The sequence below is a fragment of the Populus nigra genome, chromosome 7 (assembly GCF_951802175.1).
Source record: "Populus nigra chromosome 7, ddPopNigr1.1, whole genome shotgun sequence".
Taxonomy (NCBI): domain Eukaryota; kingdom Viridiplantae; phylum Streptophyta; class Magnoliopsida; order Malpighiales; family Salicaceae; genus Populus; species Populus nigra.
The window spans coordinates 4,963,734-5,017,298 of record NC_084858.1 but is presented as its reverse complement, the minus strand read 5'-3'; the positions used below and the strand labels follow the sequence as shown (position 1 = coordinate 5,017,298).

Here is a 53,565-nt window from a genome sequence, read left to right as displayed (position 1 = left end):
ATTCAAATTTTCAGAGTTGTCCTCTTAGTTCTTAATATTTCAACTTTGATTCTTATTCTTTTAATTTTTATTCTTGGCTCTTTTATAAAACAATTATTTGTTTTCAATTTCATCCCTCAATGTCAATTTGTTATGTATTATTTTTTCAATTTGATCCTTATTATTTTGATTTCTAATTTTTTTCCTTGACCTTTTTATGCTATTTTTATTTGTCTTCAATTTCATCCTTCAATCCAAATTTATGATATATATATATATGGTCCTTATTCTTTTTATGTCTGATTCTTTTTCTTTGCCTTTTCATAAAAAAAAAATTATTTGTGTTTAATTTCATCATTCGATCTCAATTTGTGATTTATTACCTTTTCTAATTTAGTCCTTACTCTTTTATTGTTTTTGTTATTTATTGACTTTTTTTATTTCACTCTTCAATAAAAATATTCATAGTTGTCCCCTTTATTTTTTATTTCAGTTTTGATCCTCATTCTTTTAATTGTTATTTTTTTGTTTTTGGTCATTTTGTATAATTGAATTTTTTTCCCGATTTCATCCTTTAATATTTGATTGATTAAGGATTGTATTTCATAGTTTTTCCAGATATGGTGCTTCTAGTCTGATGACCCGAGTCACGGGTTTGAAAAGTTGATGCAGGTTGATATTTAAAAAAAAAACTTAATTTCTTTTACTATTTCATCATTCAACATTGTTTTTTTAAAATGGGTTTTCTGATTTCTTTTTGTTTTTTTTCTATTGAATTATCTCAATCTCATGACCTAAGCCGCGAGTTTGGCGGGTTAACCGAGGTTAACTCACCCTTTATTACCCAAGTTATATATTTGTCATGCTAACTATGTTTGACTCAAGCTCTTTTTTTGTTCTCTTATTGCCTAATTTATCCTTCCATATTTAATTAGCTAAGAATTAAGATGTATTGTTTTTTCCTTTATGGCAAAAAATATTTCTCTCTAGTTATCTTGATCGTTTTAAAAAAATTTGATCAATTTACTATCATTACTATTTTTTATCGTCTAAATAAAATACAACTAACTTATTTGACCTAGTCACATATACAACTCGAGTTATAGATTTTTCTTCTTTTTTCAAATCATGCTTGTTGCACATGAACATATTTTTTACGGAAAAACATTCGGCACCGTATAGACAAACACAAGATTAAGGTGATTGAGTTTTAATTAAGACTAGATTTGTGGTTTGTGCTTCATTGCGGGTTTGTTAAATTTTTTATAATCTAAGACCCGAGTCATAAGACCAATTAGTAATTTAAATAACAAAAATGCAAAAAATATGACAACAATAAATAAAATAACAAAAAAGGTAAAAAAAACTGATATGAGCCTATCCAAAGTATAAAAAACTCAATCTTGAAAGGCAAAACTGAAAAAAAATAAAAAAGAAACACAAAAACTAGTTAGAATAGGTTATCTCACAAACTCTGTGATAATAGACATAAAATTAGGATAACTTTATAGAAAGAAAAGCAGGAAAAAAAGGACCACTTGAAAGAAAAGGAAAAAAAACACAAAGATCAATTTTCAATGCATTGAATGCTGAATGATAAAATTGAAGTAAATAAATTTTTTTTTAAAAAAAGAAAACTAAAGTCAACATGTGTTAACCTTTGAAATAGGTGGCTCTGGTCATGAATCCAAGACTAGCCCTATAAAAGTCAAATGAAATAAAATAATAAAGCAAAACTCTAAAAAAAAAAAAGAGTAAAGAAAAAACCATCAACTTAAAAAAAAAAAAAACAAACCCAAGCAAACTTTGTAAACTTTGTCTAATTTTTAAAACTCGTAACCCGTGAAATTTTAGACCCGAGTTGAATTAAGAAGCTTAATTCCCAACCAATTTAATTGCAAAGGATGGAATCGTGAAAAAAATATCAATAAAAAATAGGGATCAAATTTGATTAAAAAAACTCATGAAGGATGGAAATATTAAAAAAAAAACCTGCAAGATGATCCTAAATAGAAAAAATAGCAATAAAAAGAACGAGAACCGGGTTTTAAAGATAAAAAAATAAAAAAGGGTGAAATTGAAAAAACATTTGTAATTTTATGACGTAAGTGTGTTTTGATTTTTTTTTAATATGACTTAAGGAATAGACGCAACTGAGGAAAACAAACTAATATATGGACAAACAAAAAATAAAGGAAAACAACAAAAAATGCACGGTTAAAAAATCATATAAAAGGAAAAAAAAAACAAAGTCTAATTAGTAATGATATAAATGTTGAATGATAAATTTGTTTTAAAAAATCAGCTTTAAAGAAGAAAAAAAACCAAGAAAACTCGGGTAAACCTTCTAAACTTGTGCAAAGGTCTCAAATACGTAGCCTATTAAATCCCAGACCTAGGCTTAATTAAAAATCTTAATTCCTAACCAATATAATATTAATTAGCCAAAGTAAATCCAACAAAGAGCAACAATTAAAAAGAACCAAAAAAACCCGGGTCATTTTCAAAACCAGTGGAAAATCCTAAAGAAAACAGACAAATAAAAATAATTTGAATTTTTATCTCAAATAAAAAAAATAACAATCAAAAGAATAAGAATTAAGTTTAAATGAAAAAAAGGGGAATGAAATGGAAAAATAATTATAACCGTTTAAATTATTTTAGAAAATCATTTAAAATATTGAAATAAGGGATCGGGAAAAAAAATATAAATTTAAAGAATTCACCAAAAAAACCCAATGAAGAACAATAAAATAAAAGACCTGAGATAACCAGATCATTTTCAAGACCAGCAAGAAATTCTATAAAAAGCAAGCTAAAAAAAAAAGAAACCCAATCTTCAATTGAAGAAATAATGAAGGATGAAACGAGAAAATAAAAGCTTGGACAAAGGGGGAAAAAAGAAGAAGCAAACTTGGACAAACATCCTAAACCTAGTTAAATTTTAAAAATTCACAATCCATGAAACCTTAGATTTGAGTCCAATTAAGAAATTCATTATGGGCCAATTTAAAAAACTTGCTAAAGCAAAAAAAAAATGACAATAAAAAAATAAAGATTAAATTTGATAGAAAAAAATCAAAGGGTGAAATCATAAAACAAATAAATTTTAAAAATGATTTCAAATAAAAAAATATTAATCAAAAGAATGGAGATCAAATTTGAAAAAAAAATAAAAATTAAGAGGGTGAAATTGAAAAGGCATACCAATTATATAAATTATTTAAAATAAAAAAATCATAATAAAAAAAAAGATCAAATATGAAGAATCAACAAAATAAATGGTTGCTTTTGAATTTTGAAGGGGTTGTATGAAAGTCCAGGTGGAGATAAAAAGAAGAAAAGGGAAAAAATTGTAGCCGGCACCAAACTACCTTGAATCTTGGAGCACTTGCCATCTCATCAGGTTTGGAGGGCCTAGTTCTTCCAAGCATTGCCATGAAAGGCATGTATTTGGTGGTCGGACGACTTCGCACGCGCTGTTTGAATAATATAAGGGTTGCTCACAAGCTGGTGCGTGTATATTTTTTTAAAAAGTAATATTTAATATATTCAAATTACTATAATCTTGAACAACTTCCAACTTTATAATAAAATTAACGTGAAATGATAAAAAAAAATCTTATAATAGAGTTATATTATTTTTGTCTCTAAAAAGATTAAAGTAATTATATTATTTTGAAATAAATAAAATAACTAAAACATCCATCCATGAGGAAAAGGTATTAATTTTTTTTTATTTTAAAGGTAAAGTCATAATTTTTCTGTAAAAAAAAAATAAATGATAAATATAAACAATCTTGCCAAGAAAGTCTAGTTCAACGGGTTTTTTTTTAAAAGGAAAAATTCATAATGATACTATTATAATAAATAGTAATATGCGTGTTGTTGTATAGTAACGTCTCGAGAAGATTTAGTAATTTGCAATTTGTAATTATACTAGTACAATGAATATTAAAATGAATAGTAACCCATTTTGTTAATTGTTATGGAAATCTTAAAAAAAAAATATATAGAAAGTGATGGGTGTTGGTGGATTCATTGTTACTAGTTAGGAGTAGAAATACAAGGACATGAAATATAGGAACCCTATAGCTGGCAAGAGTTGTCTCTTCTTTCTTTCTCTAGGCCCAGCTCCCTAAATTTTCTTTGTTTTTGATTGCTTGCTTGCTTGCTTACTACATTTCTTTCTTGTGCTACTTACTTAAGAGATTCACGTTACTCTCTCGTTCAGTTTCTCTATGTTCTTTCAAGAATTGACCACTAGGGTTTTGTAATTGAAAGAAAGAAAATGAGTGCTTCAAGATTCATAAAGTGTGTCACTGTTGGTGATGGTGCTGTTGGAAAGACTTGCATGCTCATTTCCTACACCAGCAACACTTTCCCTACTGTAAGTAAAGTTACAATCTTTTGCTTTCTTTTTTTCTTTTTTGCTTTAGTTTCTGTTTGGTTCATAGGAAAAGAAAATGCGGGAAAGTGGAAGATATGTTTGTTAATTCAACTGGGGTTAATAAAAACTAATTAGGTTTAGCTGAAAGGGTGCTGCTTTTTTGGTTTAAAACCTAAAATTGGAATGTAAAGGTTTGTTTTTTTTTGCGTTTTTGTGTTTGTTTTCCTGGAAAATGCAGGGAGTGTAGAGAGTATCATAGATTGAAATTTACCATGTTAAGTCAACCTAATTGAGTTTGTCAAGGTTGTGCCTTTTTCTTTGTTTTAACAAATTTTGGATTGAGAGGTCAAGCTTAAGGATTTTAGGTATAGGTTACTGTTTTAGATACCCGGAATATGGAAGATATATTGTTATGTCAACTGGGCTTGATAAAAGTAATTGGTTTTAGTAGATGGAGTGTTGCTTTTTTGCTCAAAACCTATAATTTGGGGTATAAAGTTTAGGTCTCTTTTGGTTCTCTGTTTGTTTCCCTGGAAAATGTGAGAAACGTAAAGAGAATTCTAGATTGCAATTTGTCATGTTAAGTCAACGGAGCCTTATTTTTTAAGTAATTGGGTTTGTCGAGGTGTTTTTTCTTTGTTTAAAAACTTATGGAGTGAAGGTCAAGGGTCTCGGTTTTTGGCATCTGATTCTGTTTAGCAACACGAGAATGTGGAAACTGAGAGGAAATTCAACAAATTTTGTCCTTTTATAGTAAATTTGTCTTTGCTTAGGAACTGATATGGAGAATCCTTCAACTGACCATGCCTTTTACAAGTAATTCACTTTCAGAACATGTTTCTGTACTGGTGTATTGTCTTAAATAAGAGCTAATTGAAGTGTTAACCTGGCAAACAAAACGTGGAGACAGTAGAATTCTTGTATTTTTAATTTGTAATAGGTTAATCAGCTGAAGCTGGCCTCACACTAGTAATAGGTTTAGTTTAGGTGGGTTTTTCCACTTGGAGACCTCTAACAAGTTTGACTTTTGGGGTTATTTTTGGAGGTTCACTCTGTTACATTGAAATATTCCTGGAAAAATGCTTGCTTTGATCCTACTCTTCTTGTATTTTGAGCTGAGCAGAATTAGAAGAAAAGAGTGTTTTCTGGATTCTCTCTTCAGTTTTCGTTTTCACAGAAATTGTAATCCTGTTTTTAACTGGTTCTTTCTGTATTCAAAGTTTGAATATTCCCTCTAAATGCTTTGGGAAAGCCCTGTTATATGATTTATGTTGTGGTGATTCGGCATTTCTGCTTGCCTTTTCCTTGTAATTTTGATAATATTCCAATATAGACTGGGAAATAATGGTTTTAACATCAAGGATTCTTTTTGCTGTATTTTCTGAAAATAGGATTATGTGCCGACCGTGTTTGACAATTTCAGTGCAAATGTGGTTGTGGATGGGAGCACTGTCAATTTAGGGTTGTGGGATACTGCTGGTAGGTTTCAAATTAATAAAATTTCCTTTTCCTGTCTTTTAAATGTTCATGGTAATCACTTCATGTATTGACTTTATGGCACAGGCCAGGAAGATTACAATAGACTGAGGCCTTTGAGCTATCGGGGGGCAGACATTTTCCTGCTTGCTTTCTCCCTCATTAGCAAGGCCAGCTATGAAAATGTTGCAAAGAAAGTAAGACCTACATTATCTTCAGAAATTCTTGTCTTTGTTAAATGTTATATGTCTGATTATGTGTATGTGAGAATGAATTTTTATTTTTTGTGTCTCGTGTATAGTGGATTCCTGAATTGAGGCACTATGCACCTGGTGTTCCAATTATTCTTGTCGGGACAAAGCTTGGTAAGTCCTACTCCTCTTACTTTAAGGAACAATGCAGAAGTTTGGTATATTATAGAATTCTCTGCTAGGAGTCTAAGACTAGCTTTTCCTGCCTATGTGGTCAATAGCTTTGAATCTTTGAACTTGGTTTTCAAGATCCCTTGATGTATGTGAGTGTCATGTAGTAACTTCAGATATTTTATTCCGCCTGCTCACTTAATTTTCTTGCAAGTGACATGATGATAAAGTCACTAGTCAATGTATTCATGGACCCAAACAAGATGAGGTTTCTTGAAGCCATATTAGGATAGTTGAAATGATGCAATGTTATTCAGGGCTGTGCTTAAATGAACATTTCTATAAAGATTAGCATAAATTAACACTGAACTATGTGCTTTTAAGGCTCATTCAATTGAATTGGGAGCACGGGGGAGATATATTGTATATTAGAAATGGCCATTAAATTGGCCGAACTTGATTTTTTAACATATTACAGCACTCCATGCCACCCTGCATGGGCTTGCTATGAATACTTTAAAAATTGAATTATTTTGTGGTTTGATGACACTTTCAGAAGCTTGAGCAGTTTTGAGCATATCCAAAATTTTTGTGGCCGGTTGCATAAATAAAGATGCTTTTAGTAAGCATTCATTATTCAATCACCAGTGCCTAAAAACCCTGTCTGATAGCTTGCCTAGATGTTTGGCACTTGTACATCTCTTCTGGATTTGGGTTAAATGAAAAGGGTATGTATCAGCCAATTGAACTGATATCTTTCAGAAAGTGCTCAGCAGTAACTTGTTATATCTGGTTGAATTCCATGACCATGTGTTAGTTCAAGCTGCTATTGGTTTTAAGCATATCTTTGCAATGATTAACTTGGAGATAATGAACTTCCATAATACTACATGGCACTACCCTTTTCGTTAATTGCCAGGTTATTTTTAGTTTTACAGTGCCTCAGCATAGAATGTCTTGTATCAATTTTCCTAACCTGTCGACAAAAAATGAGTTTCATGACAACTAAATTTGCTCCCTGTAGATCTCCGAGATGATAAACAATTCTTTTTAGATCACCCAGGTGCAGTGCCCATCACCACAGCTCAGGTATCAGCTGCTGCATCACATCCTAACTATCGTTTTTCTAGTTTGCCTTGCCTTTTTTCTTCTATTGTGGATACTATCATGTCAGCCCATATAAAGGAAATAAAAAACTTAAATTTTTTTTTTCTTTTGAAAGGGTGAGGAACTGAGAAAGCTAATTGGGGCTCCTGTTTACATTGAATGCAGTTCGAAAACACAGCAGGTATGTAAATTAAGTTCTTGATGATAAATCATAAGAGAAGTTTGGTGCTTACCTCATTACTAACAGAATTTGTTCCATCTACTCTTTTCAAACGCAGAATGTCAAAGCTGTCTTTGATGCGGCCATTAAGGTGGTCCTCCAGCCTCCAAAACAGAAGAAGAAAAAGAAGAGAAAGGCACAGAAGGCCTGCTCTATATTGTGATCGTGTAATAAACCAACTAGCACATTCATCGCATTAGTTGCCATCTCTAGGAAGCAGCAGGATGTGGTCCGTAGTCTATACTGACAGAACTAGGGGGCACTTACAAGAATCAAGGTGTTTGTTGCTTTGTGATTTGTATATTAATGTTTCACGTTGTGATTGTTTACTTTCACACGTCTACTGTTTCTGTAGGCCTACCTACATGTTGTAGACCAGACTGGGCAGAATTTCTTATGAAATACCAAGCTTTCTCTCCTGTACCATGATCGGAAACCTGTTTTAGTGCGCTTAGAGAATCGGAATATAATTATGATTTTGTGCTATTATAGTTGATTCTCATCCACATTAACTGATTTACATGCGCCTGTTCCTGCTGTATTGTTTGTGGAACGGCAATTTTAAAACCTCCAGTCAACATCAGGAAAACAAGAAAGAGGGAATATGGTATCCATCTTTCTTTTGAAGGATACTGTAAAAAAAATTCTTTGGTTCCCTTACCCCCATCTGCTTCAAAGCTTTTCCAGATGCTCAAACCAAGATATCATTTCTGTGAATTAGCTAGGGACGAATATTTTTCTTTATAGGGCATGGCTTGGTGTCTAGTGGTAGCTATTGTGGTTTTGAAGATACCTGATTGGTCATCTAGAACTAGAACCATGATTGTTTCATGTACTGATGGTGGTCAAAAGCATCACCTAGAAAGCGGATTCCTTTTGTTTAGATCATTTAATTCATCTTATGAATGATATAAATGTGATTGGATGGGTTGACTGGGAAAAGTAAAACCAGAATTGGAAAGAAATGGTTTTTTTTTCCTGATCTTATTGACCTTATGGATGATTTTAAGGACAGGAGAGGGAGATTCCAAGTTAATGCAAAACAGAGGTGGCTCAAAGGGAGGGAACTCTCCTAAGATGTCCTTGTCAATTATCAGGGAATCATATATTTTCTTTAAGTGATAGCAATGCTGGTAGAATGATAGTTGATAGTAACTTTTTAATATTGCAGAACAGCAAATCTCTTTCAAGTTGTTGTTGTCATAAAACATGATTCTTTACTTGCTACTTTTTTCTGGAATTTATACTGCGCCACCTTCTAAAAGAGAGAGTACAGTGCAAAAAGAATTAGTGTGGACCTTTGCCAAATACACACCTCTCTTCTCCAGCATTGCCAATTCCTCTATTAAATACACCACCATCTTCCCTTCTGCCAGCATCCATATCTTGGTTTTCTTCTCTAGCTTCGCAATCTTTATTCTTGAATTACTCTCTTCCATACTGCAACAAAGAAATTGAATAGAATGGCATCGAAAAGAATATTGAAGGAGCTCAAGGACTTGCAGAGAGATCCCCCAACTTCATGCAGTGCAGGTAACAGGACCAGAAGGCTTGAATATAATAACATCACGGTTCATTCTTGTTTAGAAAGTTACTTGACTGCCTTTTGCCTATTTTTATTTCAGGTCCTGTGGCTGAGGATATGTTCCATTGGCAAGCCACCATCATAGGTCCAAATGACAGTCCCTACGCGGGTGGTGTTTTCCTTGTTACCATTCATTTCCCACCGGATTATCCTTTTAAACCTCCCAAGGTAAGATAAAAAGAAAAACAAGACTGTTAAGCCCTTTCTCATGATTATTGTTGTCTTTCTGTCTATACCATCCGAACATGTCTATATGATGATCTTCATTGAATAATTGCAAGCAGGTTGCCTTCAGGACCAAGGTATTCCATCCAAACATAAACAGTAACGGGAACATCTGCTTGGACATACTCAAGGAACAATGGAGCCCTGCGCTCACCATATCAAAGGTGGGGTTATCTTGAAGAACTTTCTTGAACAGGACACCACATAAATCTTAAAATCATTTCACTCTAATTACACATAATAATTAAGGCATCAGGACTGCGTCATTTCAAAAAATCAACAAATGATTCTCAAAATCTCAAATTGCGTTGCATCTCTTCTTTTCTGATACATCATGGAGAACAGTACTCGTGCAGATAGGAACTAGCCTATTTAGGTGCTCCCTCCATTTGAGTGAAGCCAATTACCTTGAATTATAAATTACAATATAAAGAAAGAGATGGACGCATGCCTCATCTCACGTTCTTTTAATCCTTTCCACGCTCAAGGCTTCAAGCATTGCTTAGAATTATTCTGACATCTTATTGTGGGGGATTCATGCAGGTTTTACTCTCCATATGCTCACTGCTTACAGATCCAAACCCTGACGATCCTCTTGTTCCTGAAATAGCCCATATGTACAAGGCCGACAAGATCAAGTATGAGTCTTCTGCTAGGAGCTGGACTCAAAAGTATGCCATGGGATAGGCCCTGAACTCCACCATATATGTTCTTGTTTGATAGTACTATGAATTTTTCCATCAATGAGTATCTATTGGTCATACTACTAATTGCGCAGCTTATATATAGTGTGCTGAATAAAAACAAGGAAACGTTACCAGACAGTAGTAACTTGTAATTTGAGTCTCTCATTTCTCGGACATAAATGGTTGGCCACTTTTGAACTTATGGTTCCCCTTGTTCTTAGGTCATGGTGTGTGTAAACTACTACTAAATCTGCTCTGCATTTGCAATAAATCTCTCATTGATGGTTTATTTAGCTATAAATCTTCACGAATGAAAAAGACTTGATAATTTTCAAAATTAATTGGAGTTATTAATCAATTTATTATAAATTCAATCTCCATTTTATCATTTCAAGTTTGAATTTAAGGGAATGTTACTATATACATACCAATTAAACCATAAATCGCCCTTTTAAAATCCAATTATATATATATATAATTAGTTTTGTTTCCTAATATACCAATCATAATTATTTTGAAGAAGAAAAAAAAAACATTGATTGACATGAATCCAACCAAGTGGCCCATAAAATTTGTATTACTTTAATTAATCCCAACAATTTCCTGTTGGCTAGCATCGCATCCCAACAACTCAGATTAGCTAAAGCATAAATCTATATCACAAGAGAACTAACCTAACCTTGCATATGTTGACACGGGTCTTTTCACTGCCTGCAAGTCTGTTAAAGTATATTATCTTTTTGGTAGGGGGTAGTGGTTTAGCTAGGAATTTTAGTTTGGAAAGGTCAAATTAGAAAACAATTTTAGGGGTAAAATTTAATTTTTTATTTTATTTTTAAAGCTAAAAATATAATTTGTTAATGGAGGGGGGTTAAAAAAAATTTCCTTGCACGGCCTGCCATTGCCAGTAGGGGTGAGCAAAAAAACCGAAAAACCGATTTAACCGAGAAAACCAAAAAAAAAATTAACCAAAAAAACCGAACCGGTACAAAAAACCGATTGAACCGATTAAAATATTTAGGAAATGTCCGGTCCGGTTTTGGTGTGCCTGAACCGGCCAACCCGAACCGAACCGGTTCGATTTAAAAATGAAAAAAATAAAATAAAGTAACAAACCAAGCGCGGGCCACCCCTCCCTTCCATTAGCCAACCCTAGCAGACCTTTATCATTTCTTTCCCTTGCACACAGCCGCCCTCTCCCTTGTTTAAGTCTTTGAATGCTTTCACATTGAAGGGTCCCTTCATTCACAGCTTCAATGCTCTCTTTGTCTCTTATCTCTCAACGTGAAGGCAAAGTAAAGATTACAGGTAAAGCTTTAATATTTCATTTCAACATTTGAGTAAAATTTGTCTTCTTCTCTTCCAATCTTCCATGCTTTCTGTCTCTCATCTCTCATCTCTCAAACTTGTCATGTCAGAGATGAATTGCTGATGATTCTTCCATTGATTTACTTGATTCTCCTTCATGGGTCACGGCTTTTAACAGATCCCACCTTGATTACCAGAGAGGAATTATTTCGGGTCTAGAAGCTGAAGAGTGTCCAGAAAAATCCAAGTAGTGATGGCTAAGAATTGATACTGTTTTTTTGTAATTATTTTTTCCTTTGCAAGAAGTTGTAACAACGAGAACAACATTGTTGATTCTTAGAGGATGGCATCTTGGCATTGCAGTTCGGTTTGAACCGGTTTGGAAGGGAAAAAAACCGAACCGAACCGAACCGAAATTAATCGGTTTGAACCGGTTTTCAGTTCGGTTCGGTTCAAAATCTAAAAAAAAAACGGTTTGGTTGTTTATTTTGGTCCAAAACCGGACCGAACCGAAAATACTCAGCCCTAATTGCCAGCCCCAGCCCTTCTGATTCTGCCCCTGGTGATGGGGATGGGAGTTCTTTAGTATTCTATGGTAAAAAAAACTAATGAAATAACAGTGTAACAAATTATTTTAAAAAATAGTAAGGTTCATAGAGTCATAAATGATACATGCGATTCATGAGTTGCAATTAATATTTGCAATTTTATTAAATTATAAAGTTTAGAGGTGATTATTTTCTGTTCGGTTCAGTTTTTACAAATAAAAACAACCAAAACAGAAATTTTGAAAGAAAAAAATAAACCGGTTCCAGCCAACTGGGTTCGGTTCGATTTGGTTTTTTATATCAAAAAGCTGAAAAAACCTATATTGTTGTTTTGGTCTTTTGGACTTTCTATTGGGTTTTTAATGGGTTTTCTGATGGACTTGTAAACGATGTTAATATTGTCTAATTTTCTTATAATATTCCAAAGTATATTTAATTTTTTTGCCACTAAATATTTATTTGTATTAAATTATTAGTGTCAATCTTGTGTTCAATATTTTTTTCCTTCTGAATATTTTTCTTCTATTTTGTATGAGTGAGTAGAACTCTTGCTATAGAAGAGTTTAACTCCCGGCTCCCGCTGCAGAAGAGTTTAAATAATAAACACTAATAAATTAAAATCTAAATTACAAAGTAAGGCCTTTAAAAGGTTTAAAAAAACAACAATAACATTGTCATCAAACACTCCAAGCCAGAAAAAAAAAATCTTCATTGTGCACATCATCTCTAATTATCATCCATGGATAGATGTAACTTTCCATCAAATTCTACAAAACAAAAAATTAGACATGTTAGAATGAAAATGCGTTAATCAATAGATTATAAAATAAAAGGTGTAGGTTTATAAGAAAAATTATCTGATTCAAGGTGTTCGTAGGTTTCAAAATCAAATTAGTAATACATGTTTTTTTTTTATCCCTCTTGTAATCATTAAAAAAATACTGGTAATTCTAGAGAAATAAAAGGTTGTATAATTAATAGACTACTAAGAGCATTGAACAATCAAGTCATTATTTTTTTTCAAATTAAAGGTTTTCTGAATAAAGCAACTAAATACACAAGTTTCAATCCCCCCTCATCCTCTCTCATTCTCTAGCATTAACCAAAAACTACAATAACTCAAATTGCTCATTTTTTAACTTTTTGGTCACTATAAAATTTGTGAAGCCAAGTTTGACAAAACCTATCGATCTACCCAAAGGCCAGAAGAGCACCTTTCCAACATTTTACTTGTATAAAAAATAATAATTTGTATTCAATATTATTGTTATAATTATACATAAAGATCATTGATGTAAATTCTATGTTTAGGAATACATTTAATACACAAAGTTGTAGATATAGTTTTCAAAATGCATACAAGAATCAAAGATGCAATAAGGTCAATGCAGCAACTTCGTTGTTATGGATCAAGATCAGGAGAACATCGAAGATATTCCTAGATTTTAAAACTTAACAGAAATGAGCAAAAATAATGGATCGTATGAAATTACATAAACTACCAAAGTAATTTTGAGCATATATACCTCTGAAAGGGTCTTAGAATTCAAACTTGATAGAGTTATATACATCAATGGATGACAAGCAAGCATAGACCTAGGGATCCCGAACGCAACAGAAGTTAACGTAAGATCCAAAAAAAACAAAAATTCATATAAACATTACAACTCGCCCTGATAGTTAATACAAAGAGAAAAATCTTACTGGCTTACTACAATGAACTGAAGAAGAGCGCTTAGATGAACTGCTAGTTGTTGCTAAGGCTTGGGGGTGTTGCTGAGAAGCTTGGGATGCTAGATCTAAAGTGGAAATTGAAGAATGAAGATTGGAAGGGAATTTTAGATCTAAAGATGAAATTGAAGAATGAAGATTAGAAGATGGGGGGTGTTGCTGGTAAGCCTGGGATGCTAGATCTAGAGTGGAAATTGAAGAATAAAGATTGGAAAATGGGGGGCATGTCTGATTGTTTTTGTCTCTAAGGGTAAGGGAAAGGTGTGGGCGTGCGACTCCTAGGGTTACTGCTTTACAAAAGGTTTTTTTTTTTTATTTATAGTACCTTTTTTATCTGTACCGAACCGGTTTAGTTTGGTTGGGGTTTAATCGGTTTCAGCATTACAAAATCAAAACCAAAACCGAACTGAACCAGAAGTGTTTCTAAATATTTTAATCGGTTTAATCGGTTTTTTTTCTTGATTCGATTTTTTCAGTTATTTTTTTTTATTTTATCGGTTTATCAATTTTTTTGCTCACTCCTAATAAAGTTGTTGGACACGAGATTTAATAAAAAGAGAGGAGAGAAGAGAGAAAAGAAAAGGGAAAGAAAGAAAAAGACTTTGGAGGCACACTGAAACTCCTATAATTATACCATCAATACCATTGGAAAGATCCCGATGAGAGGAGTTCAACAAAACAAAGAAAGGTCACCAACAGCGATCAGAGTGCGCCACACAGATGACTGACTTCGTTTACCATTTATAATTTTTTTTGGTGTCATTGAATTCTTCTTATCAATATCTTTTTAATAGTACATGTGGTGTTATCATCAGAGTTTTAGTGTGACTCCGAAGTCATTTTATTTTATTTTTATTTTTTTTATCTCTCATGTCTCTTCACAAATTACAAGAAGAAGAGAGAAGAGAAAAAAAAATTAACCAAAGGCACTTTGAAGCTCTGATGATAACATCACTGGTACCCTTAATAAAAATATTTTAATTAGACGAATCCAACTACATCAAAGAAGATCATAAACAATGAACAAAGTGAGCCATATAAACCATTAAAAAATGTTATGGTTAACTTGCTTTCGGATTGCTCGTGTTGTCTACTCTAATCATTGATGGTAACTTTTCTTAATATTATCAGATTTATCTTATCGAGATTTTCTTGATAATATTAATTGTATCATCATTGAAGTTTTTATATCTTCAATATCTTTTTATTTCTCTCTCTGAATTAAATATATCTTCTACTACTCTCTAACATGTTTTATTTTCCTAAATATTTCTTACAGTGTTATATGCTAGAGTCTCGGAGAACTCGTGGGGATGGCATAACACAAGTCAATTCCAATACTCCTGTAAGGATATCACTCTGAAGTTGCCATATTTTGAATTTTCTTGCATCAGGTCCTTTCCTGAATGTTACACCTTCCGACTTCATTTTCCCAGTGATTAACTGTTTCATGTCAGAGCCTGAGCAACACTGCAAATCTAGCAAACCTGGTTCAAAGTTCTAGACTTTTGTGCTGTGCAATAACGATATAAACAAAAGAAGAGCTCAGGAGTCCTAATCATCACTGCGCTACATATCATAAATTAAGATGATTATTTTATTTGTCACTGACCTACCAAACCATGGTAGTTGATCCATCAAATACTATCATACTAACTACTAAGCATGGCTACTAATGATAGTTGAAATAATTCAAGAGGCGATTGATTGAAACTTTCTACCATTTCTTTCTCTCCCCTGTAGTTCGAAGCCAATTAGCGAATGCTAATCACAACATCCAGTGTGTCCTGTGCAACTTTACAGGCTTTCCCGATGAAAAATTAATTATAAAGTACTTCTCAAGTGATGGCATTAATTATAATCCATATTGAACCACATGATTAGTTGATGGAAAGTGAATTTGCTTGGCACTTTCTGTATAAAACCATGTATATAATTACCAAAAAAAAAAAGTTGATGGTATGTGTATGGCATACATTATCTTGGAAAATAAAGAATGTAGGCCACACACTCCCGAATCTTGACCTCTTCTATATTCCTCTAACAAATGGTTTCTTTACATGGCTCCAAGCCAGCACTGATCGAACTATACACATGTTAGAACGCAAAAAGAGTCACTAACCTTGAGATTTTATTTATTACCAATTGTCTAGAAGAAAAAAAGTTAGGATCTTTTTTTTGTAAATATATATAAAGTATTTTGTATCAACTTGTACATACCGAATTAAATCTCTAAACCTGAAGAAAGCTTGCGAATCAAAACTTATACCCTAAAGTCCATGACCATCAATATTAATAAGTAAGTAAATTCAAACTGGAGACCACATGAAAAGTATACATCTTGATCCTCGTTTACTTTACCAACTCAGTTATCCATGTATGGTTAAACATTAAGATGCTATTAATTAAGAAAAGCATCATTTCCTTCACTTAGTTCTACTTGTTGCTTCAGTATTGTTGTGAATTTTGAAGGTTCAAAATGGGATGATAATATTTTATGTTTTTTCTAATCAATTTCGGGATTGGGCTCCCTTTTGTGACAAAAAAGTAAAGAAAAGAAGGAGAAGGTAAGGCATATATGTTTGTTGGCTAGTCAAAGTATAGTATACAAGTCGAGTTGTCTGTATACGTGTTGCATCTCTCCCTTTGAGGCATAAAAAAATCGGTAGGCATAGGAATTTACAAGAGTCCCATTAATGTGATTCGTCGGTAGATCTGCTGATGTGCAAACACATATGACTACAGGGACACTTGACCAACTAAAGTGGCAAGCTGCACGTCGTTCCCGGCAAGTGAGGATCCAGAACTCCCTGGCTCATTGGGTTATGGCATCCTCTGCTTAGGAAATCAATAAGAAATGGAGAATTAAGACCAACCACTCCTCAAAAACCACATCTCTCTATCAGTAAAAGTTAAAACCATATCTCTTTATCAGTATAAAAAGCTTTCCCATATGTTAAATATGAAATCAGCCATGAATTACTAAGCTTTCCCATCATAAACAGTTGTGATGTCCGTTTCTCTTATATCTTGTATATTTTCTTGTGAAAAAACAGAAGTTCATACTATATCTCTAGCTAGCGGTTGAGAGAGGACGATCATGAGATTGGAGAGCCTTTTTTATTATTTTTATGCAGCCCAGCATTCAATGAACCTTCCAGTAGTGCGCGTGTATAACAATGCTACTATCAATTTATTCTCAACTAAACTAAATATAAATGCATCTAGACGTATAAATTACTAATATCCATGTCTTTCTACAAAATCAAAGTAGTTCCTAACAAGCACAAGGCCGAGACTTTGAAGATTTGAATAATAATCTATCTTGGGTCAATGATAAAAGTTACCTTCATTGTCCTAGTTCGAAGGTTAGATGATTATAAACTATACAGTAAAAGTTGCAATTAATATTCAATAATCCTCGAGAATTAACTCACTTGATGCGTCTTTACTTCAGTCTCCACATCAAACTTTATCCCTTTCGGCACGACGAAGACGAGTCCTCAGCTCTTTTAGATAAATGTTATCCGTCATTTGTTTTTTTAAATATTTTTTTTATTTAAAAATATATTAAAATAATATTTTATTATTAATTTTAATATCAAAACAATCTAAAATCACTAAAAAAAAATTTAAACTTCTTTAAAAATATTTTATCGCATGCAAATTGATAGTAAAATTTGATAATATTTGTAGAGTGAGATTCGCTTAAAGCATTTATATTCCTTTATCACGTGGAACAGGTTATTGCAAACTTGGCCACGTAATTTATATGTAATGATTGTAAATGACTTTAACCATGCTTGATAGTGATGATACGATGACCAGACCATTTTTGGTCTAGAATGGATGCTTTGAAGATTTCCTCAAGCAACCACGTTTATTTTGTGAATTATCAACCACAATGGTTGTTCATTGAAGGCTTGATCCATGTTTTTTGGGGGAAAAAATGACCTTTGAGCTAGTTTTTTGCTACCCCATTAACTACTTTTACCTCTGTAATTGGGTCAAAAACAGAGTATTGTCCATTGAAATAAGAGATTCGTGACAATTTCACTCTGTGATTTAACCCCACAACTTTTCTTTTCTTTTTCATGAACGAAAAAATACTTTTGAGGAAAAATTACAATTTACAAAGAAAATATTTTTTATCCTAAAACGAATTCTCTTGTCATTTGGAAAAAATACATAATCCCAGATCACAAGTTTTGGCAAGAGATTATAAATCTCATGTGCTTGGAAAAAACGAGGTCCTAGACCTAGTATAGCTCAAACATGTGGTTAGATTACCTCGAGACTCGAGACAGCCGGTGGTTAAGCTTCTATAGACCCCTGCATTGTTCCCTGCAACAACCGGATATCATGGGTTTCCCGCGAAATTTTTCCGGTTTTCTAACTACCTTTAAATAAAAAATGATTAGTGTACATATAAATTATTTTTTGTTTTTTTAGAAGGAGCAACACTTCCTTCCCGTAATTTTTTTTTTAATTTTCCTTTAAGCACGTAGATTTTCTTGACCACTTTTACCGGGAATTCCCTTTTCTTGCCGACACTTTCTTCACCATATTCCATTTTTCCATTTTTGTTCTTTACTTACTTTTCCTCTTTCTTTTATAAATTAGCCCACTTGTTTAATTAATCTTGATAGTCATCAAAGCACTCGTGTTTAATTTATCAAAAAAAATCCACAAGTCTCTTAAATTTCATCAGCTAAGAGGGTGATGATATTTGGCGGCATTTTCATTTTAAATTCTATGTTGGTCTTGAAAAACAAATGGCTACAGATATATTTAGGTACATCTATTTTATTGTCTTCTCTTGTTTATCTTATGCATGATTCAGCATTTGTTTTTTTATGTATTTTCAAGATCTTGTTGGGGTATTTATGTTTATAGTCTTATCTCACGGTAGGTTAGCATGCGTACTGATGTATCTGAGATTTTTTTTTTTTTTTTAGTTTGGATCATTCAAGAGAATTTGTTAATGGGTAGCATTTATATTTCACATGCGGCAGCTATAAGTGCCTAATATGGTGGTGGGGTACGATCAGAGTTTCTTATTCTACCTCATGACCATGTAAAGTAAATTCTGTTGTGTTGCAGAGACTGAAATGATTGTTACAAGAAGTTGGAAGGGAGTTAAAGAGAATAAATTTGCAGAGTTTCTGCAAATTCTAGGATGAACAGAGTATATAGATGCTTTGATGTTATGGAAGTGAGCGATCAAGAATAAAAGAGAAAATGACAGTTGAAGAGGAAGCTAAGGCTATTGAGAAGAGGAATGTGTTAGTCGGGATAAGAATAGATAGCCAGAGCAGAGAACTGCTTAGCTGGGCTATTGTAAAGGTTGCTGAACCTGGTGATTGTGTTATTGCTGTTCACGTTTGTGGAAGTTCTGGTAATGCCTTGAACAGTCCAGTCAGTTTTTTTTCTTTAATTTTTTATTCAATGAGTTTATTAAGTCTTGCATGATTTCTCCTTCTTTTTTTCTTTTTTTTTTGTTATTGATATATGAGCTGTTGATGCAGGCCATGCTTTGAGAGAAAAGCCTTTGTTGGATAGTTATTTAGAAGTCTACGATGGCCTATGTTCCATGAAGAAGGTCTGCAATCATAAAGCCTTGTAGCGCTTCTTCTTTTCTTTTTTTCTTTTTCTTTTTTTTTGCCCCCCATTTGAAAAGCAAAAGTTGCAGTTTGAAAATGATTTTTTGCTCTGTGGTTCCAGGTAGGCCTTACTGGTCATATAGCCAAAGGGATATCGGTCAGAAGGACTCTGGTTAGAGAGGCAAAGAACCATGCTTCTGTAGCCATAGTTGTGGGGATCAGTAGTCAGGGTGCTTTAAGGTAGGGGCTGGTAGAAATTCAAACTCTGCATTAATGATAGTTTAATGTTTCTTTTCTGATTAGTCTAAACAGATTTCACTTTCAGGGGTTGGGCTTCTACCGCTAGGTATTGCGCCAAGCGACTGCGTCCAACCACAGATGTTTTGGCCATCTACAATGGAAAAATTGTGTTTAGAAGGTGTAACAACAATCAACTACCAGGTTTGGTGCCTGTGTCCTAAGAACAAAATCCGTTTAATAGATCCTAAGAAGATAATAATTAATGTTGGTTTCGATTATGTCAGGTCTCGGCGGTGATCCAAAACCAAGTTTTAAAATAAATGAAAATTTCAGTACTTTTAGAGTAACCCAGTCTGAATTCGGCGATTCTGAGGCAGATACTGAAATATCTAGTTTCGAACTGCTATCAAGATATGAGAGTGAAGACTCAAAGGATGAAGTTTGCAGCATTGTTAGCGTACGCAAGAAGAGATCAAATTCTCTTTTTGCTGGAGATATTTTGGATCAGAGACCTGGTTGGCCCCTACTTCGGAGAGTGAATTCAGCTATTCCACAGAACTATGTCCAGCAACTATCTGTAGTGCAGTGGGCAATGGCTTTACCAGATCGCTCCTCTCTACAAAATCCTCGAATTTCAAATTTTGAAGAAAGAGAGAAAAGTAAAATCTTGGAGGAGATCAATAAGAGTAGTTCTTCTGCACTGGGTGAACTAGAAAATGGCCTGGATATTCTGCTGAAAGCAAGCTCATCCAGTTGCAAATGGTTCAGCTACGAGGTTCTGAAAGGCGCAACTTCGAGTTTTTCTTCAGGTTTTTACCATGAATCAATCACATGAGATTAGACTAACTGATTGTTTTCTCTTCTAGAATGTTCTCATAATAAATTTCTGATCTTGCTTGACAGAAAACTTGTCTGGGAAAGGAGGATGCAACCGTGTATACAAGGGGGTTCTTCCAGATGGCAAGCCAGTGGCGGTGAAGGTTCAGAAGTCATCTCAGGAAGCAATGAAGGATTTTGCTCATGAAGTTGCAATCATCTCCTCATTGAACCACAAGCACATCACTCCTCTTCTTGGGTTCTGCATCAAAGATACCGTTCTCATTTCTGTCTATGATTTTTTTTCTAAAGGAAGCTTAGAGGAAAACCTACATGGTAAGCCTATATTGACCTGTACATGTTTACCAGGTGAAGCTTGACAGAAACAATTCTGATATGATATTCAAATGACATGTGTAGGAAAGAGCAAAGAAAAATCTCCTTTGTCATGGGAAATGAGATTCGATATAGCTGTTAAAATTGCAGAAGCCCTATACTACCTGCACAACGAATGTTCTCGGCCGGTTATTCATAGAGATATCAAGTCTTCAAACATTCTTCTTTCAGATGGATTTGAACCACAGGTACTCCGATCTGCCCTGTTGGTGGTAAAAAATGGAAACTAATACAAAACTATGACATAACTCATTTTTATTCTATTTGACAGTTATCTGATTTTGGTATGGCAATATGGGGACCGACAACTACGTCATTTGTGACGCAAGGCGAAGTTGTTGGAACATTTGGGTATCTTGCTCCTGAATATTTCATGTATGGGAAAGTCAGCGACAAAATTGATGTCTATGCTTTTGGCGTAGTTCTACTTGAATTGCTATCTGGAAGAAGACCAATTAGTTCCGAGAGCACCAAGGGCCAAGAGAGCTTGGTCATGTGGGTAAGAGCTCTCTCCACAACTACAACATATACTGCCACTAATGACATGTATTGGTAACAATCAGTTCTGTGAGTTTCAGGCAAAACCAATATTAGAGAGTGGGGATGCAAAAGGCTTAGTGGATCCGAACTTGAATGGAAACTTCGATGAGGTTCAAATGCAGAGAATGGTTCTTGCAGCAACACACTGCATTACACGAGCAGCTAGGCTACGTCCTAAAATGAGTGAGGTACAAAACTACCCGTTCAAGTCTGCGGCCGGGTTCTCAGGAAATATAATTTGGTTGTCAGATTAGGTTTCTCCGGGTTCTCAGGAAATATAATTTGGTTGTCAGATTAGGTTTCTTAACTTTTCTTTTTCTTTTTCTTACAGATACGGAAGCTCCTGAAAGGAGATACAGAATTGGAAGAGTGGGTGAATCCTCAAAATAAGGATCCACGGGATCAAGAAAACCAGGATAATGATGATGAAGTTTATCCAAGCTCGAGTGCAGAGTTACATTTAAGTCTTGCGTTGCTTGATGTTGATGATGATTCCACGTCATTTAGTAGTTTGGAGCAAGTAAACAATCTCTCTCTCGAGGAATATGTTAAAGAAAGGTGGAGCCGATCATCGAGCTTCAATTAGCTGACAATTTGCACTCAATTCAATAATTTTGAAACTTTAAAAGCCAAATTTGCCTCGAAATTCTGTACCTGTAGTTTGTACGGTTGTATTTGTACAGTGAAGAGATAAAGTGTTTGCACCGCACCCTGAGCAGTGAGGTGGTTTGTAGATGCAGATTTGTGAAATCCTTGTTTGGGTTGACAGTGAGAGAGGATTAAGGTCCAAGCCTATCATGAGCTTGTTTTTGAATCTTTGAGACTACAGAAAAAGCACATAGAGATTGCAATATTTCAAACACACAATTGCACTTGCTCTGTCTGAATCAAAGTCTGAAAAACAATGATCAACGCAACAAGAATTCATGAGAATTTAACTATCTACAACAAGAATTCATGAGAATTTAACTATCTAGATTCTCAGAAAGAAAGAACGAAAATCTGTCTTTAACCTGTGAACATCTTGATTTATTATCCAGCGGAATTACTGTGCTAGGATGCAAACGTTTTGCGTAAATGATAGTTCCTGCATGGTTTGATTAAAATGATTTCAACCTATGGAAGCTTGTGTTGCATTAAATTATCATTGTAATGCAGATCCTACTGAAAACATTAATGAACAGAAAAGCATATGATTCACATTTCGATGACAGAAAGATCGGTATAGATAGGCAAGAGTCTTGGATACTAAAGCAAATTTATTTACATAGACAACAAAGACAGATTCCGGCGACAGTTTTAGAATGGTATTGTAAAGGGCGAGGCATTATGTCAGCTTCGGCTAAATACTGAGCTGTTGGGTATAGAGAAGAAACTGTAGCCTTATTGTTGTTAGAAGCATTGACCCTTGATTATAGATATGTAATTGGTTCTAGGAGATCATTTTCATTCTTGTAAAGATTACAATTAATTGTACATGTAATTCTGCAACTATAAATAGAATATCTCACCCACATTTAAGGTGAAGACGTGGTGGTTTGTAAGACACTCTCATGGTATCAGAGCTTCTGGATTAACCTGCCTTCGATCCTTTCTTCTCCTCTCAAATGGCCATCAAAAACCCTTCTGCCCCTCTGCCCTTCACCGCCCTTATTCATATGATCATTGTCAAATTATCTTCTGCTAATAACCTCATTTGGCATAGTCAAATCCTTCCCCTCATTGAGAGCCAGGACCTTGTCGGACATGTTGATGGTTCCATTGTTCCACCTTCAAAATTTGATTCTCCCAACTCTCAAACACCAAATGACAAATATTTGGCTTGGAAAGCAATCGATCAACGCTTGCTTTGCCTCCTCCGATCCTCCCTAACTGAAGAAGCATTGGCTGAAATGGTTGGATTCTCCACCGCTCATGACGTGTGGCTTGCTTTGGAAACAACCTTTAATCACAAGTATAAGACACGAGAAATCCACCTCAAGGATGAATTGCAGTCGATGAAGAGAGCCATCAGGTCTGTCACTGACATTGCCCGTGTCTTCAAGGGATTCTGCGACCAGCTACACACAATTGGACGTCCAGTTGACAATAACGACAAAGTGCACTGGTTTCTTTGTGGATTTGGTGCTAAATTTTCAAGTTTCTCTTCTGCCCAGATGGCCCTCGCTCCGCTTCCATCATTTGTTGACCTTGTCTCCAGAGCCAAGAGCTTTGAATTATTCCAAAAATCATTTGAACCAGTTGCGTCACGCCGTCACCTACTGTTGTTGCCGCTTTCACTATCACAGGTCGCAACTGGCAGCAGTCAGCAGAGGAATCAACCACACTGGAGGACCAATCCTGGACAGCAACCTCGCACCTCTGGATAGTTCACCCGTCATCAGCACGCAACCAAGGACGCAATTATGGCCAAGCACGTCGCCCTCCACGTTGCCATATATATTGCACTGATGGACACTTTACAGACCATGTCCTCAGCACTATTCCCATGCTTCAACCGCTCATATTGCTGAGGCTTTCAATGATTCTTGCTCAGTTCATAACTCGGCAAGAGTTGATTGGTCCCTAAACATGGGGGCTTTAGCTTTGGATCACGCAAAATCATACAATGGTAAGGACTCTGTAATTGTGGGCAATGGTACATCGTTAACGAAAGGTTGTTTGTCTCCTAATCCATATATTCATTTATTAGGTGTCTTATTTGTTCCACATCTTACCAAAAACTTACTTTCCATTAGCAAATTGACATCTGATTTTCCTTTGATTGTTATCTTTCTTAATGATTGTTTTTTTGTTTAGAATCGTCAAACAAGAAGAGTAGCAGCAACCGGTAATATGGATGGCGGCTTGTATGTGCTAACGCGTGGAACATCGGCATTTATCTCCGCCCTAAAAAATAAACAGCCACATGCTTCCTATGACTTATGCCCTTCTTGCATAGGACATCTTAACAATTCTTTTATTTCATCTTTAAATTAAAAAAAAAAAAAAAAGGCCATCTTTCTCTTAGTTCCTTATTGCCTTCGCCTTATTTATGCAGCACTTGTCAACTTGCAAAAAGTTATCGTCTACCATATCTTAGTAATGAATGCAGATCCTCTAACATTTTAGATCTTGTTCGTTGTGATATATTGGGGCTCTTTCTCGTAAAATCCAACTCTGGATTTACCTATTAGTTGTTGTTCTATGAAAACTATTCTCAGTTCACTTGGTTTTATTTGTTAAAACTCAAATCTGACTTCTTTTAGGTTTTCCTAAAATTTTATTAATTTATGGAAACACAATTCATTACTAGTCTCAAAGTTTTTCAAAGTGATAATGGCGGGGAATTCATCAGCTTTCATTAGACATCTCATCTTCATTCGTCTGGCATTCATCATTAATTTTCTTGTCCTTGTATAACTATCCAAAATAGTCGTGTTGGACACAAACATCATCATCTAACTGAAACTGGCTTTGCCCTTCTTTTTCACTCTCGTCTCTCTCCTCAATTCTAGGTTGATGCTTTTAACATTGCAACCTACATCATCAATCGCTTGCCTACTTCTCTATTTGATGTTAAGTCACCTTTTGAAATTTTATTTGGTAGATCTCTCAATTATGCTACTTTTCATCCTTTTGATTGTTGGGTATATCCTTGTTTACATGATTATATGCCTCACAAATTCTCACCACATGGTGTTCCTTGCATTTTTCTAGGTTATAATCCATTTCCCAAAGGCTTTTGTTGCCTAGATCCTTTTACTTCTAGAATCTACATTACTTGTCTTGCACAATTTGATGAACTACATTTTCCGTCTAACTCTACCTCTCAAGCTAAGCCCCTCACCTCTCTAGAATATTCTAGTTTTCTATAACCGAGTATTTCTTCAATTGCACTTCCATTTCTACCCCCTAAGTTTCACAATTATTAAGTCTTCTAACAATGCATGTGCTATTTTTACTTATCCATCTAATGAGTCTTTACAGGTCATTGAACCCCTTATAGGTTCCTCCTCATCCACTTCAGCATCTAATTCACATCCTCATGTAGTATCAACGAACTTTTCAACACAATAGTTGTTTTCTAGTTCAAATATGCTCAATTCTCGTTCAATGGTTACACATGTTAAGGCTAGTATTTTTAATACTCATCATCATGCAAATCTTATTACCTTATGCTCTTTTAGTCTTATTACAGCTCTGTTAGCCTCCACTGAACCCAAAGGGTTCAAATCTGCTACTAAGAATCCAACCTGGATATTGTCACGAGTGAAGAAATATGAACTCTATAGAATAATCAAACTTGAGTTTTGATCCCTCGTCTTACCAACACCAATATTGTGGGCTTTAAATGGGTGTTCCGAACCAAATATAATTTTGATGGCTCTATTGACAGACTCAAGGCATGTCTTTTCACAAAGGGTTATACGCAGGTACTTGGTCTTGACTACACTGATACCTTTAGTCCTGTTATCAAGGCTATTACTGTTCTTGTCATTCTTTCTCTTGTTGTCACCCACTAATGGCCAATTCATCAACTTAAAATAAAAAATAACTTCCTTAATGGCACTCTTAATGAAAATGTCTATATGGAGCAACCTCTTAGCTATGTCAATCCTCACTTTTCTGATCATGTTTATCATCTCAAGAAAGCCCTATATCATCTCAAGCAAACACCTCATGTATGGTTTCACTGATTCAACTCCTTTCTTATCTAAAATGGGTTCACTTGCAGTAATGCTAACACCTTTTTATTTGTTTTTCATAAGCACTTTTCCATTATTTATTTATTTCCTTATGTTGACGATATTTTTATTATTGGCAACAATAAGTCTCTTGATAGTTTTACTCGTAAACTTCATTCTAAGTTTGTTATTAAAGATTTGGGCTCTCTCAACTACTTTCTTGGACTCGAGGCCACACCTATTAGTGATGGACTTTTTCCTGATCAGCTCAAATATTCACATGATATCTTGAGTTAAGCTCAGATGCTTGAAAACAAATTTGTTGCTACACATATGGTTGTCTCTCAGTATCTCTCTACAATGGTCCTTTATTTTATGTTCTCACCTTATACAGGTCTCTCAATGGTGCTCTTCAATATCTCACTATCATGCAACTAGATATCTCTCATGTTTTTAACTTTGTCAGTTAATTTCTACATGCTCCTACTACTAATCATTTTCAAGTTGTCAAACTCATTCTTCGTTATGTTAAAGGCACTCTTTATTTTGACATCAGTTTTCAGTGTTCTACCACATCTGCAACTCTCATTACCTACTCTGATGTTGACTGGGTTGGTTGTCCTGACACTCATCGTTCAACTTCCGGGTAATTTGGTTTCCTGGAGTGCTAAAAAGTAACCAACCATCTCTCGTTCCAGCTATGAATCTGAATATCATGCACTCACACATATTGCCACTGAATTCCTTTGGCTTACTCATTTTTTGCAATATCTTAGGGTTTTTATCTCTAACTCGCCTCTCTTTTATGTGATAACAAGAGTGCCTTATTCATGAGCTCTAATCCAGTTACTCATAAACACGCCAAGCATGTTGAATTAGACTACCATTTTTTGCGCGAACTTACACTTGCCAATAAAATTCACAATCGTTATGTGCCTTTTCATCTTTAAGTTACTGATATCTTAACCAAGAGTTTTCCTCGCTCTCTCTTTGAGTTTTTTAATACCAAACTCACGTGCAATCAAATCATACGTTCAGCTTGTGGGGGGTGTTAACGTTAAAGAATTTTTCAAAAATATAATTACAAATTATCTCGATGATAATGTAATCTTACCATTGTTAGAAGCCTTGACCCTTAATTATAGCTATGTAGTTAATTATAAGAGATCATTTCTATTCTTATAAATATTATAATTAATTGTACATGTAATTCTGCAATTATAAATAGAATATCTCACCCACATTGAAGATGTGGTGGTTTGTAAAACATTCGACTTATTTTTTTTCTTAATTTCTCAACTAGGCTAGTCAACTCGAGATCCAAGACCTATCTTGAATCGAACAAGAAAATATTTAGATTTTTTATTTAAAATAATATCATTTTGAGCTTAAAACAATTGACAGGATCAACCTATTAGGAACACAACCTTAGTCTTAGAAGGGTTTTATTACTATGAACAATATTCATTGGGTTGCTAAATGAGATCCCATGATTTTAGATGTTAAACCAGCAAGATAAATTTTAAATCTTATATGCTAAGTTGCTCATTATAATGATTTAGTTAATAAGTGATTATACTCTCCTTTCTAGTTAGAATTCCTCTTCTTTTTCTTCTTTTTTTTTTTGTCAAATAAATTTGATTTTTATTATTTTATTTACTTATTTGGAGAATAGAATAGGTTCAACTTCAATGCCAAATCATTAGAATCATGATATATTTTCTTATGAATTACTTTGCATTATGGTATAGACAGCATGCAACTTGGAAACTAGATTAAAAAATATATGATACAAATGGAATAATTTATAACATTTTATTAGTTATTTTATTTATTTTTTTTTAAAGAATTAGATAAATATACTAGAAAAAAATAAATTAAAGATCCAAAAAAATAAAAAATAAATATTTTTATTAGATTTTGTTGTGTCTACTTATAAATAAATTCAGAGGAATAACTAAGTTTTTTTTAGATTAACGTGGGTGTCCGGGTCAATTTGCGCGTACCTTGATTAATTTCACGGGCCCTGAAATTAATAACTATGTAAGCCTCCAGCAGCCCTAAAGTTTATGAAAGTTAAACTGGTAACCTCTAGAAAGCAAATCCAGGACTTAATCTGTTAAGCTCCACCCCTTAAAATTAGAATAACTAAATACAATAAAATCACCTCCAATCATAAAATATCCATACTTGTGGCCCCATGATTGAAGTCCTTGTGGACCCTTTACATGATTTGAAAAACTGAATTTAAAAAGTGGACGATAGTGATTTAGAAAATTCTCAACTAGTATGGCCCACAAAGAAATGTCTTCATACTATAAAGCAAAATCTACCATGCAATTTCTCAATATTTTTTAATTTACAAACTAGTCCCTCAAGTACCTATAAAATTGTAATAAGTCGTAAGAATCTATCTCTCTCGACTTCGTTGGAGAGCTTTACTTTTATGGAATAAAAACCAAATTCTTTTTCTAAGGTACACTTATTCTCACTTTCTTTAGCTTTATTAGTCTCCTTTTTAGGTTTACTCTTATCCTTTTTAAGGAAATGCCACCTAGTGTTTAGGGTTTCAATTTTATTTTGATGATTATGTTTTTTCATGGATTCTACCTTTATTCTGTTCTTTTTATTTCTATCCCTACCTTTCTGTCATTGCCACATAAACCTTAATTTTATCAAAGTATTGTCTTAATTATTATTTTTCTTTTAGTATCTAGGGTTACGACCTTATACATAAGATTTTTTTTTATATTAAATTCTTTTGTTGATGTTAGAATGGTTAGGTTTTACCCGATAAAATAAGAACCTCCTTACCGAGAAGGTCTTTTCTTAAACTATAGACAGACCAACAATTAGAAATATAATAAAATCGTAGCATATATCAAACAATAAAACAATGCAGGTTATCTTAGGTAAGGCATATTTGGGGTGTTAATATCTTTCCTTTACACAACCAGTCCCCGTACTCGATATCTGAGACTAGTTAAGATTCCTAGTGACCAAAATACTAGGTGACAACTCTCATTATGTTTTTTACTGATAAAAGACAAGAATTTCTTGTCTCCCCATATTTGTCAGATAAATACACGTTACTTGAAAGTGGACGATATCACCGCGATGCCGCACACGTATGATAGATATAATTACAAATTATCTTGATGATAATGTAATCTTACCATTGTTAGAAGCATTGACCCTTAATTATGGCTATGTAATTAATTATAAGAGATCATTTCTACTCTTATAAAGATTATAATTAATTGTACATGTAATTTTGCAACTATAAATAGAATATCTCACCCACATTGAAGGTGTGGTGGTTTGTAAGACACTCGGCTTATTTATTTTTTCTTGATTTCTCAACTAGGCTAGTCAACTCGAGATCCAAGACCTATCTTAAATCGAATAAGAAAATATTTAGATTTTTTATTTAAAATAATATCATTTCGAGCTTAAAAAATTGACATAATCAACCTATTAGGAAGACAGTCTTAGTCTTAGAAGGGTTTTATTACTATGAACAAGATATTCATTAGGCTGCTAAATGAGATCCCATGATTTTAGATGTTAAACCAGCAAAATAAATTTTAAATCTTATATGCTAAGTTTCTCATTATAATGATTTAGTTGATAAGTGATTATAGTCTCCTTTCTAGTTAGAATTCCTCTTCTCTTCTCTCTTTTTTTGTCAAATAGATTTGATTTTTATTATTTTATTTACTTATTTGGAGAATAAAATAAGTTCGACTTCAATATCAAATCATTAGAATTGTCGCGAGGGCGCTAGCACCGCGACGTCGTCTGGCGACAGCGGAGGCTACTTTTCGTGCCTCCTGTGTGAGGTGTTGTGTGATGGAAAGGGTCTTGGATTTAATCATAAAATTATGATTAATGTTTTATGAGTCGCCACCTAGTATTATGGTCACTAGGAACCTATGGTCTGCAAGAGTCTGAGTAAGGGACTGGTTATGCAAGGGGAAGACGCATCACCCCCAGTGCACCCTACCTAAGGTAAGTTGCATTGTTGTTTGATTGTTTTTTCTAAATCGGGTTCTATTCGTTGGTCTTTTCTAAGGCTCAAGGTAGATCTATCTTCATAAGAAAGTCTCTACCCTATCGGGTTAAATTCTAACCATTCTAAAGTCTAAATTTTAGCATCGCATTTTTACACCTTGTATCTTTAATACTTGAGGGTGTACTTTATCGTGTAATTTTACACCCCACAAATATTAAAGTCTACATCTGGATCCTAAAAAAGGATTGGAAAAAGGTTTTTGATATTTTGGACAAACCCTAATAGATTATCATAAACTGGTTATGATATCCATTTTTTGGATTTTTTTAAAACATGAGAAAGATGCAATCTTTTAATGAAAATATGCTTGAAAAAGTTTTAGGATTTGACCGTATGGATAAAAACAAATTTTTTTTGTTTTTTTTTTGTTTTTTAAAGGGAAATTTAATTTTAAAGTTTTTGAGATTTTTTTGAAATGTTTTGAATTTTTTTAAAAAAATATATTTCAGAGAAAACTGGGTATTTTAATACCAGATTTGTGTTTTACGGTGTAAATATATAATCCGATACTATGCAAAATTAGTAGAAAAATATTTGAGAAAATTACAATTTTTTTCAAAGGATTTTTTATTTTTTTTGGAATTTTTTTTGTTATATATATATATATATATATATATATATATATATATTAAAAACATGTGGGTCGGGCCGGCCCAGATAACTGGGCCAGGCATAAACCCAGAAAGAAGTGGGTCGATTTCAGCCCAACAGATCCTTTTCTTTCTTTTTGTGGGCCGGGCCGAACCCAAATGGTTCGGCCCAGACCCGCATGGTTGCTGGCCCGACCTAGCAACCATGCAAAGTAATTACGCTGCATGCAGAACGAGAATTCGTTATGCACGCAGCAACAAAAAGGGCCACGCTACCTGACGCCGGAGTGCCTAAATGGAGCCTTGGCTAGTTGATACGGGGAGGGGTGGACGTGAGGACGGTGGCTGAGGCCGTGGCAGAGATGGTGACCGGTGGCAGAGGAAGCAAAAGAAGAAGAAGAAAACGGGAGGGGATGTAGAGAGGAGAGAGAAACTGACGGCGGCTCTTGGTGGTCGGTGGGTGGTTGTGTTGGCTTCCTGTGGTGGAGTTGATGATGGAGAAGTTGTTGGTGTCTTTGGTTGGTGGCTGGAACGACGGAGAGAGAGAGGGAAAGAAAAACTGCAGAAACGGGGGTAGAGGGACTGGTTTTTCTCCGACTTTGGACCCGAATTTCTCCTCCCTCAGGCCATGAAATGCAGCCCTATTTATAGAAGGTGGAAGAGGGACACTTTGTCTTTAATGGTGTCAAATCATGGTCTTTGGTTCGGTTGGTAAGCATCTCAACCGTTGGTTCAAAGTGTGCACCTCGAACCGCTAAATTTGACAGTCCAAGGCTGCCCGAGGTGGCCACTTTATGCCAGTCATCGGAGCCATTTTCATGTTAAAAGGCCTGAACGGACGATACACGATGCTAGAGGGAGTTCAGGTGACCATTTTGGTGCATGATTTGTCAATTTTGGTGGACGTATGAGGCATTAAATGCACCTTAAAAGTAGCTCCCTGAGCTGTTATTTTCGGGCAAAAATCGGGGAAGACAATGAACAATGACCAGACGACGCGTCATCTGGTCCCCCTCTGGTTTTTTTTTTAAAGCAGAAACGGCGCCGTTTTGGATTAAAATTAGGGATTTTTGCCTATTTTCAATTTAGTCCTCCAGCTTTCAATTTCTTTCAATAGAATCCCTAATTGACCCTAAACTTCTTATTTAATGCAATTTGGTCCCGGCGTAACTTCAACTTCTGCCCCGGATTTACGTGCCTTTTGCAATATGGTCCTTGATCTCGGATTTATGCAATTTCGTCCCTAATTGACTATTAAACTTTCAATTTCTTCAATTTGACCCCCAGATTTTGTCAACTAAACCCCTATAGTTTGGTGCCTTTTGCAGATTGGTCCTTGGCTTTGAATTTTGTCAATTTAACCCCTAATTGACCCCAAAACTTTAATTTTCTTGCAATTTGGCCTCTTATTTCAATCAATTAACTTGGTAAAAATTAAATTTGTTCTTTTAAAATTACAATCTTCTCAATTAAGCTCAAATTAGGCTCCCAAACTTAATTTCTCACCAATTAAGCCCCAAATAAAATTAATTTGACCCATTTAAAGTCTAATTAAGTCCTTGCACTTAATTAAATCCTTCAATTGGACCCAAATTAATTTTTAAACATAATTAAAATTTAATTTGGCCCATGATTAAATCAAATTGGCCTATTAAAAATTTAATTATGTCATTGGACTTAATTTTTATGTAAATTCATCCAATAATCATTTAATTTAACTTTGAATTTGCATTTTTTTTATTTTTGGGCATAATAGGGCATAATTAGGTCTTGAATTTCCTCCAAAAATTACAACTTGATTTCCCAACCTACTTTCTCCACGTTGCCAGCCTTTATTATTATTTTTATTTTTATTTTGAAAAAAAAAATGAATTTTAAGGAAAAACCCAGAATTGGGTTATGACAAGAATCATGATGTATTTTCTTATGAATTACTTTGCAAGATGGTATAGACGGCATGCAACTTGGAAACTAAATGAAACAAAATATGATACACGTAGAATAATGTATAACATTTTATTAGTTATTTTTCTTATTTATTTTTTAAAAAGAATTAGATAAATATACTAGGAAAAAATTAAATTAAAGATCCAAATAAAATAATATTTTTATTAGATTTTGTTGTGTCTACTTATAAATAAATTCAAGGAATAATTAAGTTTATTTAGATTACAGTGGATGTCCGGATTAGCTTGCGTATATCTCAACTAATCTCATATACCTTGAAGTTAACGGCCATATAAGTCTCCAATAGTACTAAAATTTATGAAAATCAAATTGATAAATTCTAAAAAATAAATTTAGAGTGGAGCTAAATCTCTCACAATTAAAATAACTAATGTTTTTAATAATATAGAAGCACTGCAATCATAAAATATCCATATTTGTTTGCCCTATGATTGAAGTCCCTGTGGGCCCTCTACATGGGCTGAAAAACTGAATTTAAAAAGTGGACGGTAGTGATTTAGAAAATTCTCAACTAGAATGGCCCACAAAGAAATGTCGTCATACCATAAAGCAAAATCTACCATGCAATTTCTCAATATTTTTTAATTTACAAACTAGTCCCTCAAGTACCTATAAAATTGTAATGAGTCCTAAGAATCTATCTCTCTCGACTTCGGTGGAGAGCTTTGCTTTAATGGGATAAGAACCAAATTCCTCTTCTCTGGTACGCTTGTTCTCACTTTATTTAGCTTTATTAGTCTCCTTTTTAGGGTTACTCTTATCCTTTTTGAGGAAATGCCACCTAGTGTTTAGGGTTTCAATTTTATTTTGATGATTATGATTTTTCATGGATTCTACCTTTATTCTGTTTTTTTTATTTCTATCCCTACCTTTCTGTCATTGCCACATAAACCTTAATTTTATCGAAGTATTGTCTTAATTTCTCTGTTTTAGTTTCATGTCATTGTAACGTATTCTCTTTGTTGTTTTTTTTTTAATGATTGTTTGAATTGTTGTGTCTTTTGCTTTGAATTGTTATCTGGATCGTGATTGAGTTAGTAGAATTTATGATACTTTAGCATTTTGTGTTTGGGTTTTGGATGATTTGCTTACTTAAAATTCCTCATTTGCAGCTTAGGAGTACATTTTTGTGCTCACTAATTTGTCATTTAGGTGTTGCTGAATTCTGTTAAAGGGTGGAACTCTAGTGAAGTTATCATCCGGGTCGGCATCAAAATTTCGAATTCATATTTTCTTCACTGGATTTTGGGTTTGCTTCTCTTTTGTTTGGTAAATTTCTGCTTTAATGGACGATGGGGAGTTAGATTTCTCAAACCAAGATTTGTTATCTAGTCCAAATATTGGTGAGATTCCAAGCAGTTGTTCTTTTGATTTCTTGGATGAGCTACTGAAGGACACCCATGCTTGTACCCATACACACACATGCAATCCTCCTGGTCCTGACTATTCTCACACACACACTTGCTATCATGTGCACACAAAAATTTTGCCCCCTGCCGAGGACAAGGTTGTAAGTGATGATACCGCGGAGTCCACGGATAAAAAATCAAAGAAACGATCGTCAGGCAATAGGGAGGCTGTCCGAAAGTATAGGGAGAGGAAGAAGGCAAAGGCTGCATCTTTGGAGGATGAAGTTAAGCATTTGCGAGCTTTGAACCAGCAGTTACTGAAGAGGCTGCAAGGACAGGCTGCATTGGAGGCAGAGGTTGCAAGACTCAAGTGTTTACTTGTGGACATTAGGGGGAGGATTGAAGGGGAAATTGGATCATTTCCATATCAGAAATCAGCCAATAATGTGAATTTGGCCAATCCAAATATTCCTGGTTCTCTTGTGATGAATCCATGCAACATACAGTGTGATGGCCAGATTTATTGTCAGCGTCCGGTGCTGGATAGCAAAGGTGGAGAAGGTGCACCATTGAATGGGCAAGGGTTTAGCAGTTGTGAGCTTGAGAATCTTCAGTGTATGGAGTATCAGAATTCAGGAATGATAGGCTTATCTGGGTGTAGCCTTGGGAATGAAGCAACAAATGGCAATTCTTCCAGTACAAATAAGAGAAAGGTGAAACTTAGTGTTATCATTTTGTTTTAATTAAATCATGAATGTGGGATGAGTAGATTGATTAACAAGCAACTTGAGTATAATTGGTTTGATCTATTTTTTCAAAAAACCTCATTCTTACACTTGTTTGCCTTATTACTATGGACTGTAGGAGGATGAACTGTGGAAAATTAGTTAAAGCACTTGTTGCATTTTGTTTAACATGCAACTATAAAGCATATGGAGCAAGTGTGTTTTTGATAAAAGACTCTGATTGCATATAGCAAATGAAGTAAATGTTAAAGGGGTATGAGTGAGAACCGTCCATGGAAGTTTGCATGAGGTACTTGTTCGCATTTCATCTCAAAAGGTCATCTCATTCACATTGTATGTTACGTGTTAAAATGATCCCAATCTGGAGAAAAGTGTTATTATATGATTTACCACCTTTGAAAAAGGTAGTTGCCAGATATATGCAAAGTTAAGGTGTATTGAATGGTCTGAAATGCAATGTCGATGTCATCTTGTAGTCATATTGATCAAGTAGCTAATTAACCTAATATGGATTTTGTGACTGATTGTGGCGTTTTTATCTGTTAGAAGGGGATCGTGGAGCAAGTTTAAGCTGGAAAAACTGTCAAACCAAGGTCAGCCTTTTCTGTGAGGATGCATGTGCTTCCCCGAAGTACTTGTGTTGAGAGGCAGCACCAGCTTCATCAAGATGCTTTGTTGGGTTTGGTTAGTTTTTAATTATTTTCCTGTTTTTATTTATGCATTTCATCTAGGTATTGGGTTAGTTTTTATCTGCTGTAGCTGCCCAGTTGGTGGTTCGGTTAGTTTGTGATATTGGTTGAAAAACGCTTTGTAAAATGGAGACTTGGTGGATCTTTTGCTAGTAGAACTTATCTGTAGAGGCCAACCTATGATTTTCTATGAAGCTGAACTTATATTTACAAAGCTTTAATTCAATCTTGTTCTTTATATCCAAGCATGATCTTATTCAAAGTTTAGTATTACAACAGTAAACCATCCGAATGAATTTTGTGTTTAGGGGAACACAGATCCCATCTATAAGATGATTCGATCTAGGTGGACTCGTTGAACATGAGATCAAAAGCCCAAGTTGTCTAGTGAAAGGTACGTACAGAGGAGACAAAAGCGAGGCTTGCCATTCACAGTGGAGGACTTAATGATCCTATTTTTTCTTGTATGAAGAAATCATGAATTTTTTGTCAAAAGACACCTTTTGTTATGTATAAATTCGCAAAAGATTTTCTCAAAATAGAAATCCGTGATCACATGCATGTTACCAGAACGTAGACCTAGCTTTGGCCAAGCAAATACAGTCTTAAATTCCGCAAAGTACCTCGCAAACGAATTCAGGTTAGCAGAGAATCTTGCCTGCTCTCTTGTAATAATACGGTCCATTTGGTTCATTTTTTTATGAGAATTTCAATTGATCACTAAAAATGAAATAAATTTTTATCTACTTTTTTCTTCATAAAGTTTTTCTTTAAGAATTTCTTGCCACATTTAGATATTTTACTTGAATTTCTTAAAAAAATAAAATTCATTTCTCAAATTCAGTCAGAGAATCATAACCTAATCGAATATATCCAAGCATGATCCTATTTCAAAATTCATAACTCCAATTCTCATCGTGCATGCACAATGGTGCATAGACAAAATAAATACTTTGGAAGCAGTTACATCAGTGAAATTCTAAAAATTTATCCCATGAAACACAAAACATTCATATGGCTTTCATCTCCAATCAACAAGTATTAGGCATAAAGTTGCAGAAATTGCATATAAAACGTCGAAATAAACAAAAGTTGACCATGTTAGGAGCAAAAGGAAAAACAAATCACCGTTCGTTGCCTAATTATAGCTACAAAGGTTAGCTTTTTGCTCACTTTTCAGCTAGAGGAGGCTCATCAGCAGCCGGTATGTCGTCGTCACCATAAATACTTTCAGCCATTTGCCACACTTGAAGGGTATTGTCATCAGCCACACTTGAGATGACCCATGATTCATTTTTATTCCATGAAAAATCTGATATCTTTGCCTTGTGACCTCCGTGAGAGAAAAGAAGTTCTGGTGGGCCGTCATCAGCATCTAACTCTAACTGCTCCTCGCCGATCCTGAAGGCATCAAAATTTGTGGTCAGACAAGTTGAAACACGATCTTAGGTGTGCGCTGTCAACGCATAGCAAGAGCTGGTTCGTAACCATTCATCTTGTTCGCATTAGTTCTAAATTCGTGAATTGAAATAAGGGAAATCCAGGCTTGAAATGAACAGGGAACTTGGATATTTTTTATGAAACAAAAAGAATAATATTTTAAAAACACATCCAGCCTTTATCGATAAAACTAGAAATAACTTTCGTTGTTAAAAGTATCTAGGATAATTAAGGCATTCACATGACGATGAAAATGCAGTGATTTGGGGATGACACAATTGACCAATCGAAGTTGCTAAACACTGTAGTCAGCAGCAATTGCTAATAATCAAGCTACAGTCAACTAGCAACTCGGGTGAATCTTCATTTTAAATTTAATAGAGGGAAGAAGGACAAGAGATCATCCAAACCCCATCCCATCTCTTTCCACCGAATTTAACAAAGGCTCAAGCTGAACATTAATCAGAAGAAACAAATGAGAGACAGATGGAGCAAAAGAAAACCCCACCATACTTGAAAAGAAAAAAATCAACACTAAATTACTCGTTCTTCAAACATATTAATGAACGTCTGATGGAAATACCTGTTCAGGTCCCAAATGTTCAATCTTCTGTCATCAGCGGAGGATGCTAACACTGTTTCATGATTAGGATCCCATTCTACTTGGAATACCTCTTCTCTGTCATAAATAAACATCGTAACATATACAAGTAATCAATATCATGGGGAATAAACAACAAATATAGAAGAAATTCCAGCACACACCCAGCAGCCGGAATACAGGCCCATCCAGAAAACATATCACTTGTTTTTTTTTATATAAACAAAAACTTAAATAACGGTCACATATTTTACTGCGGTGTTAATATAAGATGGCCAGTGGCTTCAATAAAAAAATAGGGGGGGGGGGGGGGGGGGGGGGGTTTACAAGCACAGAAAGTTTCACCATTCTTGATACCAACAAGGTTCGGATGTACTGTATAACCATTTGTGTCTCCAATTGGTAAACAGAGGGAATGTCAGGGAAATAGCACGTTTGTATAACACAGTTAAAACATTAGAAAGTCAATTCCTAAAGTTGTAAAACAGTTCAGTTTTATAGATGCATTCCAAAAGGGTAAATACCTTTCTGAGTACAATAACAGCTATGTCAGCAACTATAATCGAAATCATGCAAGGGGCAGAAAACATACGTGTGGCTACTTAAAGCATGCAGTGGTGCAGTCAGCTTCCGCATATCAAACAGACCAACAGTTGCATCTGAAGAAGCTGTGGCCAGAATCCATTCATTGTATGGATTGAATGATAGATAGTTAATCTGGTACCAAGAAACAAAATGTTATGAGAAAGAGAACTTTTCAAGATCAAAAAGAAGATTTCAAAAGCAAAGCTGCCAAAAGAAAGTCACTGCTATTACACTAAGTAGACAGGCAGGTATTCCAAAACAAAAACAAGAACTACTTTTATTTGTCATTCTGTTGGGGATAACAGGCAGCTCAACTACAACTACATTATTGACACGGAATAAAAACCAGCTTGTAGATATAGCATCACCAGGCATTGCATCTTTGTTAAAAGATGACATGTTTCTGTTTTGTTTTTTGAGTTGAATTAAAAGCTAAACGGTAAGACAATTCTGGGTAGGCATCTGCTCATTTGGAAGAACACTACCAATCAGTTGAAGACATGATTCCATAAATACATACAGCAATGCACATGCACCACAAACATGTGCAAAAACAGGTGCAGATAACACTGTCAGGCGGATCTTGTCACAATTTCAGCCAATGCTCCTCTCTTCGAGCAATAAATCATTATTAATCCAAAATTCACCTCTACAAGCAATGAATTAAATTGTCAGGTATATTCTAATCAGTCAAAATTCAAGTCATTCTTCCTCTATTCAAGAAATAAATTAATACTAATCCTATATTAACCTCTTCAAGCAATGGCATAAGAGACAGAAAGTTCAAGCAAATGAGTATGGGATAAACTGAACGAAATGTTTAAGCTAGTGAATATAGAACAAAAATTGAAAGGAAAGTTCAAGTAAAAGATAGCAGCATAAGATAAGTAAAAAGAATTTCTCTAGTAGGCTAGTAGCAACTTCCAGGACCAATAAGGTCTCAAATGTCAGGATTGAAGGTTAGAATAGAAAAGATAATACAAAAACATGCTTACACAAGAAAAACAAGCATACAAACTAAATCGTGGCAAGATTGCTTCACCTCTTTCTTGTGAGCTTTAACAGAATGTTGGGTTTGATTTGTGCGCATGTCCCAGATCACTAATCGACAATCATCCCCCACAGAACCAAACAAATTTTCATTCTTCAAGTGCCATGACACATCTTCAACCACACTTTCATGGGCCTATAAAAGCATTTCCAACTCCAACAATGAACCATTTAACACACCATGATTGCAAAGATTAACTTTATCGATTAAAATGGGGATAGAAAAGGTCCTGAGGTTACCTCATAAACTTGCAATGCACCAAGCACTTTATCTTGAGCATTGCCGGACACATCCCACAAACATATTCTATTATCATGTGAGCCACTCACAAGATAACCCTGTTTAAATGGACTCCACGACAATCCATACCCTTCTTTATCATGACCAGTTAACCTTAAATCCGGATCACAGCCATCCCTTTGTTTCCTCTCCGCTTGTTTGGTAGAATCAAACACATAAACCTCACAACCACTTGTCTTTGCACCAACAATAGCAGGATTTTGTGGCATACATCGTGCTCTGTTCACCTCTCCATCAACACGTATCTTCTGTGTAATTTCCACCTATTAATCCAAAAAAAGAAAGTTTCAGCTACAATTTTCTTTTTCATTCAGACATGGATTGAATACTCGCCAAAAATGATAATTGAGGAGACAATACACTAATGCAAAATTTCAGCAAAAAACCTCATGTTCACTGAACATTTCTTTAAACCAAAAATGACATGGATATAGAGCATTCAATTATTTGCAACACCCATTTCATAACTTAATAATCAAGGTCAGCAATTTTATCGGAAACTGAAAATAAGAAAGCATATATCACCAGTATGTACGGCACATGTATAGACTATTTCAACACAAATACAAAAGTAAAAGTTGATACCTAATATTTAAAATCAATCAAAAACAATAAAACAATGCGGGGGGTTCAAACTACATATCATGCAAAAACACAACATGTCTTGTAACATTTCAGCTAGTAAAACACAGCCCAAAATTTGACTCAGGGCACAAAAAAACAACATTAAGCGTTCATAACCCAAGAAAGCACACTCAGAAACAGCATTCAGCAAGTGATTTTGTCAAACACTCGTTACCCACAAAGAAACCTAAAAAAAAAACTGCTGACCCGAGGCTGCAGACGCAGCTTATGACCCGAGAAAAAAAAATCAACACCCGAGTATAACAACATCTCAGCTAGTAATTTCATCAAACATGTAATTCCGGCAAAAAACAAAACCAAAAATTTGAACTTTCAACTTCATGGTCACAGAATTTGCTCAAAATTCGATCAAAACGCTTATAACAAACAAAAAAAAAAATATTTTAGATCAGTAATTTTACCATGCACTGAGTAAACCCCACAACCCAAGTCTCACCTTAGGAATCACAGAATCCGCAGAACTGCAACTAGTGTCAATCTTGGCATCAGCGACGGAAGTGGGCATCACAGCATCAGCAACCATGAGAAAGTTGGGGAAATCATCAGAAGTGTGAGTGCCAAGAACCAGCTTGTGAACAGAGAAAGACGAGGGGTCAGTTGGGTGAGGCATTGGTGCAGCGAGGGGCACCCACTGGACAGTGAGAGATGGCCACTCGAGAGGGTGGGAGATGACGAGATCATAGAGAACTGGCGTATTCTTCTTCCATACAGAGAATTCTTCGTCAAGTTGATCTTGTCCCGCCTCTTGATCATCCTCCGCTGCTGCCATTTTTATCTTCTTTATGCAGATTTTTTTTTCCTTTTTCCCTTTTGTGTGGGGGTTTTATTTAGGGTTTTTAATTTCCCGCTAAAATTGTGAAGAGAGAAAGGGGTTAAGCACGAATTTTTCTTTAGAACAAAGCCCGTGTTCATTTAACCCAGCAGATTTATGTAGGACCCACCATTCGGAAGGAGACTGCGTGATGAACTACATACACTAATAATATATCATAAAACTATGTATTTAGAAAAAAAACAATATTCTCAATAAAAATAAATAAATAAAACAATAAAAAATACAGAAATAAAAAGAGAATATTCTAATTTCATATCATTTTATAATGTACTTGTACTCCAACTGCTTCTCAATAATACTTCTATTTATAGTTTAAGTACATTAATACTTATAAATCTATTCAAAAGAAGGCTTTGTGTGTTAAGCTATAGCCAATAATAATATATCATAAAACTATATATTTAAAAGCAATTAATATATTCAATAAGATTAAATAAAATAAGTTACACCTTAGAAGAAACCTATTGTGATCATTTACGGCCATGGGCAATGTGCCCATTGCCACTGGCAGTGCTAGCAGCGGCCGCCAAGGTTGTCGCCGCTAATTATAGAGCAAGCAGTCATGGCTGCGGCCATACCAAAGCGAGGCACAACCCTTACACTGCCTCCCTTGCAATGCGAGCAACACCAACAACCCTTAGTTTATACCCTCCACACCAGCGATGACCTGATCTAGTGCTTTTTTCATCCAATATATGATTTTGTTTTTTGATTTTAATGGTGGATTCTAGCAATATCTGAAAAATCTGGTAAGATCTGACCGAATAGTAATCGAAGACTTTTGTTTAAAAAAAATTATCAGATAAAAATAAATTTTAGAAAAATAATTTTGTACATAAATTTAATTCCTAGTTAACACCAATAATGATTAAAATATGTAATCAACAATCTTAATTGTCTAATAATAGCTATGCTAATATTGTTGGATTCCTCGAAACACATACAAGCAGTGAAAATGATAAATTTAATATTTTTTTAGATTCGTAATGAATTTAGGGTTCTTAAGGGTTTATACAAAGATTATCTAAAAATCAGATATTCTTATGAACTTTGAATGATTGTTTCAAAGTTGAATTGTTACAAACCACAGGTCATCCTTATTTAGTCTGTAATGGAATTCTAAACCTTTTTCAGGAGAGGGATTGCTATATTTTTGAATACTAACTATTTTTCTTTGTGTTTTTTTTTCAGGTGCTCTGTATTGTACTATGTACTACACATAAAATAAAAGATGTGACATTTTATTTACAGGAAAACCTGAAAACCCTATAAATAAATAAAAATATTAATTTGTCCTTTAAACAATATCACATATATTATTTCATAACAATTTTAAAAATCTATTTAATAAAGTCCTTGCTTGAATTTTTTTAAGAATTATAAATTACATTCTGAGTTCTCAGTTTCTAAAACTTATTTATAATCAAGTCGCCTTTGATTAATAATCTCATTCTAATTTTTGACTGGTGGTTCTTATATGTGTAGTCCATTAGGTTCTCTAATAAATTTATTTGAATATAAATTATAATTCAAAAAAACAGGATTAAATAAATTAATTTATTATTAACTCAATAACTTATTGATTTATATTTGAAGATTAAGTATAATATCTAGTAATGTGTCATGATTCCATGAATACTAAAAAAGTCATGAGTGATTTAACTTCATCTTTCAATTATCAGTTTCCTAGTGTAATTGTTATCTCTCAATGAACAATGTCTTGATTTAAATATCATATCATGAAGTGCTTTTATTATATCAAATCATATTTATTTTTAACATCATAGTCATTGATTATTTAAATAAGATTTTAAAAACAAATATTTCATATTGTGTTATGATTTATAATCAATACTATTTGAGAATAGATGAATTTTTTTTTCTATTTCACATAGGATAATGAATCATCAATTGATCACTTAAATATCTTTATATAATTCATGTTATGTTTAACACTTACTCGTTTGTTACCCTTAACGAGAACAGCATGTATAAGGATCAAAACATGATATTCTCTATATAAGATAACTTAGTGATCTCAAATTTAAAAATCGCTTACACAACCATCACGAAAGCCTTTCTATGGATACGAATGATCTCTCCACATTAAATTCTCATACATGTTAGTTCAATGTACATGTCATTTAACAAACACTTATGTATTGATTTTAGATATCTCTTATACCTTAGGTTATGAGAACAATTGCTTCATTTCATAAAGAAAATAATATAACATGTATTACTTTCAATGATTTTATCTAATATATAGTTCTAATAAAGCATTAATCAATAACGTTTATGTACAATGTTTTGATATAATGAAAATCTCATAATCACAACTACCTTACAATTTAACCTACAAAATAATTTTATCCCAACTACCTTACTTTTACTCCATAAATATTAAATTTATTAATAAAATATTTGATGAATATTAAAGATAAATAAAATTTTTATTAAAAATAAAATATATTTAAATTAGTAAAATTAATACTACATGTAACTAACTGACGCTAATTGATTAACTATAAAACATATAAATCACGTCGCATTGATATAAATTAAATCGTAGTTTATACCTAACTAGATTTTTTTAATTCAACTACAAAAGATAATTACGTGACGATAATTTTATATTGAATATCCTCGGTTTGGGTTTTCATGAAAATGAAGATTTATTCAAACTAGAAATCTTAAAAAGGATTCAAATGCATCACAATTTACAACTACTGTACCAAAATCAAACAAATTTCATGGGTCCTCGACTCCTTAAAAATACATCACAGCATACTAAACAATGACAATCAAAAACATAATCAACAAGCCTAAAATCAAAGGACAAAAACCAAGTAATTATAAACATGATCACATGATAGCACAAGCTGCCGGGTTCTCATCACTGAAAGCAGTGGTGTATCGAACCTCGGTTGAGCTAGCACGTGCGAGCTGGGACACCTGTGGGTCCTCCGCATTTCTCACGTACCCAGCAGGGGCTTTCTTGTCATAAACTCCAGGTGCATAAGGGTGGGCCACCATATCATATGGCACATATGGCCATAACTCCGCCTTCTTACCCGTCCGATGTGCCACCCGAGCAACCACCTTTGATGGGTCCACATACCCCACCACAGTCACCTTGTTTGCCTTTCTTTCCACATCCACTTGCTTTACACCTTTCATTCCCTCCAATGCTCTCTTCACCTTGCGCTCGCATCCTTCACAGTCTATGCGCACCTTGACCTCCACCGTCTGATTAAATTAATCATGTAAAACATCTTAGGATGTGAACGTGGCAACCAATAAACGGACCAGTGACGGTATCGGAATATTTTGGTGGGCCACAGGGCTTATCATGTTTCTGCCATTTTATGATAGAAGTACCAAAATGCCCTTTCTTTTGGCACTGACTATACTCACTTTATGAGAACTGTCCATGTGGACATGATGATCATCTTTTCATTTTTCAAAACTCAATGGAGTGGTTGTGTTTGGACGTGTGATAAATAATGTAATTTGAAGTATAATAATACGTTAAAATAATATTTTTTCTATTTTAAAATTTATTTTTTATATTAGTATATTTAAAAATATTAAAAAATTCAAAAAATAACAAAATAGCTGTTAATCCACGATACCAAACAGCACAAGAAATCTTCCAACTTCTAAACACAACCACATGCCTTTTCTCTTTACATGATCAACAGAATATTTCATAAAAAAGATTCAAAAAACATTGTATTGAATCTCAAGAACTATACGAGAGACAGGGATGGCCAAGAATGTCGAAAGGCTGCACCATGAAATTATCAAGGTATTCAAAAGAAACAACAAGAGAGCCATTTGAATCACATGTTCTAGCTTTAACTACATAATTTCAAGAATTCAAACTTACTATATCGATCTAGCACCCGGAAGAGAGCAAGAAATCTTGATCTAGTAGTAACCAAGATCTGTTTTCATGGATCTATTCTATCAGTATAATGAAGTTTCTTTCTTTAAAAAGCCTTGACACAGGGTGAGAACGGTAGTAGTGCTGCGTACCTGCAATTGCCTGCGTTTCTTGAGCTTGGAGCTTCCACTGGAGCAATCGAAGAAATCAGACAAGTGATCAAGAGCACCCATTTCTTCTTAACTTCTCTCGAGTCGTAAGAAAGACAAGGATTTGAAAGACAGAAATATCTCAAAAGGCTTTAATAAGTTAGGCAATTAAATGATAGACAGACACAGGTCAGTGAAGATGAAGTCCTCTGTTTAAATAAGCAACCTCGCGAAAGGACTGTTCCTTCCGAGATATGAATCGTTGGATCTTTCTCTTTTTTGGTGTCAGCGAGCTTATTATTGACACGTGTGCAGTTACTATTTGTTTTTTATGGATTCTACAATGGTCGTTGCCATCCATGCACCGACCCCAGGTGGGTCCCTTTGAATTTTGGCGCGAGTTAAGAGGGTGGCCCCCACAAACGGCCCGGAAAACCTGAAAGACGGTTATGGTTGGTGTGCAACTGTGCATTGGATTCAATTTTTTCAGGTAAGGGTGGGACCAGAGGTTTATTTCTGGTCCGTCCAGAGGGTGTGGTTGGGTCGAGTGAGTGATGGGTCTCTTGTAGTAGTGATGGGTTTGGTTGATTTTTTTTTAATTAATGTTGGTATTCGAGCTAATTTTCAAATACTACAGCTAATTTTATAAATTTTAAAATTAATAACTATATAATTCTTCCGTAACCATCATAAAATAATTTTATTTTGATCATGCTTTCCATTCCATCCCTTCAAAACACATCAAATTAACTGTTTTTATGTTTTCTCAATGATATTAATACAAGTACGTCAAGATTATTCAATAATATATCAAAACTCTAAAAATAATCCGTGTAAAAAATAACAAGCATTGTTTAAATTATTTTAAAATAATTAATAAAAATATTTTATAAAATAATCACAGCCAAATTACCAAACACACTCCTCCTCCTGGCGAGTAAATGACTAATTTAGTATGGTTGTTCTTGGTTTTAGTTTATTCCACGGAGGATACGGTATTGTTATAGGCGTAGCATTGATGACTAACTAATGTCTGTCCCATGAGAAAAGTTATCACCTCCCTTAGTTAATACATCTTGTGTTTCGGTCCGGACCAGATCTGTTTATAGAATATAACGAACCTTATTCAATGAGCTATGATTGAAATTTGATTAGAGATTAGAGATTATTGTACCATGTAGCATGTTATGAGATTCATTATTAATTCAAGCTAATTAACTAAAAAAAAAAACTAAAAGTACTTATTGAATTATTGTAGCATGTAAGAGATTAATTAAGGATTCAATCAGTCTAATAATGATTATTACTCATCATTCCTCTTAATATTACTCTTGCTATTGAGAGCAAAATTGTATTTTTTATAGGATTTAAATGTCATTTGAGAATTAATCAGATCAAGTTATTGTTAAATTTTATAATGCATAGTAAAAATACTCTATTGTCCTTGTAAAATGAAAAAAAAGGTCTTATATCAAGGGTTTTTTTGTTGTTTTATTTAAATTTGCACAGTAAAATAACATTTATACTCTTGAGTGCTCAGAAAAAAATAGTCTTGCAAGTAGGGGTTTATTGTCTTTGTATTTTTTTGTATAGTAAAATTACGTTGTTAACCTTTGACTTTCAAAATTTAAAGAATGACTTTTGAGAGCGTTTTGGTCTTTACACAACGAATATTCTGTAATAATGATATGCCCCTAGATCTTTTTTTTTTAATTCACCTTTTTAAGATATTAATAAATCAACAAAATATGTTGACAGGTATCGCGCGCGTGTCAGCATGTCAGCATGTCAGAGTCCTCTGCGCTATTCCAGAGGCGCGTGTGGACAACTACAATGGCAAAAAAAACTAATTGTTGCCTCATTCAATACGCAAAGGTGTGGGGCAGCTGTTGGGATGGTGCGATTACCTAGGAGGGCAGCGGTCCGACAATGATGAGATTTTCTCTTGCCCTTCATTTCTCTCTTTTGGGCCTTGGTTTTCATGCCAGGCCTTTAAATTTTTTTGTTTTGCTCTCCATTTTGTATTATTTTGGATTTGATTCTTATTTTTTTTATTTGCTTTGATTTTAATGCTTCTTAAAGTTTATTTTTTTCAATTTCATTCCTCTCCGCATTTAATTTAATTTGTTTTTTTTTACAATTTGGTTCTCATTCTTTTGATTGATGTTTTTTCATCCTTTGCATTTTTTTTATTTTTTTTAATTTTAATTCATTATTTTTCAAATTTTGGTCCTCCTTTTTTTCATTACTCTTTTTCTATCATTTTTTTCATTTGTTTTGTTTTCAATTTAGTCCCTAATTAGTTTCTTTCAATTATTTTTGGTGTAAGATTTGGTCCTCATTGTTTTTTTTATTTTCTTATAATTAAGGATTTTACTTTGTGATTATTTATTTCTTTTACAGGGTTTTTCTATTCTCATGACTAGTCCACCATTTTTAATGATTTACCTGGTTTGGGTTTGGTATTTTTTTTAAAATCCATTTTAGAATTTGTTTTTTTTTATTTATCATTTGACATTAACTTATGCTTTGTGATTTGTTAAACTTTCTTGCTTGTAGAGTTATCCACATCTCGGGTCGCAAATTGATCGGGGTTAAGTTTTTTAGTTTAGTCTAGGTCTAGAATTTAACGGTCTACAGATTTAAGAGATTGACTCTAGTTAACGAAGTTGACATGGACATGGGTTTCTATGATTTTTTTTTCATTCTTTTCCATTTATTTATTTTTTTTAATCACTTTCCATGAGATTTTTGTAGTCAATTTTAAAATAACATGGGTGGCCTTCGTATTAGTTTTTTTTTGCTTTGTTAAATTTAGATTTTCTAAAGAATTTTTTTAAATTGAATTAATTGATTTTATCATCCAATATTTAATTTTTTAGGTGTTGAGCTCCTGAGATGAGTCTGAGTCAAGAATTTAATGGATTACGAGTTTTAGAATTTAACTCAGGTTTACAAGATTTGCATCGTTTTGATATTTTTTTCTCCGATAAAAAATATAGTTGGTCCTATTTTGTTTTCTTATTAAATTAAATTTATTGATTAAATCTCTGACATTTAATTTGAGGCAATATTTGAAGGAATTTTATTTTTTGAAATTAGTATTCTTTGTTTATTTATCTTTTTTTTTTCCTATTAAGTTATCCTGGTATCATGTCTTGAGTCATGGACGCAACAAGTTCACTAGGTCTGACTCAACCATTTTTTTCATTGGTTTTTAATATTTTTAGATCTCAAGTCAATGATCATAATATTGGATTTTTTTCTTTTTTTGTGATTAAAAAAAATGATAGGTCCGTGGCGTTGCGTGAGCCACCTATCAAATAATGATCGTCCGCTTGGTTTTGCTCATGGGTTTTGACAACCTCATTTGATTTTGCTAGTGTTTTATTTTTTCATTGATTTGATTCATTTATATTTTTATTATAGAAGATTGATGATGATTATTTTTTTAGTTATTTTTCTATGATGTCAAGTTGTGAATTTTTTTCAATTCTTTAAAATTCAATAATAATACTTTAACATTATTTTTTATGCTATATAAAAAATCAACCGACTTGCAACAAAACACGAGCTATCTATCTAGTTTACTCGTGCTACTCGAATAGATAATTGAAGATCATCAAATGCAGACCCCCCGAATTTATTAGCAGTGCATTGTCAACTGCTGGACAGCATTGCAGCAGCAAGTGGATGCCCATTTGGGCTCGAAGTTCCAACAATCAGCACAAGGTAGCCTGTGTCTCCCGTGGCAAACTTGATGTAACATCCTTCGTCAGGACTTAGGTTGGCTTCAATGCAAGAGATCCTGTGTGAAAGGACTTTCATCACCGTCTTAAACACACTTACAATTATGATTAACCAGTCAATCAAGCAATGCTTTTAGTACTTCTTTCGGCCATGGATGGCAAACCAGCATGCAAGTTTTCCACTTCTTCCACACACCGACGCTGACAGGTGATAGAAGTTTTAATATTCTTCAAACACATGAAAGTTTCCAGCTCAAAGCCAGGAAAGTACGTCGTTGTATCCAAATCAACGTGTGATCTTTTTTTAATCTTCGAGACTGACCAAGGCTAGGCTATGATTCGTCTGTTTCGACTTTTTCTAGGTTTCGAATCTCTAACCCTGGTCGGCTTTGTTTTCAAGACGGAGAGTATCTAGGTTCATTTAAAAAAATATCATTGAGATCCAAACTTGTATTTGCATCCTCTCTTGTGTCTCCATTGTCATGGTCAGTAGCCGAGGCCTTTAATATAAACTCACCACAAAAGTCCGAATCGATGAAACAAATACTAGAAGTCGGAGTCGGGAGTACACATATTAATCATCGAGTTTGTTAAAAGAGAAAACATGACGTCAATGGACATATAAGCTGAGGAAAGGATATTCCTTCTTGTAGAATAAAAGATTCCTGAATTCTTGATGGAAAAAAAAGGTGAGAAAAAGAAACAGATTAGAGAAGGCAAAAGGGCCTCGATTGAAGGACTCGAAATTATAGCTCTGTGAGGGGGGCGACTTGGACTAGTCAGAGGCAACCCATGCTGTTATTAGCTTCTTATGCCTGATAATGGGTGGTTTAATGGAGTGCTAGCAGACTACTAGGCTAAATCAAGACCAGGAATGCTGGTTGAAAGCCCAAGCCCAGTCTTTTTCCTTGTAGTTTTGAGGACCTCATGGAAGCTGCCTTCTCCTCACTGTTCAAGCACCCCTTTCGCCACGAGACCACAAATACATCAATGTGGACAGAGACATGACAGGCCCCGAAGCATCTTAACAATTTCCTTCTCATCCTATCTTTTTTTAATTTCAACTTTGAAGATTCTGTGACATGGATAAAGCCCCATGACCACACTGTTCATAGTCTAACATGGATGACGAAATACTATACGTTATTTATGAAAAAGTTCGAGACATACCTGTCCAAAAGTAGATAGACCCGTTACGACCTCTCACACACATCCCGAGCATGATAAAATCTAGAAAAATAAGAGTGGTCAAAACTCAAAACTGTCTTGTTATTAAAAAGTGATAGCCGGGCCGTGTTGTTGATCAAGGAACCGATGAGCAGCTTCGAGGAAGCAAGAACAAGTCAAATTTGGCTTGGCAAAGCAGATTTTGCTTCAAAGAAAAGCTACAATGATGGATACACGTACTGTTGATAACAAGAAATTTAGGGGTCAAAGTCGCACGAGAAGCACTGAGAGCCTTTTCTTTTTCCCTTCTGTATCAGTGTGGAGACATTGAAAATAGACCAGAATTTAAAGAAAGTATGGGAGGATCTCTACACATACAAGCTTCGCATGACCTTCGTGTGTCGGTCGACTAACACTGTAGAAGGTGAAATCTCCTGGCACAGGCAGCAATAGCATTAACCGACACTTTCTTTATGGAAAAAGAGAGCAATGGGCATGCTGATGAAGCAAATGAGAGGTGCCCTTGTGGACCCAATATAGCAACAAAGAAACTTCCTCGATAATTAATATTAAATTATAAATTAATATAATAAATTTATTTAAAAAAAACTATAAAACAAGTAAACAACCAAATAAAATATTTATATTATAAAAATATGTAAAAAAATTAACATTTTAAAATTATGTTAAGATAAAAAAAAAAAGATAGATTTGTTTAATTAAGATGAAAAAATCTTAATAAAATTTGAATCAGAATACGAATGCTGACAAACCAAGTATTGTGTTGATATTAAAGGGGGGAGGGTTACTATTTGTTGCAGAAAAAAATGGATAAGGAAGAAGTAGAAATGAGAGAGGGGGAGAGGGGGAGAGGGGGAGAGGAGGGTCGAGCGCCATGTTATAAATTAAATATTACCGATAGTAAATCCATTGATAATACTATTGGTAGAAATGTCACGTCATCGTACACTTTGCCTTCTTGAATCCCACTTTAATATTGTCCTTAATGTTGTCAAAATATATTGATGGATGTTTCCATCAAGATATTCACTAATGAATTTTATAGTTGGGCTAATGTTATCGGTAATGTCGTCTGTAAAACTTACACGGCATCATACTATTTGTTTTTTTTTTATAATTTTTTTTATTGTGATTTTTTAGATATATATCGTGAGAATATTTATATCGGTGTTTAGTGACAAATTTAGAAATGATAAAATTCAATCAGTAAATATCACTATAATATATTGATAAAAAATTTTCATCAGTGATTCCATTTGAATCATTTGAATTAGGTAGTGTAAAAAGTCTCCTCATGTAGGGTTTTTTTTCAGATTTTTAAAATATAAACAAAGTCTTTTGTTTTGAATTTTTCTAATGAAAAAAAAACAACAATCTTTGTGTCGGACATAGAAAAAGTATTTTGTTTGATATTGAAGAATTTTGAAAGAGATATTTCAATTTCATTTCTTATGTGCTTTTATTCAATCCTTGATTAGCTTGTTGTTTAGTTTTGAAAAGTAAAATTTTCATTAATATCTTAGTTTTGGTATGGATCAGCTTGTTTTCAATTAGAGAAATGCATATGTTTTATGTAGATTTAATATCGATACGTAGAAATTTTCTTGAACTTACTACGTAATCATAGAATTTGAAAAAGTCCCCCGACTTACTCTAAAATCTGGAGATTAAGTCGATAAATTTTTCAAAAACATTATCTTAGGAATCTCCTCAAATCTACTTCCGAGAGAAAGTGTTTATCACATCTAGTATGCTGAGGTGGTGGCCCATTGTCCCATCCTCAAGCCGTCTTGGCTGGTAAAGAATCCAAAACCTAGTATTACATATTATCGAGCAATTTGTTTAGTCAAAGGGCCGAGATAACTTCTACAAGCAGCATTGGTTAGAATTAGATAAAGGCAATAAAGTATACCATGGCGGCCTGTTTCAGAAATCGATTAAAAAGATAATCATGCATGCACTGGATCGTAGCGTACGATTCTTTATGCATCGAAAGACAAACTCAGAGTGGCGCGATTTTAGCTGCCATGCACCACAAAGGAAGTTTAATTAATTATAAAACACGAAAAATAGTGCATTGGCAGGAATAATTTATCCAGTGCGCTGTGATGAATTGTTAGTTTCAAATTTAATGCAAACATAATCTCTAATAACAGCTAATCAAGTACAGTAATAGTATAACATGAAGAATAACTTAACTGCTTAGAGCTTACTTTTCAACGATCACGAGTTTGATTCTTTTCAGAAGTACTGAAAACTTACATATTTGTTAATTTTAAAATTCATAAAATAATTAAAATACATACAAACTAACTCGGCCGTCCATGTATATAAAAAAAAGAGTATAGTAATGGTATTATATGCCCGATACATGGTTATGCCCGTGAAGTGGCTCTCCACTACAGAGGAGATCCGATCCTAGCTAAATTAAATACTAGTATTTTACATAGCAGCCTGTGATACAGAATCACGCGTTACTGTATCTTCATACATGTTTCCTCCTCTCCACATACGATCCCACGTATCGGATTGCTGCCGCGCAGACAGAGACAAAAAAATGGAACCAGTTGTTTCTGAACATACTATAAGGCCATGCACCATCCCCTCAACAACGCTTTCCCAGTCAAGTCCGTGTGGCTAGCCCTTTGTGTCCCCATTGTGCCCATGGAAGGGGTCCGAGCGGTCCTCGGACCACAGCTAGCCTCGCCCATACAAAGTCATACATTGGGGCACAAAAGGTCTCGCTCGTGATGGGGTCCGACTTTATGATTGTCTTGGTGGGTCTTCGATTTAATTATTGGAGTAGAAGACCATCCACCCAGCTTTCAAATGCTTGACAATAAATATTTCCCTTCTGAACAATATGTGCTCGGTCTTTTTCAAATTAAAGCCTAGCCATGCATGAGCAATCCGAGGACCCAGGGGGTAGAACCTAGAAAATAATTATAGCAAGAATTTAAGAATGGGAAATCCTTTACTCATCTTTGATGGTATTCGACCGTTTTATAAATCTGTTGATCGAGTTCGGTCGGCAGGTGAAGGGTCTTTCTGATAAGGTTTTTAAAGTCTTTGAAAGAAATTTCAAGGAAAATATGATTTATAATCGTTCGTACATTTTTATTATGCACGAAAAGGGGGGCATGCCAAATGTGTATCTGGTTCGGTATCAATGACTCGACAACACCTGATGGTGGATAACTCCATCCCAGGAATAACGAGTGAGTTTTTTCTTTCTTGTTTTTTAAACTATTTTTAATTTTAAAAAACATTAAAAACATTATGTTTTAGATATTTTTTTATAGTTTTGGTAAAAATAATAATAATAATATATTTTTGAAAAACACTAACTAAATTCTAGTATAGAAACTGATTCGTTGGAAAACTATGGTTTGGTGCCAGAATTAACACTCCTCCAGAATTTGACACCGCCATGCCCTCCATGGCTGGTAGCGGTATCATAATTGCACTTCTGATGATATTTCAATACTAGCATCTGCAGTTGTTAACAGCTATAGATTAGAGTCCACTGGCATATTCGCCCACGGCTGTGGATTGTATTATTATTATTTTAATTTAAAAAAAATATGAAGGGAATGAAATTTTTTTAAAAGAATATTATTAAATTTAATTAAGCAATTTTATTTTAAAATCTATCAACTTGGTTCTTTGTCTAGCTCGAATTTCAAATTAAACTGCGTGAAAACCGATCCAAAATAAATTATTTAATTTAATAAGTTAAAAGATAACTTGGATGACTGGTAAAAATATGACATAACTTTTAAAAAAACTTTAAGATAATAATTTTTTTTTTATATTGAGACGATATTAAATTGGATC

At 34.1% G+C, this 53,565-nt stretch overlaps 6 protein-coding genes and 1 long non-coding RNA gene across 11 annotated transcripts; 5 read left to right on the top strand and 2 right to left on the bottom strand.

Moving 5' to 3' along the window:
- Positions 1 to 4,020: 4,020 nt before the first annotated feature.
- LOC133699658 (rac-like GTP-binding protein 5) lies at positions 4,021 to 7,953 on the top strand. The gene is made up of 7 exons (XM_062123005.1): positions 4,021 to 4,369; positions 5,761 to 5,848; positions 5,933 to 6,042; positions 6,147 to 6,210; positions 7,232 to 7,296; positions 7,430 to 7,495; positions 7,593 to 7,953. Exons 1-7 carry the CDS (start codon positions 4,271 to 4,273, stop codon positions 7,695 to 7,697), a joined length of 597 nt encoding a protein of 198 aa, XP_061978989.1. The 5' UTR covers positions 4,021 to 4,270; the 3' UTR covers positions 7,698 to 7,953.
- Positions 7,954 to 8,812: 859 nt separating this feature from the next.
- Positions 8,813 to 10,323, top strand: LOC133699659 (ubiquitin-conjugating enzyme E2 10-like). The gene is made up of 4 exons (XM_062123006.1): positions 8,813 to 9,067; positions 9,160 to 9,287; positions 9,404 to 9,508; positions 9,888 to 10,323. Exons 1-4 carry the CDS (start codon positions 8,998 to 9,000, stop codon positions 10,029 to 10,031), a joined length of 447 nt encoding a protein of 148 aa, XP_061978990.1. The 5' UTR covers positions 8,813 to 8,997; the 3' UTR covers positions 10,032 to 10,323.
- A 403-nt stretch (positions 10,324 to 10,726) lies between these two features.
- LOC133698449 (uncharacterized) lies at positions 10,727 to 12,030 on the top strand. Its single transcript, XR_009843143.1, has 2 exons — positions 10,727 to 11,338; positions 11,449 to 12,030. It is a non-coding gene; the product is annotated as an uncharacterized LOC133698449 (long non-coding RNA).
- Positions 12,031 to 18,253: 6,223 nt separating this feature from the next.
- Positions 18,254 to 22,026, top strand: LOC133698527 (protein kinase STUNTED-like). 2 transcript variants are annotated; one of them, XM_062121477.1, is made up of 11 exons: positions 18,254 to 18,412; positions 18,721 to 19,015; positions 19,146 to 19,219; positions 19,342 to 19,460; positions 19,546 to 19,661; positions 19,745 to 20,269; positions 20,364 to 20,612; positions 20,697 to 20,860; positions 20,944 to 21,171; positions 21,251 to 21,400; positions 21,544 to 22,026. In XM_062121477.1, exons 2-11 carry the CDS (start codon positions 18,859 to 18,861, stop codon positions 21,796 to 21,798), a joined length of 2,037 nt encoding a protein of 678 aa, XP_061977461.1. In that variant the 5' UTR covers positions 18,254 to 18,412; positions 18,721 to 18,858; the 3' UTR covers positions 21,799 to 22,026. The 2 variants fall into 2 exon arrangements, with proteins under 2 accessions (XP_061977461.1, XP_061977459.1); XM_062121475.1 differs by lacking the exon at positions 18,254 to 18,412 and having other exon boundaries at positions 18,534 to 19,015.
- Positions 22,027 to 33,062: 11,036 nt separating this feature from the next.
- Positions 33,063 to 35,541, top strand: LOC133699774 (basic leucine zipper 19-like). 4 transcript variants are annotated; one of them, XM_062123224.1, is made up of 3 exons: positions 33,063 to 33,215; positions 33,665 to 34,574; positions 35,154 to 35,541. In XM_062123224.1, exons 2-3 carry the CDS (start codon positions 33,798 to 33,800, stop codon positions 35,175 to 35,177), a joined length of 801 nt encoding a protein of 266 aa, XP_061979208.1. In that variant the 5' UTR covers positions 33,063 to 33,215; positions 33,665 to 33,797; the 3' UTR covers positions 35,178 to 35,541. The 4 variants fall into 4 exon arrangements, with proteins under 4 accessions (XP_061979208.1, XP_061979210.1, XP_061979206.1 ...); XM_062123226.1 differs by having other exon boundaries at positions 33,084 to 33,215; positions 33,625 to 34,574; positions 35,157 to 35,541; XM_062123222.1 differs by having other exon boundaries at positions 33,085 to 33,215; positions 33,625 to 34,574.
- Positions 35,542 to 36,337: 796 nt separating this feature from the next.
- Positions 36,338 to 40,840, bottom strand: LOC133698170 (WD-40 repeat-containing protein MSI2-like). Its single transcript, XM_062121017.1, has 6 exons — positions 40,355 to 40,840; positions 39,213 to 39,536; positions 38,965 to 39,108; positions 37,930 to 38,054; positions 37,320 to 37,415; positions 36,338 to 36,697 (listed from the first exon to the last, which is right to left on the bottom strand). The coding sequence occupies exons 1-6, from the start codon at positions 40,685 to 40,687 to the stop codon at positions 36,466 to 36,468; spliced, it is 1,254 nt and encodes a 417-aa protein (XP_061977001.1). The 5' UTR covers positions 40,688 to 40,840; the 3' UTR covers positions 36,338 to 36,465.
- Positions 40,841 to 43,409: 2,569 nt separating this feature from the next.
- Positions 43,410 to 45,018, bottom strand: LOC133698584 (heavy metal-associated isoprenylated plant protein 26-like). The gene is made up of 2 exons (XM_062121560.1): positions 44,795 to 45,018; positions 43,410 to 44,002 (listed from the first exon to the last, which is right to left on the bottom strand). The coding sequence occupies exons 1-2, from the start codon at positions 44,873 to 44,875 to the stop codon at positions 43,619 to 43,621; spliced, it is 465 nt and encodes a 154-aa protein (XP_061977544.1). The 5' UTR covers positions 44,876 to 45,018; the 3' UTR covers positions 43,410 to 43,618.
- Positions 45,019 to 53,565: the final 8,547 nt, after the last annotated feature.

Bases quoted from the DNA above. Each gene is read 5' to 3' on its own strand.
- LOC133699658 (XM_062123005.1), top strand. From the start codon at position 4,271: ATGAGTGCTTCAAGATTCATAAAGTGTGTCACTGTTGGTGATGGTGCT. The intron at 4,370-5,760 runs GTAAGTAAAGTT...TTCTGAAAATAG, and splicing joins CCAGCAACACTTTCCCTACT to GATTATGTGCCGACCGTGTT. The intron at 5,849-5,932 runs GTAGGTTTCAAA...TTTATGGCACAG, and splicing joins AGGGTTGTGGGATACTGCTG to GCCAGGAAGATTACAATAGA.
- LOC133699659 (XM_062123006.1), top strand. From the start codon at position 8,998: ATGGCATCGAAAAGAATATTGAAGGAGCTCAAGGACTTGCAGAGAGAT. The intron at 9,068-9,159 runs GTAACAGGACCA...TTTTTATTTCAG, and splicing joins CCCAACTTCATGCAGTGCAG to GTCCTGTGGCTGAGGATATG. The intron at 9,288-9,403 runs GTAAGATAAAAA...AATTGCAAGCAG, and splicing joins ATCCTTTTAAACCTCCCAAG to GTTGCCTTCAGGACCAAGGT.
- LOC133698527 (XM_062121477.1), top strand. From the start codon at position 18,859: ATGACAGTTGAAGAGGAAGCTAAGGCTATTGAGAAGAGGAATGTGTTA. The intron at 20,613-20,696 runs GTAAGCCTATAT...TGACATGTGTAG, and splicing joins CTTAGAGGAAAACCTACATG to GAAAGAGCAAAGAAAAATCT. The intron at 21,401-21,543 runs GTACAAAACTAC...TTTTTCTTACAG, and splicing joins TACGTCCTAAAATGAGTGAG to ATACGGAAGCTCCTGAAAGG.
- LOC133699774 (XM_062123224.1), top strand. From the start codon at position 33,798: ATGGACGATGGGGAGTTAGATTTCTCAAACCAAGATTTGTTATCTAGT. The intron at 34,575-35,153 runs GTGAAACTTAGT...TTTATCTGTTAG, and splicing joins CCAGTACAAATAAGAGAAAG to AAGGGGATCGTGGAGCAAGT.
- LOC133698170 (XM_062121017.1), bottom strand. From the start codon at position 40,687: ATGGCAGCAGCGGAGGATGATCAAGAGGCGGGACAAGATCAACTTGAC. The intron at 39,537-40,354 runs GTGAGACTTGGG...TTGGATTAATAG, and splicing joins CGGATTCTGTGATTCCTAAG to GTGGAAATTACACAGAAGAT. The intron at 36,698-37,319 runs GTATTTCCATCA...TGATGCCTTCAG, and splicing joins AACATTTGGGACCTGAACAG to GATCGGCGAGGAGCAGTTAG.
- LOC133698584 (XM_062121560.1), bottom strand. From the start codon at position 44,875: ATGGGTGCTCTTGATCACTTGTCTGATTTCTTCGATTGCTCCAGTGGA. The intron at 44,003-44,794 runs GTACGCAGCACT...TAATTTAATCAG, and splicing joins AGAAACGCAGGCAATTGCAG to ACGGTGGAGGTCAAGGTGCG.